Source organism: Pseudonaja textilis, chromosome 1, assembly GCF_049901715.1.
Source record: "Pseudonaja textilis isolate UNSWEBS1 chromosome 1, rPseTex1.2, whole genome shotgun sequence".
NCBI lineage: Eukaryota > Metazoa > Chordata > Lepidosauria > Squamata > Elapidae > Pseudonaja > Pseudonaja textilis.
In genome coordinates, this window is record NC_141990.1 from 214,936,169 (window position 1) to 215,008,257 (window position 72,089).

The window sequence follows — 72,089 nt, forward strand, 5'->3', positions numbered from 1 at the left end:
TAGATATTAAAAACAAGTATCTTAGCAACTATTCTGACTTTCATGTATGTGATATACTAACCTACAATTTTCCATGTCTGTTCTATATTTATTCTAGTCATGACTTTAGAGAATTCTTCAGAAAAAAGTATACATATAAACACAAACATTATATGGCATTTATATTGGAAATCAACAGCTTGTCTGCATTCAACAAATGAAAGTTATCATCTATATATTTTCTACGAAAGACTGTCTTAGTGGCACTCCAAAAAAAAACCCTTTTTCACAATATGGTTTTGAAGAGAAAGCATACTGTAATATTTGAGGCCCACACTTATAATGCTATATGAAAAAGAACTGAACATGTGATATGAAACACAAGTAGCCCCTTTTCTTAATACCACTACTCTTCATAGAGAATAGAAAACTTCTGTTGCTGATTCATTGTCCTATTCAAGAAAGTGCTAATTGGAAGACAACTTGCTCCTTCTACAGTATTTTACTTTTCCCCCTCCTTTTACCTTTGATTCAGGTGAGCAAAGCAGAGAAACCCTGAAGTGCCCTCTCAGTCCAGAACAAATGATCATTCATAAAAAGTTCATTTAAGATATAGCAGTGTTGACAAAGCCAAAAGGAATTTATGAAAAAGTACTATTTTTCTTCATAAGACAAGGAAGTAGGTTCCTATGAAATTTTATTGTCTTATTATACAGGGACTATATTATGCAATTATTTATTAATTGATACTACCCTGAATAATTATTGTTCTGTCCACTGTGAGGTATAATCAGTCAACTGAATTAATAAGCCGGGGTGTAAGCAAGCTCTGGTATTCCTACTGAAGCTGTGTTGCTCGGTTAATTTTCATTGTTCATTGTACCTTCCAGTATCTACATAGGGAGGCCATATTCCAATGTAGATGATGTAGATATTGGTATTATCTCTATAACAAAGATAATTTTGTTAATTTGAAAAGAAAATGGAGATTAAATGTGAGTAAAACTATAGGATAAATATAACTAAAGTATACTTCAAATTCTTTGCTGCTGTGTTATATTATTCAGTCAATGCTTATTTCCCTCCTTTTAAATATGTTGATCTCACAAAAAGGAATTTCATTTTTTGTAGTGTTTTCCTCCAGTAGGTTTGGTAATCAACAATAAAAATGTACTTCGTATGGAAAATAGAACAATTAAGCCACCAAAAGTAGTAATTACAATGTAGACTAGAAAGATGTTGATTAATATAATGCAATTGTAATGCTGCTGCTAAAAAGATTTTAAGGGACTTTAAATATATTGTGATAATACACATTTACCCCTAGTACTGGAATGGTAACCTATTGAGAATCCAATGTCAATTCAATTTATAGCCACTGAAACATCCTTTGAATATCAAATAATACAAAATAATTGTTTAATTCAAAAGTATAAATTAATTCATGGCAATCTTCCATTGCTGTGGAAAAGGAGCAAAAAGAGCAGGAAAGAACTAGATAACTCTCTCCCTTCCCCCCACTCAGCAATCCCAGTTCAAATCACTATGCCCAAAATTATTTATGCTTAGCTAATTCTAAATCACTTATTCAAATGATATCTAAATGGTGTATGTTGTAAGATATTCTGTTTTTCCTCAGGATTTTTAGTGGCCTCCACATCTTCCCTACTAATTTAGACTGTTCGACTCTCTTAACCGGATTATCTTAAACATGGTTTTTCCAGTTCACCCAGGCTGCATTTTCAAAACATTCTGAACTGTACACCAGTCACCTAGGGTGGTTTCACACATAACACACTATATTAAAATGGAGCTGGCTAGTTGATGGGTTCAATAGATCATGTAATGTCTGCCTTTGAAGCAGCTGCCTTTTGAGGAGCGAGCTGCATGGGACTGGGTTATCTTATCTTTGGATTCCTGTTTGGGAGACCTAGGGCAGATTGAGGCTCTTAAAAATTAACCACAAAGACCCAAACCCCAGAAATCCGTTATCAATGAGCTGCATAGCCATGCAATGTGCAAAGAAAGCAGCCCCTTTGATCATTTTTTACAGGTATTCCTCGACTTATGACCCCAATTGAGCTCAACATTTATGTTGCTAAATGAGATGTTTGTTAAGTGAGCTTTGCCCATTTAATGACCTTTCTTGCCACCACTGTTAAATGAATCACTACCGTTGTTAAGTTAGTAGCATGGTTGTTAAGTGAATCTGGCTTCCCCATTGACTTTGCTTTGTCAGAAGTTTGCCAAACGTGGATCCCATGACCCCAGGGACACTGCAACCGTCATAAATATGAGTCTGTTGCCAAGCACCTGAATTTTGATCACAGGGCCACATAGAGATGCCACAATGGTCGTTAAGTATGACAAATGGTCGTAAGTCACTTTTTTCAGTGATTCTGTAACTTTGGATGGTCACTAAATGAACTTCTGTAAATTGTGAACTACCCATATTTTCTTCAGGAAAGCTAACCAGGCCATTGGAGGTATGTATTCCCGTGGTTGGGTGGGTGAGTAGGTGTCGTATATGCCCTCCAATTGAGTCAATTGGGTAAACCGAGGCACAGCTCCCTATTTTTGGAACAAACCCACTTCAGTTCCCCTCAAATCCCAATTCACAGAACATAAAATTTAAACCCTGCCTGACTAAAAAAGAGATGCTTTCCCCAGAGTAATTAAAAAACCCCACAGAGCACTTTTTTTCCACGGCAGGGTCATCTGACTCAAACATTTAACGTACTCCGCACGGAGACCCTCTCCCTCAGGGGTCACAGCTAATCCCCACCACCCTTTCCAGAACCCACGGAGAAGCAGCCTCCCCCACTCCCTCGGCTGAACTTCGGGGGAGGCTGCGAAGTGTCCCCCAAGAGAGACGAAGCGCCTCCGCCCCGAGTGCCCAGTCCAGCAACGAGGGAGGGGGGACGCCGACCGAAGGGGAGGTATTCCGGAGAAGAGGCGCCCGCCTCTCGCCCTGTTGCTGCGCCTCCCTCATCTCCCCCCCGTCTCCCCTCTGCTTCGGTGGCTCCTCCTCAGTTTTTCCACCTATGCCGCGGGCGATAATAAGCCGAGGAACCGGCGCCCAGGCGCGGCGGGGCGGAGGGGAGGGGAGGAAAGAGAGAGAGAGAGGGAAAAAAAAAAAAAAAAAGCTCCAACCCCAACCCGGGAAAGCCAAAGGCATTCGCGCCTGACCTCAGCGCTGGGAAGCGGCCGCCCAGCGGCTCACGCGGCTTGACCAATAAAAGCGCAACCGAGCAGTTCGAGAGCTTGCCGCCGTCGCTTCTGCCTCGCCGCTCCCGACTTGACTGACTTGACCTGAGCGCCTCGAGGTGACAGCTCGACCCGGCCGAAAGGATTGGACTCGGGGGTCGGCTTGGCCGGCGAGCGGAGGGCAAAGATGCTGTTTTGGCACACGCAGCCGGAGCATTACAACCAGCACTCGACGGGCAGCTACTTGCGGTGAGTCAGGCGAAGGCGAGCAGCCCGCCGAGAGGGTCGGAGAAAAGGACGCGGGATGCCCACGAGCCTCAAGGGGAAAGAAGGGGAAAAGATAAAAAAAAAAAAACCGCGCGTGGAGGATCAACCGGTCAGGAGAAGCGAAAGTGGCTGCTGAGGAGAAACCATCGCCCGCTACTTTGGCGAGGCGGCGTTGCATTGGGGCGGCGGCGGCGGTGGTGTCGCTTCGGTCTGAATCTGGGGAAGGGCTGACACGAGAGAGGTTTCTGAAGCGAGGGGCTGGGGGGACGGGGACGAGGGCGACCCGAGGGCATCTTAACAAGCGCGAATCAACCCGTGTTTTTCAACGTGCCCTCTTCAGGAGGGATCCTGAGTTTTTGGTGAGAGGCGTTGGTGGGGAAGCGGCCGGCGGTCCTGCGGGCGGGAGGAGCGGAGAACGCAGCTTTATAATGGGAAGAACCAACCTGAGCCCGGAGTTTGGATGGTGTTGTACTGTAACGTATCGCAATCTCGGTCCCGAACGGCTTTTTTCGGGTAATTGGCTGCATCACTGATGGCGAAAGCTCCACTCCGCTTTAAAAGTTTTGACATCATACGATGAACGGTGGGGGAAACAACAAAAGAAGGGAAAGAGGAATAAGAACAACCGAATGGCTGGTTTTGTGAATAGACAGGTTTTACTAACAAGGATTGTGCCCTTTTCCCCCAGATCAATGAGTAAGGTCCAAGTTATAAATCTATAGAGATTCTCGGTCATTCAGCTCAGGGCTGTCCCAAAGGTGCTTTTTTTTTCTGAAGAGCTGAGGAAGCTTCTTGCATGAGAAGTTAAACATCTTCCAAGAAAAACCAGAAAGCCCAATTGCCTCTTGGAAAAAACAAACAAAAAAAACCACCTTTGGGACATTCAAGTTATACATAAACGCTGCTTGAGCGTCTTTATTTGGGGATGACTTCCTGGATGTTAGAATGTCTGAAATGGGTCGATTCCATCCTGGGAGCCTGTTTGCATTGTGGTTACTCTACAAACCGGGAGAGAGGGATGTATCTAGGTTGTTACACTTTCTATGAACTGCTGCCGGTTCTCTGTGTAGTGGAATATATTGGGGTACTTAATGACCACTCTCCAGAGTGGATATCTGAGAAATATTTAAAGAGGTGAATATTGCAGAAAACTTCTGCCAATTACAGCTCCTGTTTCATATCAGTGTGTGGGTTAACTATTTTCAGAGTTAACTATTTCAAATCAGGCTAATCAGATTAGTTAAAAGTGTGTGACTTAGGGAAACTGGTTTATGGCAGAGTCTGAAGATGGAAAGATGGTACACCATATAATTTGGACTAAATAACCAGCAGTCTGGCATTCTGTGGTTCCCCCATTTGTGTCTGTCAATTATGGTTTTTAAAATCTCATACTTTTTCCCCTCACTGCCTGTTGTGGGAGGTTCAGTGTTGAACTGTTGTAATATACTATGTTGTGAAAAGATTAAGACATTTACTAAATCATAAATGAAATGCTATTCTAATTTGGCAGGCATATCTTTTCAGTAACCTATGACTTTCTTTTTTGTGAGTATATGCCTTATAGTCAGTTTTGACTCCTGACAATTACCTGGACATGTCCCTGCAGTTTTCTTGGCAATGATTTTTGGAAGTGATTTGCCATTGCCTTCTTTATAGGGCTGAGATAATGATTGGCCCAAGATCACCCAGGTGATATACTGCCTAAGGTAGGACTAAAATTTGCCATCTCCTTTTTTCTAGCCCGCTTTAAGCAATACACCAAACTAACTCTCCATATAGAACTCTGCAACTTTATATATTCGTACCTACAAATGTATGAATCCATCTTATCTTTATTAGAATCCAATAATCAATGAAACCAAAGGATCTTTCAATATGAAAGATGTAGTACCAAAAAGCGAGAAATAGAAGCAGAAACATTTAAAAATAAGGCAAGAGTTATAGTGGTTATAGTGTGTCTCTGTCTTAGCTTCTAAGGTTCAAAACCTTTGTTTTTGCTGCAGTTCCTTATGCAAATCCATGTCAGAATATGCAGTGATAATGCAAAGCACTGGGTGGGGTGGGGTGGGGGAACCCACAAGAAGTAAAAGAAAAGGAAAGCAGGAGATAAGAAAAAAAAGAAAAGGAAATGTAACTGAATCAACATTCCACAAAACTATTAATTAAGTCATTCTATCCCTGCAAGTCATCCTTGCTTCAGCCATCTCTCTGGGGTATCTATAGACACATTGCTGTTTAAGAAACAAAAGATCTTGTGACATTTCAAAGCAAAGAAAAATAACCAATTTTAAAGATTGAAAACTGTCCAATTTATTATAGCATAAAAGTTTTGAGGATATCAGGTATCAGGTTTCCATCAGAAACTCCATCGGAAACTCTTGTTAAGTAGACTGTGATCAACAAAACTTTCATATAATAAAAGATGCTTAGTTTGTTGCAGAAAAAAACCCAAACATAATCCACAGAGCAGTCCTTCTTAACTAGATGTAGATGATTTTTAAAAGAAAATAATATATTGGTTATATTGAATAAAGATGCTCAGATGAGGTTGCCTGAAGTAAATCCATTTAATAAACACATTTGGAAAACACAAAGTGTTCTTTCAGAAGTGCCAAGCACTTGTGGATTTAAAAGACTGTTCAATGATTCTTTAAATCTGTGGCCTCAACCCTGCCCCCTCTACCCCACCCGTTTATGCATGATGAGTAGTTCCTTTAATTAATTTTACTTACTGGACTTGATGAATCCAGTTTTTTCCTGCCTTATTTCTATGTTATTCATGTTTTACTTAAGTATCCTTAAGCAAAAAAGGGAACAGTGAAAGACCAAATGGAAGGACTTCCTTTGAGCCCCCTAAGAAGCAAGCCATAAGTGGAGGACTCCTTTGTTTTAATATGATTTTATGTATGTAAATTAGGAATTTTTTTAAAATGTAAAATTGTTCATGCTGCTTAAAAATACATTGTTTGGCAACATCTTTTAGAAGCTATCTAAAATGCCATAATAAGTAAACGTTTTTTCAGAGTTCCATAAGTCTTCATCAGATTGGATAGAATTGAGGGTAAGGAAAGCAGAATTGGTTGAGTAAAATCAGAATCACAAATCATATTGTTTGTTTGGCTTGCGTTTGTTTCTGTGTTAATTTAGTCATTGTGCCTGAGAAGCCACCTTTCTTGCTTAGAAGTTTTAATGTCTTAAATGTCTTGTTGAAAGCAAGAAGTCTTGCTAGAAGTTTTAATGTCATTATCTAAGGATATGTGTTTCCCAAAAGGTGGTAGCACCTACCCAATCTATTCTAAACTTGGAGCTTAGCTTACTATTTGGATAAAAAAATTACAAGGAATACCAATAGATATGCTAATTAGAAAACAAAACATCCCAGAGAAATGTAGTGATGCACCAAGATAACTTCATGTTTCTATGAAGTCACCAGGAGCTGAATATGACTTGAAGAAAACTTTACAGAAGGTTATAATATATTAAGTGAAACTTGAGACCTGTCGCATAGCATTTTGCTTACTCTAGTCTAGTTAAAGCATGTGAGAATTTGCTTAGGTCAGGAGCCAGGTTTCTTAAACCTTAAACCAGGTTTCTTAAACCTTTTCCCCTCTTGTCCTTCCAATGGGGTACATTTCAATTTACAGATTTCCTCAGCCAGCAGCATTATCCTGCTGGTTAAAAAGTCTGGGAGTTGTCATCCTTACTTACCTATCTACTTTTCAATAGATCTGAAAAGGGTAAGTAAATAATTGACGCACAAATGTGGATAATGCCATTTTGCCAGCTTAACTTCCCAGAGGCAAACACAAATACTTCTGAATTTGCTGAAGTCTGAATTTGCTGAAGTTCTGAATTGAAAGATAAGGAACCCTGCTATGATTGTTGTCATTTTTAAAGTTGTTTTTCCCATGCATGGGGGCGGGGGGGACTGCTGTCTTTAGCTTCTCTCATCACTGCTCATCTTTGTTAGATGCATCCAGTGCATTTTTCTGTTCTGCACAATTCCGAAAAGCACAAGAATCATCTGAGATACCTTTGCTGGACTGGAGTAGAAACTACCATTGTTTCAATCTTATGTTTCAGTTAATATAATAAAATTATGCTACAGGACATTCAGGCTAATCATGTTTAGCCAATATATTGCATGGAGCCAGGCCATGGGATGTTTATGATACAATATATTGTGCAAATCCAGAAACTGAAGTAAATTCATTAATTTATCCACGAATGAGCAAATAGTGTAGAACAGTTGTCTTGCCACCAAGGTGAATTCATAGCAGGCTTGGTGGAAGCTGATGTTTCATTGTACAGTCAGTTCCCATCCATATGTGATTCCCAGGTACTGCTTATGTTCTTTTAAAACCTCTGTGTGAAGGACAGAATCCTTTGAGGCTAACACTGAGTCGGTCTTTTTAATGATTTTGATAGAATTAAATGTAACAATATTTTGCATTTTTGTCTCGACTATTTTCATATCATTCAGCCTGCTGTTACTATACATTTATAAAGTGATCATTGGTGTAAGGAAGGTTTACCTGTATTATTTCTGATCAAGATAGATTTCCTTGAAAAACACAATATAGTTCCATTTAATTTGGAGCTTCAATTCACAGCAGTCTGATGCTTCTTTGGTTTACAGAAAATCCTAGTACAGAGTAAGTGTCTTTAGATAACTTCACAACCCTGCTTTGTTGCTTGCATAAGACACAGTGACAGAGTTTACCCAGCACTGAAACAAACCAGACTACATAATGGTTTTCCAGAATGTGTGAACCCAGCCCCAAGTGCTTATTTCTGATTGTTACTTTTAACTGTACACAGAATGGATTCTTAATCCCTAATGTTAACATTCTGGTGGGGTGGGCGAGAGAAGGAAAGTAGGGAGAGAAAATTCCCACGTTTTTCCAACGTTGACTCTAAGAAGAAACTTAACAACTGCATCAATAACTTAACAACTGCAGAGGTTCACTTAACAACCTTTGTTAACCTGTGTTAAGAAAAATCATAAAATGGGGCAAAATCTTTTAACAAATATTTCAATTAGCAACTGAAATTGTGGGCTCAATTGTGGTCGTAAGTCAAGGATTACCTTTTGTGCTAGTTATGGAAGCAGGGAACCTGAAGAGTAAGCATTCTTCATTTGGTTACCAATGTATATATAGGGCATGTTATTTTGTTTTTTTATAAAGAAATGTTCTCTAGCCCAGATTTTCTGGTCAAAGGCTAATGCTCTCTAGTCCTTGTTCAAATCAGTAGCAGACTAAAATTAAATGCGGCCTTATGAGATTTATTTCCTGTATTTCTACCACCTAAACAATATTTCCAGCAATATAATTATAATTTTCCTTCTTTGGATCTTAACTTTTCTGATCAAGAAGACAGCATAGCTTTAAATGGATTCTTGAATGTGAAACTGAACATACAATTTAAATGAGGGAGATTTATTATCCCATTGTTCATCTACTTCCTTAACTTCACTGGATGTTTTAAAATTAGCATTTTCCCACTGGAATTGAACTAAGCATATACTCATGAGAATCAGGTAAAATAGATGGGGGCATGGGAATTGGAGTACGAGGAAGAGAACATGAGTCTGTGGAGACCCCCATCTAGATGTAGGCTTCTGGGCAGAACTGAAGTGTAAGAATTTTGAGTGTGGGATGATTCTGGAAAGGGGCAGGTCTTGTATTCTTTTATCTTTTCTCGTCTTCTTTTTTTCATCTGTTTTTGTAATACTGCAAACAGCAAGTCTTCTGGGAGGGAGGCCTGTGATTTCACCATGTGCAATTCTGCTACCAGCCCAGCCCTTGGGATGGGTCAGGCCTATAAAACTAAATCTTTCAAAAACAATGGCTATAGTTCACTGTAAGGGATTTTTTTCATAAAAGAAATGCAAATATGCCATATAAAATGGCTGGGGGTGGGGGTGGGGGAAGAAAGAGGTCACACCATCTGGAAAGTTTTCCAGCCCTGGAACAGCAATCTCAATTTAGCTCTGAGGTATATAACAATAGGTGTTTCAGTGTGGAACCTATTAAAGGCACCGTGATGTTTTTCCAGTATACATGCCAACAGATAATAGGGAAATATCCTTTACTACTTTCCTTAAAAAATAATAATTCAAAAATTAACCCTTGTTTATGTTTTCTAAGGATAGAACATGGTTTTGGACAATTTGGAATGCCAAAATATGACATTATTCTAATTTAAGCATATTTCCAATCCACTTCATCCTTCAATCTGTTCTGAACTAAGTGCAGACTTTCTTGTAAGAATGTCTACCGGTAGTCCTTGACTTATGGCCATAATTTAGTCCAAATTTTCTGTGGTTAAGCAAGACAGTTGTTAAGTGAGTTTGTGCCCCAATTTATGACCTTTTTTGCCACAGTTGTTAAGTGTAGCACTGCTGTCGTTAAGTGAATCTTTCAGTTATTAAGGGAATCTGGCTTTCCCCATTGACTTTGCTTGTCAGAAGCCAGCTGGGAAGGTTACAAATGGGAATCACATGACCCCAGGAGTCGGGACAGTGCAACAGCCATAAATACATGCCAGTTGCCAAATACCTGAATTTTGATCACATGACCACGGGGATATTGCAATGGTCGTAAGTGTGAAAACTGGTCTTAAGGAACTTTTTTCAGTGCTGTTGTAACCTTGAAGAGTCACTAAATAAATGTTTGTAAGTCAAGGACTATCTATATATAGGCTATAAATCTGTTTGAAATTGTGTTTTATTGTTCTTTTAGAATATGTAAATTCTATTAAAACAAACAAGATTCAGGTCACAAGACCTGATATATCTGGAGGGCACCAGATTGGTGAATGCTCATTTAGCCACTACTTCACTCTAGTTTTTGATTTAGCAAAAGGAGGAGATTGTGTGCTCATAACAACCACTCTTTTTAAAACTTCATTAATATACAGTCCTTTTATACATTTCCAGTTATCATTATGGCAGTTCTCTATATTGAGATGGTATAAAGACTTTATATCGTAGACCTGAAGAGGAAAAGAACATAATGTACTTTATTGGTTTAGATTCTGGCTAACCTAAATTCTATATTGCATTTAAAATGTATTATTTTGCTGTCTTTGAAACAATTATTTCAACAAACTATGAAATAAAGAAATAATATTGTCAGGATGTTGTCAGTTACCAGGAAAGCTGTCTAAATTTTCATGTTTAACTTTGCAGGTTCACATACTTTTTAACTTTAGTTCTCCATAAAATGAAATCACATTCTCTTTCAGTTAAGAACTTTTATCATGTTTACTGTCAGACAGATGTGATTAATGGATTCAGCTTTTTTTTTTTTATCTTCCCACTGGTAAAAAAAAGTGAACTATTAATCTGTGTAGGCACAAGAGAAACACCTTCTTGCCTTAATTTTCAGTTGATGTTTATTGATAATTGTAGATGTGGTGACATCTGGAAAATGTAGGGTTTTTTTTCTATATGCACACAAATATTTATGGAAGACAGTTGACCGAATGTTGCATCTCTTGAATATTTAGAATCAAAAGCAAAAATGAAGCCAATTAAGTTGAATGAATTTGAGTCATTAGAAAATAAGAAAATATTTTGATGGCTTCTTCTTAGAAAAAGGCACAATGTATGCTTTGTTCATTCATTTTATAGACCACAATGATCTATGGATACAGCATAATTAGTTTTAATAATATAAAATATTAGTTTCCTGAAACCTCATGGTTTCCAACTGGATTTTTCATTATATACACTCAGTCTTTTTAACTTTTGGCATATATGTTCCTAATCTTATGACTAAATGGTTTTAGAATGTGGCCCAACTTGTTTGGAAATACTAAACATAGACTTATCTACAATCAAGAAGAGTGGTCTTTAAAAGCCACATGATTGGAAATTTGGAGATATAATCCCAACATACCCCACCTGGAGGCACACCTGGTATACCTTACTTTATCTCAGAAAAACTAAGTCTGGGCAGATATGATTCATATTTGGATGGCAGACACTGGGAAATACCTGTAGGTAAACATAGAGTGAAAAAAACTTATTGGAAAAAAACAGTGGCAACCATATCCATACTGCTATTGAAAATACATGAATAGTCAGGGAAGTCATCAGAAGTTGAAGAAGACTTTAGTTCTAACTTTTCTGGAGGACAGCAGAATATGAACAAATAATAGATTTCCCCTGCAGTTATCAAGCTAAATATACATATAGATATTATCATGTACTATTAACTGAGTATGAGATTCATGCCTGGAATCTATTATACATGCACACATGTCTTTGTACCTAGTTTGTTTGTTTTTTAAATAAAGTGTACGTGTGTGCGCGTGACCGAATCACTTTTGAGACTGGGAATAGTTTCTAGGAATGGTAGTTTCTGGGAGGACAGACTGAGAGAAGATGTTTCCTTGTTCTTGGTGGGAGAGGTTAGTTATGAGGAAGTTGCAATGATGAAGTGTTGGAGTATTTTGGAGTGTCTTGTCTTATCAAGAACAATTACATAGATTGAAGCATATTTTGGGAAATCTGCCTCCTTTTACCAAGTCCTTTATTATTATTATTTTTAAAAAACAACTATTTTCTAACATGATCTGCATATCTTTATCATAAAGATAACTTTAAAGTAAAATCTGCCTTGAATGCTTTAATTTGCTTCTTCCTCATGGAATATTTCAGTGCTATTTTGTTGATGGCAAAAAAAGGAATTATGTATTTCATATTTCCTTTTGAATTGCTACCTCCCCTTTTATCTACGGAGATTCTCAGTCATCCAGGGCCTGGTTTTCCCAAAAGTGCTTTTTTCAAAAGGCAACTGGACTTTATTTTTCCTTGAAGATGTTTCGCTTTTTATCCAAGAAGCCTCTTCAGTTCTGAAGAACAGCTGAAGAAACATCTTGGATGAGAAGTAAAATGTCTTCAAGGAAACACAAAGTCCAATTGACTTTTGAAAAAAAAAAAACACCTCTGGGACCCTTTCTTCACATCAATAGTAGGAGTATGTGTTCATACATTATTTTTCTGTTTTTCCCCATCCTTTTTTCGGCACTAGATTCCATACATCCAATGAAGTTGATTAGAGTCCATAAAAACCTAGAGAATAGCAAACTTCTTAAACTTTAATACGCCACCCACCGCCCAGCTGCTCCTGCTCCTAGAGACTAACATGACTCTTTCTTTAAAAAATAATTCAATCTGCATCTATGAATGTGACAGAATATATCATACTGCATTAAATAAGATTACTTGAAAAACAGTATCATCACAGCATATATTTCTAAAACCTTTTCTTTGTGTATCATATTGAGTTTATTGTGCCAGTTTTCATCATATAAATATAATTTCAAATGGATTGAAATTGATATCGGTTTTGTTTTTTTGACAGGTTTAACATATTAAATGAATGTGTTCACAAGAAAAATATTCATAGAGTATGGGTTCAGAGGATTCTGCCTTTAACTCCATTGTAGCTGTACAGTAAAAAAAAAAAAAGGCAACCCATTGCTAACTAAGTTTTTATTTTATTTTTTCAGTGATGTGCTTGCTTTGCCATTCTTTAAACAAGAAGAGCCTCAACTTTCCCCTGAGAATGATGCAAAACTCCCTCCATTTCAATATGTGCTCTGTGCAGCAACATCTCCTGCCATAAAGCTTCATGAAGAGACTCTGACTTATCTCAACCAAGGTAGGACCAAAACAGAATTGAATGGATTCTGACTGAATTGATTTTTGGTGGTTTGAAGACTAACATATTAACAGAGTTGTAGGTCATCTAGTCCAACCATCCTCCCAATCAGGAGACCCTACACCAGGGTTGTCAAACTCATGGCCTGAGGGCCGCAGGTGTCACGCGCTGGCCATGCTCGTGCCCGGTTTAGCAAAGGGGAAAAAAGTCATGATACATCATGTGATGCTGCTGTGACAATGCAAGTTTGATAGGCTTGCCCTTCACCATTTCTGACAGATGGCAGTCCAGTCTCTTCCTGAAAGCTTCCAGTGGTGAAGCACCCACAGGGCAAGCTGTTCCATTGGTTAATTGCTCGAAACATATGACTAAACATAGCAGACCCTAATTTGGTCTCAAGGCTGCTTGTGCATATCTGGGGGACCAACATAATTTAAGGTATTGTGTGTAAAATGTGCCACAGTGGAGTAGAATTATGCATATTTAAGAAGATTATATATTCACTGCTTCTGTGTTAGGGGCATATTTGACATATGAAAAATATTGTGATTGCCAGTTGCAATGTTGTACTCATTTAACCTTAATTCTTCTGTTAAGGTAAAAAAAAAAACAGCATTTTACTGAATGGTGAGAGATTGTAGATTTTGCTTTGTGACTGCTTAAGACAATACTATCTGGTTACCAAATCTAGGAATCAAAGTGCAATAGAAAAATACAAAACGTACACCATGTAGTATGGAGATTCTGCTATAAAATGCTGGGTAGTACATACCAGTCTTTCCCAGCTAGTTCCCCCTAGGTGTTTAAAATTTATTTCTTTAGAATTCCCATCCAGCATAGCCACCATTTGGCCAGTAATTCTGAGAGTTGTCAGCCAACACGTCTGGAAGACATTTGTGTTGGGTGTATGCATTGTATGAATTGGGGGATGTTGTGTATGATTCTGGGCTTCTTAGATAAAAGATGCAACACAGCAATAAATATTGAGGCCTGAATAGTGATTGGTTTGTGGAAAAAGTATGTTTGTACAGCCCACAGTTCTTAGGTTGAATTTGCATACTATTGATAGTTTATTGCATGAACCCAGTCAGTTGTGCTTTAAGCTATTTTTGGAGATTTCTCTTTCCTTAATAAACGTGTGAATATTTCTCACATATTTTTGTATGTGTATCTGCGTTATATATTCGCTAGAAGCCATGCTTCACACAAACTTAGACTGACAAAATTTAAAATAAGATACTCCATTTTGTAATGAGCCATGATGGTGCAGTGGTTAGAATGCAGTATTGCAGGCTAACTCTACCCACTGCCAGGAGTTTGATCCTTATTGCCTCAAGGTTGACCCAGCCTCCCATCCTTCCAAGGTTGGTAAAATGACCCAGATTGTAGGGGGCAATATGCTGATTCTGTAAACCACTTAAAGAGTGTTGTAAAGCATTATGAAACAGCATATAAGTCTAAAGTGCTATTGATATTTCTAATATCAATACCAATAATTTTCTCTGTAGTAAACACAGAAATATATTCCTTTCTTCTTCTACTACAAATAGCAAAATAATAATAATTTGCATTTATTCACATTTATTTTTCCTGAAATTATAAATTTTCCTGTGAAAAGGAACAGTTTTATTAATGAATGAAAATATTATTTTTAGTTCTCTTTTATTAATATTGATGACAATGCTTCCATAACCTTGTTTGGGGACAAAATTAATTTGTAAATAAAAATATTATGTTTTCAATATGTTCTGTTATTGCTTTTAAAATATTGAATATTATTTATATTTGCTCTTTAGTCTTTTTAATATCAATTCAGTATAAAACCATATCAACTGTAGAATCCAACTTCAAATGGATATTGAAATATATTCATTTTTTTTATTCCTGAAAATAAATTAATTTTAGTAGTAATATAGTGATTTAAGAACTTAGAATTTAATGCTCTACATGGCTTTTTAAAATTAAGTCTATTGGATTCAGTGCATTTTTATCCTAGCTCATTCTAGCAATTCACAAATGCCAAAATCAGTTTTGCACTCTTTGATTTGATACTGGGGACAAGCACTCAGATTGGTCCCCTATGGGTCAATCCTATAATCACTATTTAGTGTGGATGAAATATATTCTGTTTAACAGGAATTAGCTATTTAACAACCACAGTTGGAATTGTTTTTGGAAATATGTAACTAGACATATATAACTAAAACCCTCCCAATATTACTACATGTTTACAAAGCTCTTGTGTAATTAAAAACTGACAGCAACTATATAAATAAGAGTGCTATAAGGATTTACCAAGAACAATATAGTAGTGCTAGAATAATACTTTGGATATACTTTGGATAAGTAGGCATTATGAAAATTGTTAAAAAATTAACTTAATCTATGTTTTATTAAATTAAGGTCAATGCAGTCCTTCATTCTATTTCCTTATTTTCCCCAAATATTATTGGAAATTAAGCCCCAGAGGAAAAATTCCACCTCATAACTTACAGTCCTGTTGAACTATTATTCAAAGATATATTACCATTTTTTCACTTTTTAAAAAACATAAAAGCTAAAGATTCATACTAGATGCATTTTGTAGTAGTAAAATCACATTTTTTATTTTAATTTCCCCTAAACTTAGTACTGACCAGATGTCATTGCCTCTTTTAAAACTTAACACTAAAAATGGAGAAGAAATTGCCCATTCCTTCTCCATAGCATTAACAAACTGGTAACTTTGTACCCATCCACACCAGTATCTAAATTCAGTTATATTTTAGGCAGAGATTAATATGCTATTATTGTTTTATTCATCCTATTTTTTTCTTGTCTCTGAAATACTCTTCCTGAATCACAGAAAGGAAAAAGTGGGAAGTTTGAACTCTTGATCCCAAAGGTGCTTTTTCCAAAAGCCAAATTTATTTTCTTAGTGAAAATGAAAACGTTTTGAAGAACTTGAAAACATTTTGCTTCTCATCCGTTCAGAACTCAAGAAGCTTCCTGGATGAGAAGCGAAACATTTTCAAAGACAAAAAGCCAAGAAAGCCTAGTTGCCTTTTGGAAAAAGCACCTTTGGGACAACTATGACCTGAATGATTGAGAATCTCCATAGACCTTTGAATAGTAGAAATTAATCCCAATAAAGGGAATAGGGACAGCCATAATAAAAGTTGCAGGCTGGCTCTTTTCCATCACCCAGGATTGAAGCCACTTTCTTCTGTCAGAAATAACCTACAACCCCAATTGTTGATTTGCAGGGCAGGAATCCACTGGATCCTTTTCCTCCTGTGAAAATCATCATGGCAAATAAAAAGCCAAATGAATGTTATATAAATTACTGGCAAAACTACTGCTGCTGCAGTTCTTGGCTCCCCCCCCCCTTTCTCCGCCTTCCCTTTCTATATCATGCCAATTTAACTGAGCCCTCTGGACAGCAATCTGTCTTTATAAAATCTTTACAGTTTGTTCCAAGAGAATTGTAGGCTTCTTCATAACTTTGTACTGTTGAATGTACTGTCTGTGTGAACTCCTGCATTGTGATCAAAAGAAGGCAGATATTAGAATCATAAATCCTTCCTTACAGAAGGAAGGCTTTGCCATATTGTACCAGATATGTAAACCAACACATGCACTCTTTAAAGCTGAAGATATTTTCATTCAGTTCAAAGGATCATTTGTTCTAGGAACTCTCAGACAGTTATTTCTTTGACATAGTCAGTTCATAGAGCATAGTTTAAACATTTCTCAAAAGAAACAGACCATCTTAAAATGGGCTTTTCAAAGAAATTACAGGAAAATTATTATCATTAAATAATATAACATCTCATGCAAAGTTAGGGGAGCTCCTTAGATAAAAGGAGAGTTCTACAAGGAGAAGGTTTCTTAAAACACTTAAGCTTTTCCCAATGTTTATGCAGAAAAATGGAGGCTATAGTTACAGTCATGTATCTTCTGGCTGTAAAGTCACCAATCTATTTCTAAACGGTAAAAAGGTTTATACAATCTGAAGAGAAAACATTTAGTTGTGTAACTATAGCCTCCATTTTGCACAGAATACCAAGGATGAAACATCATTGGGATTTTCAGAAAAAGTACAGAGGTGTTCTGACCCGACTCCCAAACATGACAAGCACACTGTTTTTAACTAAATGTTCCCTTTATTAGGAGCATCAGGAGTCCCAGCCAAAAGTCTCTGTCTCTCTCTCTCACACACAGCAGGCTAACGAAGTCTCTAAGTGCCTGTGGAAAGTGAAGCTTGCTCCCTTTCCCCCTGAAATGGCCCCAACACCCCAAGAGTCTCTCTCTCTCTCTGTCCATACTCTGTGTAAAGGAAATCCTGGAAGGTGCACTCGCTCTTATCCAACAGCAGAGACACACACATACTCATTCAAAAGGCGTGCCCGACTCTCAGCACTGCAGATTCCAAGAAAGAATTCTGATAAAGTTCCAGACAGGATTCAGAAGTTCAGAATATCAGTGGCTGACCGACAGGGAGACAAAATAGTTGTCTGCCACACCCATCATCTCCACCCCCTGCCTTTTATCCCCAGAGCTAGGGTGGGGCTTAACTAGGAGTGGTGGGTCTTCTGTCCCAAGTACTGGTCCATAGTTTTCCACTGCTCTCCTCTCCTCTGCTTTCTGCACATTTGCATATCAGGCACTGAACCCTTCCTCCTCTTCCTCATCAGCCACGTCTGGACCTGGTGGCTGTTGCCTTTCCATCTGGGGGCTGATGGATGGTCCAGGCTACGCTTCTGTCTCAATCTCTGAGAAGCTCCATTCCCCGCTTGGAGCTTTCCGGTTGCCTTGAGGCTGGCCCCGATTCTCGCTCCACCTCCTCATCTGATTTGGCAGCCGGAGGGGCCAGCAGCTGACAGGCCACAACAAGAGGGGTGGACTAGAAGACCTCTAAGGTCTCTTCCAATTCCATTATTCTGTTATTCTGCTTGTGCTATCATTACATGACCTGCTGATAGAAATTTCGAATGAAGAACAGAAGCTACAACTGAAGCATAACATGCCAGTGCAGTGTGTGAGATTATGTGCAATTATGTGAATACAGTAGATTAGATTAGATTCAACTTTATTGTCATTTCCATGGATACAGGCAACGAAATGCAGTTAGCATCCAACCAGAAGTGCAAAACAACAGTAAAATATAAATATATGTATGCAAATATGCAAGGCACCTATGAATATGTCAATGGAAAACACAACAAAATGTATGTACACGAGCACACAAGGATAAGTGTGACTGCACATATATGAACATATACAACTGTACAAAATGTTTATGGACACATTGAATATGTGAATATGTGAATTATGGACACAGAGAATGATACAAAATACATCATATATTATCAAGGGAATCATCAGCATACATGTGGGGACAAATGGACTGAGGAGTTCAGCAAGGAAACCTCTGTGTGGTAAAAGCTGTACAAGCCGCTTCCAAAATGTTCAGCCAGTCTGATATTCAAGGGACATGACATCCAACAGGCCTGGAAACTACCAGGATGGGAAAGTTGTTCTGTTCATAGAAGTATCTAGAGTTTCAACTGGAAAAAGAGTGGAGTGATTAACCAGTTAGCTTTCAATAATTACATCAAATATTCTGACTAATTTCCTATTCTGAAATAACAAAGATTCACACAAATTGTTATCAAAGTTTACTAATTAGGCCCTTTAATCGAGAATGCATTTGTGATGTAAGAATTTAAAAATACTCCCTGGCTTGAAGGCTTTAGCCCTGTTTATCTGTTACAAAATTGAAATAACCCACATCCCCTCACTAACATTTCTCCACTGCAGCTTCTGCTTTCAGGCATTTTGAAGGCGAGGAGCTTCCTCAAGTATAGATGCATTATAAGACTTATACAAAAGTCAACATGTACACATTTCTACACCGGTTGCCTTTTGTCTTGTAGGCATGCAAGTCAACATACTCCAGGGGAAAGATACCACTGGAGCAAGCTTGGCATATGTATTTTAATTATCAAGAGCAGTCCCACAGAATGAGCACTCCTAATTCCGTAAGACATAAACAGTGTTTTTGTAAAATTCAACAAAGCATAAATGCAGTCTGACAGCCACTGATAATTCACTAACTACTGAAGCCATACCATAACATTTGGTTTACACTTTGCATTAAGGCTTGATGCAATTTGTTTAGCTGATTCTTTATTTTAAACCACAATTGATTATTTTCTTATTGATGGCAACTGTGGCCCAATTGATACAAACATACATGGTTTATTGTTTTCTAGCATTTTAGGGCCTGTCGAGGCCCCCAGATAGTCTACTTACTGAAAGTTTAAAAAAGTCAACAAACAAATAATGAATGGAAAAGCTTGGATTTTTCTTTTTTTGCCTTGTTTCTGGTTGGTTCAGCATATTCCATGTCTCTGTGCTTTTATTTCTAATTTATATTATTTTAAAGGAGTTTTTTGGGGGCCCGGAGGGGGGGATTTTATCCTGAAGGGCAAATCTGCTGTCAGGCCTTTCTCAGCTGACAAGATAAAATATTGGAAGAATATACTGTATTTCCCAGGGCACAAAGGCACACAGATAAAGCTGATTTATTGTGGCAGGCCTTTGAGACATTACAAAAGACATGTATTGATTGCAGTGTATCCAATGCGAATTCTATTTATATTACAATCAATATTCAGTTCCCTGCGCCTTTTTCCCACTCATAAAAGCAATTCTCTTGTGAACCCGTGATACAATATCCATTTGTACTTTGTTTTGGAAATGGCCTAATAGCAGGCGGTTTTACTTTTGATTGGCTCAGCTTGTGGGAAACCATAGTAAGAAAAGAGGGAGTATGAACACAGTTTATGGTTTGTTTAGCGACTGCCTCATTTAACAGTGATTTATTTATTTGTTTGTTTGTTTGTTTAGAACATTTTTATAGATACCTGTCTTCTACCAAACGCTAGGCAGCTCCCAATCAAGAATTAAGGTTACATAAAAAACTACAGGTAGTCCTCGACTTACAACAGTTTGTTTAATGACTATTCAAAGTTACAACTGCCTGGACTTATGACCATTTTTCACACTTACAACCATTGCGGCATCCCTAGGATCATGCAATCAAAATTCAGACACTTGGCAACCAACTCATATTTATGACGGTTGCAGTGCCCCAGGGAGTCATGCGATCACTTTTTGTGACCATCTGACAAATAAAGTCAATGGGGAAGCCAGATTTTACTTAGCAACCATGTTACCCATTTCACAACTTCAGTGATTCCCTTAACAACTGTGGCAAGAAAGGTCATAAAATGGGGGAAAATTCACTTAACAAATGTTTCACTTAGCAACATAAATTTGGGGCTTCGTGGTGGCCGTAAGTTGAGGACTACCTGCATTAAAGCCATATTAAAACCATAAACATTAGAAACAACCATAACAAAAAAGAACTGGTGCCAAGTCAAACTTCCAACATGCAGTCAGCTCATCCTATCCCAGCTCTATGGGATCAAGCCAGGTCTTCAGGGATTGTGGCGAATGTGTTCTGGAGGGAATCTCTTCTTATTCTTGATAATCTTAATAAAGCGTATGCAGTTATTGTAAACAAAGCTTTATGTGGAACACCTGGTTTTTTTTCCTTTTTTTTGCTCTATTCGTTTCCAATAAAGGAAGAGCTATGATTATACCTTTTTTTTTTGCTTTTTTCAGAGAGTTTTGTCTTATTCTTGAACTCTTATTCAGCCATAGCTAATTCCATAATTCTCAGAGTCCGTATCATTAGAAGTTTGGTGTAAAGCAAACTTTGGATAACAAAAACAAAAACAAAAAACACACCCCACTATTATTTCAGAACAAAATTCCAGAAATGTAACATTTTTTTTTCTTTTCCCTGCATAAGAAAAAGATTTTTTGTTTTTTTAAAAAAAGATCAACTTCACTGGTCAAACCAGAAGTCATACTGATTATCATTTTAGATTGTTATACACTGAACTGCATTCTTGTACAAGGAGGGGAAGTGATTAGAAGAAGAACTTGAAAAGCCAGTTTCTCTGTGTCTGCTTCTTGTTTTATTGTATTTATAATTTTTTCTTGTTCCCAACATTTGGTTACCAAACAAACAGTAATATATCCAAAATAAACACATTTATATTTCTGATTAAACTTATGTACATGGAAATACATGCCAAATTCTTACCCTGACGATAGAAGAACAGATTTAATTCCCAAGGGGTCTTGAATTGCACCAAACTCTTATAGTTAATTGTATAGTTTTGAACTATTTTGAAAGATGATTGACCAGGTTGAACTATGTTTCTAATAGCAACATGTGACAAGCTTAATACCAAACAAATGTTGAAGGCTATTTCTAAAATAAATGAAAAGTCATTGCTATTTACTAAAAACACACCTGCTCATTTCATGCTGAGGGTTTTTGTGATAGATCCGTTTAAAGATCTGATCTTGTCTTTGGGTTCTCATCCATTGCTTCTCAGAAAGCTAGTAAATAATCCAAAAAAGAAGAAACAAATCATCATTATACCTGCTTTTTAATTAAAGTAATGATATGAAGTCCAGTTTTAGGTCATTGCTTGAATTCTCTGGACTGCTTACTATTTACCATTCATCTTTGTGCAGTTAGCTCTTGGAAAACAGAAATAATACAAATTTATACATGATTATTCAAACGTGTAAGGGGATGCGGTGGTTCAGTGGCTAAGACGCCAAGCTTGTTGATCAGAAAGGTCGGCAGTTTGGTGGTTTGAATCCCTAGCATCGCGTAATGGAACACGCTCCCATTACTTCTCCCAGCTTCTGCTAACCTAGCAGTTCAAAAGCATGAAAAAATGCAAGTAGAAAAATAGGGACCACTTTAGTGGGAAGGTAACAGCGTTCCGAGCTCCTTCAGCATTTAGTCATGCTGGCCACATGACCACGGAGATGTCTTTGGACAGTCCTGGCTCTTTGGCTTTGTAACAGAGATGAGCACATATGTGCGAGGGGAATCTTTACCTTTATCTTACTCAAAAGTGCCCAATGGGGATTATCCCCTTATTTTAGGATTAGACACACGGCCCAGGGCTATAGGTAGTAACCTCTCCTGAAAATTCCTGAAGCAAAGATCCATTAGTCAATTCTATGGATTTAAATGGTAGAATATCTCATTCTGAGGGTGCAACACAATTTAAAAAACGACATATTGCTGAAACAATGATAGAAAAATATTCAAGAATACTTGTGTATTCTTGGAGCTGCAGCTGGTTTGAAAGATGTAGCTGTTTAAGAAGATTTCTTCCAGATGACAAATAGACCATGTAATATGCTTCCAGTTGTCTTGGAAGGAATTAGAAGGCCCCAAATTCTTGGAATATCCACATCATTGATTAAAAAAAAATACAATATTTAAATTAAGCATAAGTTGCAATAATGTCTGACCTTTTATTAGGAGAAAATTGTCAAAAACAACAACATCTCCAAAGCATCTCTCCCAAATATGATTGATGCCGTTGCAACTGTCTCTTGCTATTCTTGCTGCAACATGCTTAAACAACTTGGAAATGTTTCCTTGAACTCCTAGGTCAGTCATATGAAATCCGTCTACTTGAGAATAGGAAATTGGGAGAGTTTCAAGATTTAAGCACAAAATATGTAAAGGTAAGGATATTTTCTTCCTGCTGCCAAATGTAAGAGCTACTGGATATAGATTATGCTGCTGGAAAATATTTTAAGGGTATATGAGCCATAGTGGTTTCTCTGTTTCCTGATTTACTTAGAAATAATGAGAATTTCAGGGTTTGGGGTACATTTTCTAAATTCCCCGACTACCATGAACAATTTCTTCATAAATTATTTGTATTTAACCTGTGCCTTTCTGCCAGATTCACTTTACATGTTGGAATATTCCACAGTCAATTCTTGATGCAGTTTTTGTACATTGTATATTGTCTGCTAAGTTTAGAACCTGAATGAATCCAGGATTCTTTCATATTTTACATTATATTTCATGATGCATAAATCATTTTTAAGGAAACCTGAATACCCATTGTCTTCAAATCTCAAAGAATAAATACTGTTTGAAAACAACTGATGTACACCTTTTGGTCTTCTGATCACAAGGTTAGATATATTATGGACTTCTTGACTCCATCCTTATTTGCAACAGTGAAATATCTATTAAAGATCAAATCAAGAGGTACTGATTATTTTCATTGCAGGTATATACAAACCATAACTAGGTGAGACTGTCTTTGCACCACTGCTGCCATTCATAATATTGACCTATAAAGGGTAGTTTTTTGACAACATCCAGAGTTTGCCACATTTGCCCCAGTGTATGAAAATAGAAATTGTTGTCTACTTGGATAGACTTGTAAATTTATGACTTGAGAATTTATTACTATAAATTGGAGTTTTACTATTACTTAAGAATTCAATGTTCGTTTATATATTGCATTTTAGAATAAAATATATATATATCATGTAATAAAATGACTGCATATTTATGTTCTGTCTAAAGAAATGTACATAAACTTCATGAATTGCACTGGAATTTTAACAAGTTACTTTGCAACCAGAGGCACAACCTACAAAATGCCATTGGATCCTCAACGCATCTAATTCAAAATACACCTGCAAGACTAGTTCATAACATGGAAATCAATATCTAAAACACAGATTGTTTTTGATCTCTATCGGCCTGTTCATTTGGATATAAAACTTCTAAGATCTTCTCCCTTAATAAATGGTCTGATTAAATAAAGACAAATGATTAATATCCTATATTATAAAAGCACTCACTTTTATCTTTTGACAGTTCCTGGAAATTTCAGAGTATTGATCTCCATTCTATTACTCAATCTTTCATCAAATATTTCACTTTCTTGATGTTTAGTTCTTTCAAGGATTTGTTAAAAACAAGTAGTGACAGTAAGATATGATTTACAAAATGGGATGTATCTTGTTTGCAATGGATATCACATGACAAGACACCGTAGCACTAAACAATACAGTTTTCCAGATTGCATATTGTTGTCAGTATATTTGGAATAGAAGTTTTATTTTATTTTAATTAAAATATTCTTCTTTATGGTGATGGATGATTTCTGCGCATCCCACTTAAATAAAATTCACATTACAAGTCTTCTATAAGCTTTGTCCTAGAAGTAGAAATTGTAATTTCTTTAAAATACTTGCATCTAGCTTCTTTTATTATTTCATCCACTTTTCTCCCCACAGAGCATTATTCGGGTAGTTTTTCATGATCGGCGTTTGCAATATACTGAGCACCAACAGCTAGAAGGCTGGAGATGGAATCGGCCTGGAGACCGCATTCTTGACATAGGTAAGAACTTTTCATTATGATATCCATTGCTTCTTTCATGAATGTATGACTTGCCTGTGAAATACAGCAGGTATAAAGAACACTTTGTTCTTTATACTTGTTGTAATATTTACGAATTGGAAAATAGTTGGTTCTTTATACCTGTTGTAATATTTATGAATTGGAAAATACTTGGTATCTTGAAATAACCAATAAGGTTTTGCTTTTGTTAGATTTCATTCCAGTATCAATGAAATGTTTGGTTTTTTTGCATTAATGTATTTATTTCTCACCTTTTAGGTAAAGGCTGTTAGAAAAGTGGCTTTTATATAACCATATCCATTTTTGCTGATAGTACAATAAACAAACTCTTTACCTGTACTATGAAAGCCAGAAGAGGTATTAATAGGGTAGGATAACTTTAGTTCCCCAGGACTATAAAATACAACTCCAGGAATCCATTTCACATGGAAAAGCTCAGACCAAGTTTCTTACTCTGCAGCTAGTTGTGTCAGGCTGGTCTTTCAAATGCATCTGGTGTTTATATTGCAATGTTTCTGGTCTTCAATTTTTAATTTTTTTAATATTTTAGGGGTTTTCTTCTACAGATATCCCACTGTCCGTTGGTATCTTAGATCCCAGAGCAAGTCCCACCCAGCTGAATACAGTTGAATTTCTATGGGATCCATCTAAGAGAGCATCTGCATTTATTCAGGTAAGGAAAGAAAACACCCCTAAGTGGAATATGTTTTACCTCAGACCATTAGAGGGCATCATTCTTTCATGTTCTTTGGGATATATTTGATTGAAATGATATGGAATTGAGAAACTAAGAATTTTATTTCAGCCTCCCTTTAACTTTAATTGGTATTCCTTTCTGTATTGCCCAGAAATCAGACCAAATCAAAATAAACAATTCGATATAATTTAAAATGAAATTGGAATCTTTATGTCAATGATAAATTGTGAGAAGATAGTAAAAATAGAATTATACAGCGCATTTAACAGTGACACTCCACCTCTGGGGTCTTGTATGCACATTTTGCAATTTGAAGAATAGCTGCTATAAAAATGAGATTGTTCATAAAATAACACTTCTAAGGGCATGAATGTTTACTAAATGGGCAGGACAGATCACCCTTAACTAATGTTTGAAAATCAGTTCTTTTCAAAACTGTTTTTTTTCTTTACAGTAAGTGTATTTGTTTTTTTTTAATTAGGGCTCTGAATTGCTGAGCATGAAACCCCCTTTGGGACTATAAATTATATTTATCAGCTGAGCATCCAGAGCACCTTGGTTGACCCTGCCAGGGTGGAGGATAGGAGAAGTGATGATGCTGTCAAGACGGGAGAATGGATGGGCTACCTGCAGCTCAGGCTGCGTAACAGAGGGGCACGATGATGAGAGTGTTGCGGGCTGGCTGAGGACTAGACATGACTGCTCATCACCCTCTTGACAGCAGATATGCTACCAAAGTACATAGAGTCCCCTTCTTGCCTTACTTCACCATTTCCATCAGATTCACCCACTTGTACTGAAGGGAAATTGCCTGACATGCAAGGATGTAAGAACAGGTATAGGTAGTCCTCAACCTAAGACCGCAATTGAGCCCAAGATTTATGTTGCTAGGCGACACCATTGTTAAGTGGGTTTTGCCACATCTTATGACATTTCTTGCCATAGTCATTAAGTGAATCATTGCATTTGTTAAGTTAGTCACACTGTTGTTAACTGGATCTGGCTTCCCCACTGACTTTGCTTGTCAGAAGGTTGCAGAAGGTGATCACATGGCCTCAGGACATTGCAACCATCATAAATTCCCCACATAAGGCTTGTTAAATACTTCAACAAGCAAATCCAAAACCCAAATCTCAAACAGCGTGATTTGGGATTTGAGCGCTAAGTACATCTCTTTTGGCTAGGTGCATTGTATTAGTACGGAATTTACTCCAAGGAAACATGGAGGAGAGAAAGGGGTACCGTTCCGAATACAAATGGATACGTTTAAACAGAATGAAAATGGGGAGTATACAGAACACTTGCATTCTGCCAGCTGCCAGATCAAAGTATTTAAGGTAGGTGGCTAATTTCTTCTATTAATTTTGTGACATAAGAAGATGCTACAAATGACATTTCTCTCCCCCCCCCCTTTACTTCATTATTCTTGAAAAAAGGATGGTTGGACAGATATGAGGGGATCTGTAGGCTCTCAGAAAACAAGCGTATATGGAATTTAAATTGGCACAATTGGGGGTGGGGAGAGATTGTTCTGTGAAAATTACAGATAACCACATATTAAATTTTGGATTTTTAAATTAATTTTTGACATCTCTTTTCTTCCTTCTGGTGATCATTCCCCACTTTTTGTCAGTTATTCAATTTTCTCTATATGGCCCCTTCACCTCTTAGTTCATTGAAAAGCTCCCTGTGCATCCAGAACTGATTCCTAATCTCTTTCCATTTTTTTCCCTCATTAGAATGGGATACAATTTTACTTCCAATATCTTATTACCAACCTGTACTTCATTGGATGTAACGATCTCTATTCATGGGATCCTACCTAGTATTTCTCAAATTCTGGAAAAATTGGCTCTCCTGAACTCTAGCGTGAATGAATGACTGCTTTAGTTTTTATTTTTATATAACTTGAACATGGCCACTTTCTCATTGCTTTTACTTTTTTGGTAACCACTCTCAAATGTTTAATCTAGGAATTTCTTGTCTGAAAAATGGAAGTCAGCAAGCCCAACTCTGAAGATCTTGCAGTGCTGACTTTGTTTGTTTCCAACTGTGTTCTGGATGGTTGAATTCTTCTATTATTACCATGTTTCTTCTCTCTGGAAGTTCTTTAAGATATCTAAAGTCTGACTTGGTAATCGATAGCACACCATCATCATATTATTTCCATGATTTTCCCTTCCTTGTATTCTTATAAAGTGCTTCCAAGTAGACTCATGCTAAAATTCCTGGCTATCAGCACGTATGAAGCTACTCTTTCTCCTCTTTTGTCTGGCATAGTACTTTGGAGTAAGTTACGGTATATCATTCAATCCCTACATTTCACTCATGAGTTTCATCCTACCAGATTTTGTAATGTTGTCTATATCATATTTGCATTTAGACTCCTACTTCTTTCTGTTTGTTCCCTAAAATTTGTGCATTTATACTGTATAAAGATCCTTGACTCATGTGACTTGGCCTATTTCTTCCTGAATATATGTGTTCATTATTGTGTGATTCCATGTCCTACATCCCACTTCAGATCAATTCCAGGAACAACACATGCTGAAATAAAAGTGTTATAAAAATCTAATACTGGTAAATAAATAAAAGCTAGAAACAAAATTGAATTCTAACTATTATGGAGCAAATTGGAATATTAGCCAACAATGATTAACATAATAGATTATATCCATCTGAATGAAGGCGGGCATGTCTCTGTATATATTTATGCAGTTTTGATGTTTGGAATGGAGAGTGTGATACAAATACTTTATTGGGATATTATTTTATATGCAAAAAAGTTAAAATTATAAAAGGCAGTTCTCCAATAAAAATCCTCTCTGCCATAAAATTCCCTTGATGAATAATCACTTTAATAATTCCAGTATCTGTGAACCTTCTAAGTTTGATGAGTTACTAAACTCTTAAGGTTTGAAGAAAAAAGCAGGAATTGTCTTGTTCACCATGATGCCATTGCTAGTGGAAAGTATCCTTCAGGAAGGATGGAGAAACTTTAGCACCCTCTACATATTGTTGAACTACCAGCATTTCTCACCAGAGCCAAGATTTAGAATTCAACACCACGTGTAACAAATTGCCCATGCCAGTTTTACAAAAATAAATTTCTATCCTATATCTCATGGCACATGTACACAAGGGAAGAATGTCCATTAAATTATGCCTCAATGTCACTTTATCATCAATCAATAAAAAACTTTTGCAGTTTATGTTTAACAATCCTTTACTTAAGACAAACTAAATTTGTATGTGCTTTTATAGCCTAAAGGAGCAGATAGGAAACAGAAAACAGACAGAGAAAAAATGGAGAAGAAAACCACTCAAGAAAGGGAGAAATATCAGCCTTCCTATGATACAACCATTCTCACTGAGGTACCACTGTCCTAGAGTTGCAGTGTTTTATGGTTATTACTTGCAAAAGACTGCATATTTTATATGTATAAAAGGCAATATTGTGGAGTGTTCAATTTTGAAGTAAAATGATACAATGGGTAAAGTCTAAACAGGACACTGTTGCATTTTTAGATTCGATGGTGCTCAGTATGACCTGCTTGACCCTTATTTAAAACTACTATATCCTAATATTGATGCTTCCTAAAGTTCCAAAGAGCTGAAAAGGATGTTCTGCTGGATTTTGAAATATCAGGGTAGCCAATAATCTTCCTATGCCAATTGGAATCAGTTACTTAAAGTGTCCCCACTTGGATACTAAGGTAATTTTCTAAAATCCACAGGCTTAACCCTATCTTTAGATGCAGTGAAGAAGCCACTTTTGGCAATGAATTGAGGTAAAGTTCCCACCCATTCCCCTTCCAACCTGCCACCGGAATAATAAGTAATAATCACTTTTTTGCATCTCAGGCTGCATGTTCAATTATAGTGTAATTTCAAAATGCATAATTCTGCAGACCTCCTCAAAATGATACTCACAATGTGCCAGGCTGGGTGTACAGAAGGAGAATGGTTGTGCTGTTGTGCTGGGGAAATAATATGTGAGAAGGAACCACAATCCTCTTGATGAGTACCTCCACTGAAGGAGAGGGATTGCTAGTAGAAACAGAGCCTTAACAATGGGGCATCCAGATTAGACTGACTTCCCTAGAGAGGTTTACTTATGTATATTGTATATTCTTTCAGCACACAGTGAAGGTCTTCTGATGATCTCAGTTTTTAAAAATCTTTAAAAATAATTATTTGATCTTATTGTGTTATCCTCTGCTTACTTCTATCTTCAAGGTATTCCCCCCTTCAATTCTTCTAATTCATTCTAGATTTTGTGTTTTATTTGTGCAGTTCATTTCATTTCATTATTGCACAATCTAAACAAACAAATGTAAAAACAGATCAATAGCAGATATTTTCTCTGTCTGCAGGGAAGTTTTGGTCTCATTCTTCTCTTGAGACTTAATTGGACTTTGACATTTTAGTCTTAAAGTTCACATTGCTGCAAGACCCAGATTAAACAAACATTGAGAAAGTAGGGTAAAGTTAAATGTTTAAAGAAGAGCTGAAACACATTTGCTGTTTCATTCATGGAACCTTTTATATCTGTCTGTGTCATTTAGCCAGCACATTATGGGTCCTAATGGCTGAGGTCAGTGAGACCTCTGCCTGGAAAGTGACCTAGTTTTAAAGACCTACTAGATTGACGTGGTCTGCTGTTGATGAGAATGACCTTTAGCACCTTAAAGCAGGAAGTCATATAGTCCTTGTTCCAAAAAAGTTAAATATTTACTAATGTTTGTATTTACCATGAAGAGAAATCTTAAGTTAATGCACAGGTTGCCTCTTGTATCACTGAAAATGAATGGCGAAATCCTTTCAGTTGTCCCAGTTGTGGCACCCCTTACAGCCAGTAGCAAATCTACAGTATGGATAATATGATAATATAAGATATTCCTGTAAGGAAGTGTGGTTGGAGGAGAAGCAGGGAATCTCCAGCTGCACAAACATCTACTTTTACAACATTAGATTCTGCTAAAAATTTAGTTATACAAAATATAATAGTTTAAGCATAGGTTAAAAATTATTTCCATGTCAAAAGGGAGTGGATAGATTTGTGTTAGCTTTCTTGTAAGGCCCACTGCATATTTTAAATATAACATGATTATATATAGCAAAGAGGGCTTGAAATGTGTTATATTCTATATTTATAAATTGGCAACCCCTTTCCCCCACTGAATATACAATTTAAGTAGGGCTTTTTATTTGTTCTGTATGTATGTATGTATGTATGTATGTATGTATATTTGCTGTTGATGATCCAACAAAAGCTAGTTTGGATTTTCTTTCTCAACACATTGGTTTTGTTTGCACAGTGTTCCCCATGGCCAGATGTGCCTTATCAAGTGAACAACACTCCATCTCCCAATTACAACAGCTCTCCAAACAGTTTCAGCCTTGGAGATGGGTAGGTGATAATATTTTTGTATTTTCTGCTGACAGAGGCAACCAGTTTTGAGATTTTATGGTCGTGTGTTCTAAACACTTCCGAATATAAAAGATTAGGAAGCTTAACCTGGCTTTCAGGCCCAGCTTAATGTTGATGGACTGAGATTGTAAGATCCATTCCTCTGCAGCTGAACTCTTGCATAACATTGGCTTATTTCAGAGGTCTCCAAATTTATTTGCTATTGATGATCCAACAAAAGCTAGTTTTAAAATAGAATGAGATTGCAGTTTTGGATTTTCTTTCTCAACACTTAGCTGGCTGGAGAATTCTGGGAGTTGAAGTCCACAAGTCTTAAAGTTGCCAAGTTTGGGGATCCCTGCCTTATTTGAAAGCTATTTACATAAGAGAGAATACATGCAAGAGAGTTTTTAGATGATCCCCCCACCCCCATTGTTAGGGGAAAAGGCAATGTTTTAATTTATTTTAGAGATACATATCTATTCCTTCTTCAAGAACCATAAGATGTAATATGCAACCTATTCCCTCCATTTTAGCTTTGTAACAAAAGAGTGTGTTGGGCTGGGGATGGCGGTTTGCTTAGTTCTATAACAAGCTATAAGGCTAAATAAAGATCTGGACATGATTTCCCTCCATCTGATCTATAAACCTGGATCTCACGATCTTGCCATCATAAATTAATGTAAGCCACTTCAAACCTTGCTAGAATCGTAATCTACAATGGCAATGATCTTATTTATATATTCGTTTTTAAAATACGACCACCCATCTTATGAGCCATAGCTCTCAACAATACTAAAACTCCAGAAACAGTAATACAGCCTGATATTCCCCAATATATCACCAAAATATGGGCCCTGGGCTCTGACCTCATCCTATCCCATGCTTGTGGGGAAAACCAGCGGTTTAGAACTTTCTGGAAATCAAAAAAGGGAGAGCGTCTTCATAGGCATACTTCATAGAACCTGCTAGGTAACAACTTTTGAGAGAAAAGATGCCAAAGCTTTTTCTACTATTTGAATGAGATTTAGCTAAAAATCAGCTAAAAATCAAAATGCAGTTTAGATATTTTATTTTAAAACTTCATTGAGGTCATTAACCAGCACAGATAAGACTCAAGCAGCCCTTGTTCAAACCAGGACCAGGTGTCTTTTCATGGTTCACATTTAGAAATAATAATAATAATAATAATAATAATAATAATAATAATAATAATAATAATAATAATAATAATAAATTTTAGATGTTTCACTGTATCAACCAGGCTGTGTGGTGGAGGGGTTTTGGGGGAATGGACAACATGATTAAATGAGAGATTTAAAAATGCTTTCTTTTTCTTCTTCTCAACTCTGTACATTTTTTTAGCAACAGTTCTCCAACTCATCAGGTGGAGCTCCTGCCTTCCAGCAATGATGTAAGTATCTGGGATCATGTTAATGTGGTGCTTTTCTTTTTTAGGACACTGATGAACAGTTCATTTCAAGACCTTCTTATTCTTTTTGCAATGTAGCATCTCCTTCCCTCTGCTTCTATTCAAGATGCTCAGCAGTGGCTTCATCGAAATAGGTTTTCTCAGTTCTGTAGACTATTTTCAAGTTTCTCAGGTATGTGTATTAATGTATGCTTAAAAGGGGTACACTTCTACTTGGCATAGGTCATGTGTTGGCATTTCTGTAGAATAGTTTAACTATGCATATTTGTACACATCGGCTTTTGACTATGTGCAAAACTCCTCCTTTTCTGTCCCCGCCCCCCTGTTTCCTAATTAGCATGTATGGCCAGCAAAAGCATCTGTCATAAAACATCTGTGAAAGGTCTGTATTCTTGGATATATGTTCTTGGAAGGAAAAAGAAAATCACCTGTGCTTGAAATGTATAGGTGCCGACTTACTGAAGATGTCCAAAGAAGACTTTGTTCAGATTTGTGGCCCAGCTGATGGCATTCGACTTTTTAATGCCATTAAAGGAAGGTTTGTTATAGTTCTTGTTCTAAAAGCAGTTACTGTGGGTTGAAATATGTGAATATTGTGGAAGGTAGAGGCCCAAATTTAAAACTGTAACTGCATCATCAGTGATTATTTCTGCTGCTTATAAAAATCCCATATGTCCTCCTCCATTCTGTTTGTACCTTACTGTTCAACTACAGAATACAGAAATAGATTTATTGATACAGAATAAGAATAACAGAGTTGGAAGGGACCTTCTAGTCCAAGCCCTTGCTTAAGCAGAAGTCATACTGATTGCATCCTTGGGGCAGTCATGTTAAAGCTGTTGATTAAGATCAGAGAAGTGTACTTTTGCCTACGATGCCAAAAACTGAACAGAAAACTTCGTTTTGCCTTTAGGAATGTAAGGCCTAAGATGACCATTTATGTCTGTCAAGAGCAAAATCGGACTCATCATCATCAAAAACGAGAGAATGGAGATGATACTCTTTGTAGTAAGTGTCATTTGGGTAGAATCTGAACTGTTTGAGAGCTTTTATGCTTCATTTCATAGAATTTAAGACATTATAAAAATGATTTTATTAGACATATAAATCTAGCATTTGAATTAGATCCAGAAAAACCCTATTGAATGCATTCTGGAAGATTCAGGGCATGTCTAGAGTATTTCTAGAATGGATGGTATGTAGAACTGGAGCCATCCTGAAATCTTGTATAGTGATTCCATAGCACAGTCTTTTTTTTATATATAAATAAGGAAAATTCCAAAGTGGGATGATGGGAATCACAATTTTTAAGTGACAGCTTTACGTTCTAACATAGTGAGTAGTTTTACCAGAATTTTCCAATTAAAGTGTTTAACATAGAAGGATGTTAAAACAATATAATAACAATGTATTCATTATTCAGTGTTTCTGTCCTTGCTGCTATTTGCTTCACATTTATTATTTATTATCCTTCTGCCCTGTTGCACTTTCCACAATCAAATTTATAAAGAAAAAAAAAAGAATGGGTTTTTTTTTCATCATTGATCCATTGTTCTTACAGTGTCTGAAATTTGCCAGAATTTTATCTATGTCATGGCATGATATATGCCATGACCAAATATTGCCACACGGTCTCAAAGGAAACCAAATTATCCCCGTTGAACTCTCAAATTTGAAGTCTTGTCACCTACAAAAATAGCTATGCTTTTTAAGCTTTGGGAGACAATATGCAAAAGAAACAAATATGCCTTGAAATTCTGCTAAGAAACGAAGAAAGCTCAAAAAATTCTAAGCATATCTAACTGGTCATTAGTGAAGTGAAATTTGTCACGCTTCATGTCTTCATTAGGAGAACTCTGTCAGTAATGTTAATTCAGGTCTGAAATGAATCAAGTGGCCTCCAAAGCAATATATGTCAAATCACCAAAATGAGATCCCATTTTGTTAATTATTGTGGTTGAGGCATATTCATGATTTTACCCCTATTCATAACTATAGTGAAATAAGTCTCCACGGTGTCTTTTCCTCCTAATCACAGAAGGATTCTTCTCATGTCCCACACTCCTTGCAAGGTTAAATGAGTTGGTTTTAAAGTTTAAACATTCAACCTAAAGGGCAAGCAATTACTGCATCTAATGGTTTAGGTGAAATATTGATACTGGAGTCAGTAATTGACCATATCTATGGGATCTCTTTCCAAGGGCTAGGCATGGGTTTGTAACCCTGCAGTTACCTTTTGAATCAGACAGTGGGAAACTTATTTTTAAAAGAGGATTTTGGCTTTCACTGGAAGACATACAACATCAAAAGATTTCTTGCCTGCTTCCTGAAAAACCTTTGAGGAGTGTGTCAACCAGCATGATGTCTGATTTTCAACACTCTTTGTCAAGTTTTGGATGAATAAAATATAGGAGAGGGTACTTTGAATCATATGAAATGCAAATAGCATGTCCATCAAAACATAATAAATAATTTATAGCTATTTATTATGCAAATAATGTGTTGACCTGTAGCAGTCAATGACATTAGCTAGGATTTTTAAAATCCCATCTTTATTATTTTTTTATAAATAACTCAAGGTGGGGAACATACTTAGTACTTCTGTTATTTTCCTTACAACCACAACAACATTGTGAGGTGGGTTGGGCTGAAAGATGGGTTGACTAACACAAAAAAGGGTCTCACATAATCACATCACCTGCAACTTGCCATTATGTTCTCTCCTGAAAGTACTTCTTTCTCCAATACTGTTGCAGTATACCATGCTATCTTCTTAGAAGAGTTAACGACACTGGAGTTGATGGAGAAGATTGCAAACTTGTACAGTATTTCCCCACAGCAGATAAACCGGATCTATCGGCAGGGACCTACAGGGATCCATGTATTAGTGAGCAATGAGGTAAGAGTTTTAACCAGAAGAGTTTTGCACTTGATACTAGATTTTGATGTCCAAGGCATCCTGAATAATGTCAAATGACTTCGCTTCAAAACATTAAAATGTCTTAATCACTCTTTACTGCTTTTTTAAAAAAAGTTCATCAATTTAAGATGCCTTGATCCTTGAAATATTTAAAATCAGAAATTTCTGGTAGAATTTATATGGTACTAAAGTGAGTAGAATCAGTTAGTTTTTTTCTTTATAATTTCCTAATTTGCTTTATTTAATATTTTAGTTTTTTTTTGCCAATCTGTTTTTTATCATATTACCTATTTCCAGCCCTGATTACAGACTTGGGGAAAAGTACTCAGAGATGGTAAATCAGAGCAGGCTATAAGCCCTGCAAATAAATAGGCAGACAAAACAATATTTTGAAATATTGCCTACAAAAGGCTAGTATTGAAAGATGATTAAGGCATGGATGGAGAAACATGGCAATAGTTGGGATTATTTGTAGTTATCTGTTAAGAAATTTAGATCTTCAATTGTTTAAAAGTAGTAATATGTCACTTCCCCCCATCTCCAGTTCACTGATGAAAGTTTGAGATAAATAGGAGTGGATTTAAATATAGTTAATTCTGAGGAAAAATAAAGGAAGTCAGACAATCTCAATTTACATTTTAGAAAGTGATTTCAACTGCAAAATCTCTGGCTTTGTTTCATTTTGATTAATCTTCTGATAGGCAGAGGGTAAGGAAAATGATACAAATCTTCCTAGATAGCATCATATGAACTGAAATATATACATTTTGGTAAAAGTAAGTTATACCAGCCCTAATAACTATGAAGTTTCTTGCTTTGGAGCAAACTGGGCCTTCTTTCTTCTAACAACTTCTAAATATATCTCACTTAATTATACCCTATATTTACCTGCCAAATATTACAGCTTTTTCTGAGTAACCTGTTGCATGCTTTAGAATCACTTAAGAAGTTTCATTGTATTTGACCTCTGGACAGGAGTTATAGCTAAGCGCAAAATTCCCATGCAGTTATGGATCAGGTTTGTAATGTTTGCTCTGAAAGTTGCTATGCTGTTTCACCCGGATGATTCAGAAACTTGTAACGTTTGAATAGTCATGAAATGCTTTAAGGCAGCATTTAGAAAGTGGAATGGCCTTGACTAACTTTGGTGCAAAAAGACTTTCATTAAATATTTAGGTTACTGATTAACAATTGCTATTGCCTTATTTTTGTGTTCTAATGGTAAGGCGGCAGCAGGGGATGTAAAGGAAAGGCAGAAGCTGGTTATACCTCATGCTTGATTTATGCATATATGCTAGTAGCCCTGACTTTAATTTTGGTGCATATTTCTACATTTGGAAAGTGAGTTGGAGAGAAGCAACCTTGAATGCTTGTAAGAACTCTAAGAGGGAGATGATCCTAGAGTCACCCATGAGCATCGTAGCACCTTGCATATCTGAACAAATGGCTAGAGAGGTTAAGTGCTAAATGTACTGATGTCTGTCAACATTTACAATCCACTTGTGCATTTCAGTACTTGAGCACTTGTAACAGTGGTGGGATTCAAATTTTTTTACTACTGGTTCTGTGGGCATGACTCGGTGGGCATGGCAGTGGAAGGTTACTGTAAAATCTCCATTCCCACCCCACTCCAGGGGAAGGATACTGTAAAATCTCCATTCTCTCCCCATTCCTGGGGGAAGGTTACTGTAAAATCCCATTCCCTCCTCACCCTACTAACCTGTTTTCCAGCTCTGTTCTTCCGGGCAGGGCAACAAAGAAGACCCAGCCAATCAGCGGGGATTCAGGAGCAGAGAATAGATGGGGGCTGGGTGGTATTTGCTGGTTCTCCGAACTCCTCAAAATTTCTGCTACCGGTTCTCCAGAACTGGTCAGAACCTGTTGAATACCACTTCTGGTATGCATGTCCGTATAGTGGTAGTAGTAATAGTAGTGGTAGTGGTAGTAGTTACATTATGTGGGTTTTAGAGCCCAAAAATTGCTACAATGAAAAAGGCAACTTGTTTTCTCCTACATTCTCCTACTTTCTTTTTTGATAAAAGGAATGGTGGGGGAAAACCAAACCTTTTCCCCCTGAAATTTGAATGGGAATCCTCCTTCCTTAATGGTTGGGTTTGCTGATACTAAGAGACAGTATCTACATGATTTTATTTTAAAAATAACATCACATTGTTTAGAGCCACCAACCTCTGGAAAAACATTGGGTAGGATAAAAAAATACACTCCTTTTTGCCATCCAGAATTGGGAGTTTGTAGCTCATGCCTGATCAATATTTTCCTGTTAAATAAAGCTTAATAGAAAAATGCATGATGAAATAAATAAAAACATCTTCCATTTTTCTCTTCATCCAGATGGTACAAAACTTTCAAGACGAATCTTGTTTCCTCATTTCTACATTGAAAGGTATATTTGCATACATTTCCTGCCATAATGTAGTAGTTTTTCCAGGTCTCCCACTGAGAGATGCAAAAAGCAAGAAACAACCTATAAGCATTTTTCAAAAGTTCTTTGGTTAACATTCAACTATAAATATGAAGATATAGCCAGAAGGCACCTATGGAGCCCTCTTCTAAATGCAATAATTATGTTATTCCAGCTGCTTCTCCAAGTAGGTCAAGAGGTCCTCCTGGCAATTGTTAGAATATTTTGAATGGGAATTTGACAAAAGTAGCCAAATCAGTAAAAAGGCTGCATATCATTGTGTAGGTGTTCTGAGAAGGAAACTGCAGAAGTGAATTAGACTTATCTTTCTTCCTTTGATTATTATTTTTTATGACTGATATTCTGAGTGAGAGAAAGGATAGGTCATCTTCTACCTACCTGTATGTAGTTTGCCTCCCACTGAAAAAGTTTATATTTTCTAGCAAAAAAAAAAAAAAATCCCATACTTTAACACTGATATGCCTTTCTAATACATTCAAAATGCTTTTTCAGAATGGCATTTTTACAGCCTCCTGTTGTACAACTGAAATCCGAGCAAAGTACAGACCATAGAATTGGATATATTTTTAGGACTGAAAACATAAATATTTCAATGAATTCCTGACAGGTTTTTTTCACCCTTATCTTACAGCTGAAAGTAACGATGGCTACCATATCATTCTGAAATGACCCACTTCTCTGTATATTTGGACTTGGATCGGCTGCACAATACGGCATCTTATTCACTCTCCTGCAACTCAGTCTGTAAAGATAGAAAATCCACTGGATTAAAAAAACAAAAACACCTCTTATTTACTAAATGTCCTAACAAGAAGATTAAAGTGTGTAGTTTTTGGAGACTTGAGGATCACATAATGCCTTCGCTTTGTTACTGATCCAGTTATAGTTTGATTCAAGTGCCTTGTTAAGGAAGTCTTGAAATGAGCAGATGGAATAAGCTGATACAATAAACCGTCAGGTTTTGGAATTCATCTTGGATGTGAATTTGAAATTAACTGGGCTTATTCTACTGTCTCCTCTCTTTCCAGATGGTTAGAGGAAGTTAATTGCAGGCTTTTATAACTGATTTGTACTGCTTTTCCCCTTAAAGCAGTATTTTTTTAATACTGCTTTGGCAATTTGAAGATGTATAGTGTTCATCTGACAGAATTCTCCATACCATCAAATTGCCAAAGTTGATAAACACTATTTCAGACAAAGAAACTATCTTCTAAGCTCATCATGAGAAAAAGCTTCTGCACTCTGTTCATATTAATAATGTTTTTTTTTTACTTGTTTCCTGATCTTTTATACCTCCAGTTTCCATTTTTAAACTTTTAATTCATTTCTTTTGTAAGGGCTTCAGACTTTAAACTAAAACCAGGACAAATAGGGTCAGATCTTACTTGCAGTTGAATGATGCCCCTTGTTACATAATTGCTTTCTTTCGGGTTTACTGCATAAATGAAAAGGGGCTGACTCTTGAGTGGGGAAATGGGAGATTGCAAGTTTGGCTTTCCCACCATTACAACTAAGAGAACTGCAACACCCTCATGGAACTGGGTGAGATTTGACTTTGAAAGACAATAAAAATGGTTGCATGTGTACAAAGCCTGCTGTTAAACAAAAACCTAGCCACACTCAAGGCTGGACACTAAGCTTTACTTTTAAGACAGTGATATGTTCAAGAATAATGTAATTTTTCTGCAAATAAAGTAAAATGGCTCAATTTACTGCATAGGTAGAAAGCTACAAGTATAATCAGGAATATCTGGCTTTTGTGCCTTTGACTTATAACATGTGAAAAAACTCTTATTTCTGTGGTTATTCCATAGCTCTGGTGGTAATTCCATGCCTTCATCTCAAAGCTTTAAAGAGAGTGTTTGTTGGATTTGCCACTTCTGTTTTTTCATGCTTTCTAATCTGGAACTGTAACCTATGTACATGCTTTGTATGTGGAATGTACATGCTTTGAATGTTAAAGTTCCTTCCATAAGTAGTGTGGACTTTCACATCTCTAGCTTTTAGAGTGGAGAGAAACAGATCTTATATTGCTCCCACTTCTCTTAGATATTGCACAGAGTGGCACAGAAATCACACGAAACTCAATATATGTTTTATATGCATTTAAGACAGACCCTTATACTCTTGAATGGGGCAGGTGTGCAGAAGTAGCTTCTGTATAAAATTGCTGGTTGGATTAGAAACATACATAAAGAAAGCTAATGTACATCGATCTCCTATATGATTGTATGATAGGCCCTGGATTGGGAATGTGCACACAAAGGTAGAAAACAATGGTTGAGATGGCAGATTATATGCAGCTGCATCATGCAACATTTGATTGATATCTTTTGAGTAAGTGCTCATGACCAGAATCCATATATGTAGAGATAACTTCTTAGACTAGAAGCTTGATTTTTATGGTGCAGTGGTTAGAATACAATACTGCAGGCTACTTCTGCTGGCTGCCAGCTGCCTGCAATTTGGCAGTTTGAATCTCAGCAGGCTCAAGTTTGACTCAGCCTTCCAAGGTGGGTAAAATTATTATTGGGGGCAATATGCTGATTCTGTAAACCACTTAGAGAGGACCGTAAAGCACTGTGAAGCAGTGTATAAGTCTAAGTGCTATTGCTATATTTTTTTTTGCCTTCATCGAGCTCTTGAACTAAAGCAAAATATTGAATATTCCACAAATAGTTCTGATAGAAACATATCATAGTACAATACAATTTTGGTTCAAAATTACCTTAAGCACATTCCAGTGTGTTGCATTTTACAGAAGTATAGATTCTGCGCTCTCAGTAATTGTCTTTTTTACCTCCTGAAATGAACAGCATTTCATAGCAGATTATATCTAATTCCCCTCCAAAGTAATGGAGAAAGTTGTTATTTCAGATTAAAAAGTGTAAACCATTTGAGTCAGTAGCACAATGTTTTTCTGCCTTAAGTGCTGCATGTTAATTCTTATAATCCAATACGGAAGCTAGTTGAGGTTTATAAAATAGTGCTGATCCTTGACTGCTTCAAAATACTTCTAGAATAGACAGGGCCAGTCTTTCTGAGCTGATGACATATTTGGAAGATTGAGAGCACTTCATCAAATGAACATGCTGGGACTCCCATTTGCTAATAAATACCTGTTTTGATCAGTATGCCCAGTTCTGTGTGGTCTGCATGCACTTTACTGTGGAAGTAAGAAATTGCTGGAAATGGTTAAACAGCATGCCAACTTTCCACTTAAAATTTAAATCTGTAAACAAATTTGAGGATGGCAGCAACCATATTAGGATTTTGAGAAATTACTTAAAGAAATTGCATTATCTTGCTGTATCTACAGCTATGAAAACTTACTTGTTTGTTTTCTCTTATATTGACCCTGACATTTGAGAGAAAATTTGGGGGTAATGAAAATATTTGGTAACGAAAAGGATATTAGTGGCCACAATACCTTTTAACAGTGCTAGTCTCTCAGGAAAAGCTGCTTTAAATCAATGCCTGACTTTTAAAAATGTATGCGTGAATGTTTGCGCTTATGCCTTTTGTTTTATCCCTATATTTGTCTTATTGTGAAGCCTGGTTGATTTTAATCTCACTAAATGTTTGATATCTTCAGATGATTGGATTAGGTATTTGTGTCTTTCAGACGGGGTATGGGAGTTTTCTTGTTTTTACTGTGTAACACATGGACAATTTTAATTGCAATTTAAATGAAGGGAGAATGGAGGCTCAGAATAAGACTTCTGAGTGAAAGTGACAGAATGTTTGTTTATAGATTTTTTAAAAATACATATTTTGCACTGCCCATTCTATTGTTGTATAGAAAAAAAATATTTGCTGTCATTCAACTTTGTGCTCCAGTAAAACTATAAATAAACCTGTTTGTAAAAAACAATTCTGGGTTTGAAGTATATGTATTTTCTATTTCAGGTGTGTTTTATGATTTTAATTTCTTCTGCTTAATTTCATTTCATTCAGTGTCTTGAGACTGACTTTTTGCCACTTAAATATTACTTTCACAGTCAAGACTTTAGAGAAAAAAATTACAAATAGAGTTCTACTGACAATCCTGCTGACGTGGCTTAATTTGTTGTCTTCCCAGATTCTGTTACTATGAAACAATGGAAGAAAAATGTAAAAACAGCAAAGCAAACTGAAATTATTTTATGTGATCCTGAATTAAAGAACAGTGGAGCAGCACTCATGATTTTTAGTAAAATTGATAGTATAATCTACTGTGAACAGAAGACATTGATATCCAGCATATTGTACTTGACCTAGTATTACAGGGAGAGTAACTAAACTGAGGAAATTGGAGAGTGGATCTGACATTATTCAGACTCCATGCAGTTTTCTTGGCAAGATTTTTCAGAAGTGGTTTACCATTACCTCCTTCCTAGGGCTGAGAGAAAGTAACTAGCCCAAGGTCATCCAACTGACTTCGTTCCTAAGGCAGGACTAAAATTCACGGTTTCCTGGTTTCTAGCCTGGTGTCTTAAGCACTACACAACAAACTAGCTGTCAATGATTATATGCCTCCCTTAATATTTTTCCAAGAAGTAAGGGCAATGCTCTTAAGATTTATGAGATATTAGGAAAATGTTCCTTCCCTGCATCTCTTGAAATTGTGATCCAGCAACTACCAGTGAATTGAGATGCCTTGAGTCTCCCCTATTAAATTGTTTTGTCATTTACAAATTGTGAATTTCCCCATTTCTGAAATTCTTCTTCTATAATTAGGAACCTATTTTCAGTGGAAGCCATGGGCATGATTCTCATGAAGCTACGGTAGTTGCTAAGAATAGTGTGTATGTGATATGAAGATGCATGAGAAAGTTCAATTGTTGGATGTCAAGATCCAATATTGAGCAATGTTTGGATGGGCTGTGATGTGTTGTTCTCTTATCTGAGCACTCTAAAGGGAGAGAACCAACTCCTGAGACAATTACATTAAGAAAAATATATGTATAATGTATTTTCTTACTCTAATAAAAAAGAATATCCCCTAATTGTTAATAGTCTCACTGTGTATTGAATATTGGGTAGAAATGGCTCCCATACTTTCTTTCTTTTTTATGAACAAGTTTTATTGATTTTTGAAGACAAACAAAACATAAAACATAAAAGTATAAAACCTCCTTTCTAAGAATTACTTATAAATTTTAACAAGGCAAATAAAGCATTATTTTTTAAAACATAGTTCCCCATTATCACATTTCCATTTACACATATATATCTTTTCCAAATTTCTCATTATTTCTCCCTTCACTTTTGTTCAATTATATTTCTTTCTATCAAAGTTTTAGTAATTCTCAATCGGTCATAAGCACACAAAATACATAACATAAAACAAGACATAAAAAAAACCTCCTTAGTTGTCATTTATACATATCTTTTCCCAATTTCTCTCCCTTTAATTTCATTTCTCCAAGGTTTTATTAGTTCGCAATCAAACATAACTAATCAAAACACAAAACATAAAACATAAAACTTCTTTTGAAAAGTGGTTTAGCCCCGGGTTACATCTTTTTTAACAGACCTAAATCAAATTCATGCTCACCTTATATACCATTCATATCTTATTAACTATTTTATATTTTCTATATAACTTCTCCCATCTTTTCACTCTCTTAATTATTTTATTTATTTCATCTTATTTCAAAATCATTATGCTTATATCTTTTGTCCGTTCTTTTCCAATCATCTATTTATCTCTTCTCTTTAACAAAAAATGTCCCCTGTAATCACTTTTAAAGTATGATGCCTTCCCCTAAAGTAAAACTTAAAATAATACATAATTTCCATCCTGATTCTGCATAATACATTCTACATATTAGATCTTAAAATAAAAGAATAATAAACTTATAGTATAGTTAAATGTATAATTTCCATTCTAATTCTAATTCTGATTAGTACATTATTTTAGAATAAGAAAATAAAATACTAAGTTTATAATAACATTAAGACAATAACGAATTAAACTATAACTAAGCATTAATCATTTTACACATTCTCCTTAATATTTTATTAAATATTGAAATCTATCATTATTAAACATTAATATTTTATTAAATATTCCAATAAACTATTTCAAATGCAAATACTATAATACTATCTTATGCACTCTTGCAGAATCTTTCTTTAATTATACACTATCCATTATCCTTCATCTCTAAAAAAAATTTGCTTTTTGAGATCTTTTTCTAGCCCATGGCTTTTTTTTTCTTTTTCCCTCCCTTTCTTCTCCAATCTGGTCTTTTTGCCCCCCCTCCCAGCCTCCCCCTTTTTAACTTCCCCTCTCTGTTGTAATTCTCTTTTCAATTGCTTTCTAACATTGTACCTTCTTTTCACCCTATTTTTCTTTTTCTTGGTTGTTTTGTTAAATCTTAAATTCTCATTTTTCCTTCCTCTCTTCCCATTTTCTTTCTTAATCGAACTTTTTAGTCCATTAAAGATGGCTTCTTCCTCCTCCTCCTCCTCCTCTTCTTCTTCTTCTTCTTCTCCTTCTCCTTCTCCTTCTCCTTCTCCTTCTTCAAGTATTTGCTGGTACGTAGAAACCGCCATTTCTAAAAAGTGGAAGGCAGCTCCCAAGGAATCCTTGCCATTTTGCTGTCTTTCTTTTAATTTTTCATATTCCATTTTTAGTTCATCGACAGATGGTGCCATTGTAAATTTTTAAAAACAACCCAGATGTTTTCAATCTTAAAGTAGTTTCCAAATGTCAAAGTTATCAAACAATCCAAACAAACAAAAATTATTTCCTCTTCTTCTCTTTACAATTTTTCCTCCAGGGGCAAAATCCCAAATGTATTTTAAAAGCCGTATTACAGTTGATTGATGGTCTTATAATCTTCAAGGCATCTCCTCCAACAAAGTTTTAAAGATTTATTCTTTTTTAGTCCTCTCCTTCCCACTTGTAACAAAGAGCTTATTTTTATCTTTAAAAAGCAGGTTTTTTCTGTGCTCCATTGCTTTCTCCGTAAGGAAGAGGAGTGAACTTTCCTTCAGCACTTTCGCCGTTGTAACAAATTCTTTTGGGAACAAATGTATCAATCCAAAAGTCAGGTTTCCAGGGTGTTTTGAAAGTAACTTAATGTCCTGGTTTAGCCAAGAAAATTTCTCCTTCTGGCTCTTCCTCCTGCACAATCTTCCGGTTGCAAGGCTTCGGCGGCGGCAGGAATCCGCTTCTCTGTGGGTCCCTGCTGCACTCGCTGCTGAGGTACCCCCGATCCAACTGGATTTGGGGGTTGTCACTGCCCTGAAGGGGCAGCGGAAGACAGAGGAGATCCGGGCAGGGGTCTGGGGATATCGCACCCCCTTTCCCCAGCCAGCTAGACTCCTTTTTCCTGAGGTGGTGGAGCAGCTGTAAGTAATGGCAGCCACAAAGAAATCTTCAACCAGATAAGAAATGGCTCCCATAGTTTCTGAAACCAAGTGTTTTGCTGAAAAATTAATACTTCCCCTCTTTCTATTTTTAGTAAGATGTAGCAGGTAAGTTTGATGTCCATGTTTGTAGATTGCAGAACTACTAGAAACCAGAAACTGGCTGAATTACCACTAGTTGTTGGAATTACTACTAATACTAGTACTTCTCTTCCTCCCTTAATTTTTTAAAATATGTTTAATATAATTAATTATAACAATTTGGTCAACATTTTATGTTAATCAGCTTGTAAGCTTTGCAGGAAGTAAAATGTCTTAAAAGAAAACTGATTTTCTGCTTCTTCATAAAACAACAAAGCTTTTAATGTTTTTAAAAAAGCAAAAGTAATTGCTGGCATGGTGTAATGGGGCTTATCAAAGGATACAAAACAGCAACTTTCCAAAGAAATTGAGAACTTGTTAATTGTTTTTCAACATTTGAGCAAAGATATTTCAATACTACATAATGTTGGCATGTAAAATGTCAATGTATCTTATCAAGAAGGTTTATATTATGTTGTCGACCACTTAAACCATGTTTGCAGTCATTGTTTTGTATCAGTGGCTGAGCTCATTGCATTTAAGATTATCCATTTTCCCCTCCTGCTGTCTAGGCAAGTCCAGCATTCTCCATTTTGACAAGGCATTTTACAATACATTTGCTCTCGCTATATGGATGCTATTACCCAAGTCACCCTACTCCTGGTTTACCTAGGAATTCCTGTTAAATACAGTGGGGCTTATTTGGAAGAGAAGAGGGAAATCACAGCTGTATTTTTCTGTGGACATGTGTAACTAACTTCTTTGGACTTCAATGTGAAGAGAAAATTACCAGCTGAACAACAATGCAAAGAATTAAATCACAACTCTGTGTCAGGGTTCCAAGTAATACACTAATAGCAAACAGAACTCAGAGGCAGGATGATTCCTCAAACAACAGTTTTATTTGGTATATCATATTGGCACAGATTGGTGAAAACCGACTCTGAATGTTCCTATGGTTTTCACCTAATTAAAAGTAAAAGTTTTCCCCCTTCCCCAAACAATCAGTCACACAGTCCAATCAATGTATCATCCTGTTGCCTGGTAACGTCACTTGTCCTCTCTCCAACCATCTGTAGGAATGTCCTTGGTTCCCAGGAGAAAGTATTTTGTTTTGGCTACAAACCCCAACTATGTCTATTCCCCCCTCACTATCCCTCATTTCCAGTGTGGCAACACTGAAGCCTCAAAATGACCTTGCTCAGGTCAGCTTCAGGGTTGACACTGCTTCCCATACCTTCTCCTCTTCCTGCCCTCTGCGGTATAACAACCTATAGAGAGGCAGGTGTTTTGTTTATAAAAATGCTTTTGAAAATATTGAGGTGTATCAGAAATTTGGGAAGATTCTTTAATGGGAGAAAAACTTGATAGCAAGGATAGCTTATCTACTACTACTGCTCTTTTAATCTCGTCTCCAATGATCACAAGAAAAGATTTGATGTTTTTGAGGTCTTGTCATCAACCATTCAATTCAAATGATCACTTCAAAAGTAATCTTGATTGATATTTAATAAGTATTAATTAATAGCAAGAGCACTTAGACTTATATACCACTTCACAGTGCTTTACAGCCCTCTCTAAGCGATTTAAGAGTCAGCATATTGCCCCCAACAATCTGGGTCCTCATTTTACTGGCCTCAGAAGGATGGAAGGCCAAATCGACCTTGAACCAGTCACGATCGAACTGCTAACTGCTGGCAGTAGTCAGTCAGTAGAAATAGCTTGCAGTACTATATTCTAACCACTGTACCACCACAGCCCATGCACTAAAATAACTATAAATGATATTAGACTCCACTTCTTAATTGGTATTAGGCATGTTCCCACATGTAAAACTTTTTAAAAAAATTATGTTCAATTCTTGGAGGCTGCCTATAAAAGTCCCTATGGTTTTCTTGGCAAGATTTTTCAGAAATGGTTTATTATTGCCTCTTTCCTAGGAGGGAGAGAAAGTTACAGTCTCACGGTTTCTAGTCTGATGCCTTAAAATGACCAAACTGGCTTTCTCACACAAACTACTGTCTTATAAAAAGATACTAATTCATACCTTTCCCTTTCCTCTCTTCCTTCAAGCAGAAAGGAAGGAAGGAAGGAAGGAAGGAAGGAAGGAAGGAAGGAAGGAAGGAAGGAAGGAAGGAAGGAAGGAAGGAAGGAAGAAGGCTAAGAAAAAGAAAAGAAGGATTATCTTCCTTAGACATTACAAAACAGGTTAAAATTCAACAGGCATGCAGTTTTTTAGCTACTGTCTCCCATGACTACCTCACATGGTCCCTCAAGATTGAGGTGGTCAATCAATCAATCAATAAATATCAACCATATGCTTCACCTTCTATTTGTTTTCTAACCTACTCCCTTCCACTTTCCTCTTGAGAACTAAGGATGGAGGTGAGGCATTGTCTTCTCATGAGTATTACCCAGGGGAGGGCTTCAAAAATTTTAGCAATGGGTTCTGTTCCCGGTTGCTGGGTGGGCATGACTATGGTGGGTGTGATCTCCTGCACTATGGTGCAGGGAGCATTTTTGCCCTCCCCAGGCTCTGGAGGCTTTCCTTGAGCCTCCAGGAGGGCGAAAATGGCCTCCCTGGGCTCTGGAGGCTCTCTGGAAGTCAGAAATGGGCCCATTTCTGGCCTTCCTGAACTTCTGGGAGGCCCGTTTTTCACCCTCCCTGAGCCTCCATTCACACTTACTTACGTCCAAAATAGTCCGCATGGGGACTCTTGGGAGGGGAGGGGCAGGGTGGTTGGGGCCAGCCAGGAGTGGGATTTGGAGGTTCTCCGAACTGCACAGAATCTTAGCTAGGCGCTCTCCCGAACCCCTGCAAACCCCCAGCAGCCCACCCCTGGTATTACCCAAGCAACATCAGTACAATTCACAGTTCAAAGGGCAAAAGTTCATACAATCTCCATTTAAGAAAAACAACTAGCTAAAAATAAGTTCAGATGCAAAACAGGAGGATGCTTACATATAAGATATAGATGACAGAACCTCTTAAATTATGCTTTAGAAATAAGTAAGATTGATGAAATATCCTGAAGTGGACTGTCTGATGGATTTTGCACAACACTGCACACTTGTTCTGGCTCTCTTCAGTTTCACACAAGAGTCAAATTCAGGTCAGGCTGAAGAAATTCCAGATAAATATTAAGCAATGGCTATAGTCTCAGAAAGCAGGAGGCCTGAGGACAAATATATGCTATCATGATGAGAATGCCCTTTGTAGGGCTCGTTGGATTTTAGTCTTCTGATGTTCACATCGTACCCACATTCAGTTTTCATGCAAATTGATGGGACATAGTATTCAAAGCCTCAAATCGAATCTCATGGATTTGTGGATTATATTTATAGATTAGAAAACCAAAAAGTGGAATGAAGTCTCAATCTATCACGTTCGTAACATATTTAATCCTGTGCTTTCAAAACAACCTGAAAAACATAAATTTAATTGCAAAATGTTTCTTGACAAAATTATAGTTGATAGATTTTAGCTTCTAAACTGCATGTCAGTACAATGAAGGGTGTGACTTGAGGCTGTGATGGTTCATCCTGAGTTAAGATGAAGTTCAGTAAAGACAAGAATAGGACACCATTGGAAGGTCTTTAAAGAACTGGGTTGCTATAAAATGAATTACACAAGATCTTGAATCATAACTATTTCTGAACCAAACTATCTTCAAGATGTTGTTCTCTAAGAAACATGCTTAGAAATTACACCAAAAATATTTGCTTTGTTTGATGAATTCTCTGTGGATTTTTAAAGAAGAAAGTAATGAACAAGAGATGCGTTAGACTGGAAAAAGAAAGGGAATTTAAAGTTACTAATAGTAATTGTGGCCTTCTACAAACACGTCCATGTCTTTATTTGCAAGAAACCATTGACCATTACAACACTATTATTAAGTGTTGTACCTTATGATTCTTGACTCTTGATGAATGTATCTTTTCTTTTATGTACACTGAGAGCATTTGCACCAAGACAAATTCCTTGTGTGGCCAATAAAGAATTCTATTATTATTATTCTATTCAAGTAGTACAAACCTTTTAGCAAAATAAAATATCTGTGTTGAAAGTACTGTATATATGTTTGTAACTGCTTGTTCTTGTAGAAAATACGTCATTGGTGAACTTTTAGCCTCCTTACAATATATCTTTTGTAGATTAGCACGAAAGTGATACTGCAACAATAATTGAACAAATGCTATCCCAAATGCTGCCTGACCTACTATCTTTTAACTGAGAAAACGTTTATTATTTACTATGGTACTTTTAGAATTTGACGAATTTGATTTTCGAAGTCCACATTTTCTAATCTTGGCAATTGGTAATCTTGGCAAATTCAAATTCTGGAATTCCACACTCCATATGGCCATAACTAAGGATTATGGGAATGCCAGTCCACAGATTTGGAAGTTATCAAAGTTGAAAAGCTAATTTGACTATTGAGATGGCATTTTTCACTTACAAGGTTTACCTCTATTACAGAATGCTTGGGTTTTCTGCCATCTGTAGTCACTAGGTCAGAAATAGGCAAATGTGCACATCTGAATTGTTTCTGGATTACATTCTCAGCCGGCTTCGCCACAGGTCATGCTTCCGGGACATTGCGAATGATAATGCATCAATACAGCTAGTCCTTGACTTACAACAGTTCATTGAGTGACCATTCGAAGTTACAATGGCACTGAAAAAAGTGATTTCTAACTGTTCTTCACACTTATGACCGTCACAGTATCCCCATAATCACATGATCAAAATTCAGATGCTTGGCAACTGGTTCGTATTTATGACAGTTGCAATGTTCTGAGGCCATGGAATCATCTTTTGTCAAGCCAAGTCAATGGGAAAGCCAGATTCACTTAACAACCAGCTTATTAACTTATCAACTGCAGTGACTCACTTAACAACTGTGGCAAGAAAGGTGGTAAAATGGGGCAAAATTCACTTAACAAATGTCTCACTTAGCAACAGAAATTTTGGCCTCACCGGTGGTCGTAAATTGAGGACTACCTATATCTACAAAGCCACAGTTGATCTGTGCCCTAAAGGAATTACTGCTAGAAATTAAATCCAGAATCATATGAAACGTGTAATGACATTTCTTAAGGTCAGCCAGTCCAATAATTTTCTATCTTGCCAGATATGCTTGGAAAAAATAAAATTCTACAAATGATTTGTATCAATTCGTATAAATTGAGGCAGATGGAAGACTTCTTATCACTGCACAGTGGCCATAGTGCCTTAATTGTAAAATAATGAATAGCCTTATTTTAAGGGATATCCTAGATGTTTCCAGAAAACTAGTTTCTAAACAAATCTTCTCTAGCTTCTAATTTGAAAGACCACTGAAAGAGAGTTTCCTTTAAGTTTCCCCTTTAACTATTCCCCACTTTAAATATAATAAATTTTCCATTTATTCTTTCTGCCCTGATCCTTAGTGGGAAATTACAATGTAAAATTCTAGACATTTTTTCCTGGCAAGCAAGCAAGGCTTGATTTAATCCACTATTCACCTGAGATTGTGGAGCAGGACAGAACTCAAGTTGCCTAAGGTACATTTTTTTGGCTTACTGAGTTATTTAATCTGTACATTTCGTTCCCACAGCTCTCACAATGTCAGTTGTCTCTCTATCTTCCTTAAATGCAGCTGACCTCATGTCTTGACCTGATGAGTGCCTGGCATTCTCTGTTTACTAGTTTTACAAGCTCGTGTTTGAAAAGGGATATTTTTGGACATGGCAATGAAGGCATTTTTTGTGACATAAACCCCTAGGGAGTCCTGAAATGTAGCAACCCCACCACATAATTTGTGCTGACTTTAGGAAGTTTTGCATAGCCCTTTGTAGGAAGCACCATTGGCATTCATGAAATTATTTCCATTTGCTTGCTAGCTGCTTTGTTGATAAACATATGAAGTTTACATATATATTTTAAAAAATCTAATCCATGACTTTTTTTTATAAAGTGGGGCAGGTTCATTTCTACTGACTCTATAGCAGGGGAGTCAAACCGGATTTCTTCAAGGGCAAGCTCAGCATTGTAGTTCTCCTCCATGGGCCGGGCAGTGGAGGAGACAGAATGGATGCCTCCTGCAGCACCCTGATGGCCAAAACGGGGCATGGGGGGGTTTTGGCTGGCAGAGGCACCACGGGCTGGTCCTTTGCTATTTTCAGGCTGGCCTTGGGGGCCAAATTTAAGTACCCCATGAATCGGGTCTGGCCCTGCAGGCCTATAAGTCCAAGTGCTATAGCAATAGCACTTGGACTTATATACCACTTCACAGTACTTTACAGCCCTCTCTAAGTGGTTTACTGAGTCAGTATATTGCCTCCAACAAGCTGGGTACTCATTTTACCGATCTCGGAAAGATGGAAGACTGAGTCAACCTTGAGCCTGATGAGATTGGATCTGCCAAATTGCAGTCAGCCAGCAGTTAGCAGAAGTAGCCTGCAGTACTGCACTCTAACCACTGCGCCACCAAGGCTCTATAATTTTAGTTTTGATAACAGCTTGACTTGCCTAAATACAGAATGTGATGATTTAACCATTGTTTATCTCACATAAGGAAAACTGTAATTGTTTAACTCTTTGATCAGAAATGCCATTAATGAAAAATAACAGATACATGCTTTATGGTACAGCAGTTATGCTCAATCATGGAATTTTAAAGGAGATCAGAAACACTGGCTCCCATTTCCTTCCATTAGTCTTAGCTTCCCACACCATTCTTCTTACCAGATCTGAAGGAAGGCAAGAGTGGAAGTGTGGCCTTCTTTGCGAGGGAGAAGAAAGAAATCTGAAATGACTGAGCAGGGTAGATGACCTCTGGGGAGGGGAGGGTATAGTAGTCCAGTCACCATAGAGCCCTCTCACACCAGAAGTTAGAGCAAAACAACTCTATGGTTGGATGAAGTTATCCATTTATTTCTTAAGACTTGAACATTCATGTCCTGTTGTCAATCTGACCAGCCCCAGCCTCACAACCATTTAATAATGCTGCACTGGCAAATAGCTAAATTTAATGCAGTTAGAAGAGCCAGTTTGGTGTCATGGTTAAGGCATCGAGGTTAAGGCATTGAGCTAAAAATTAGGAGACTGTGAATTCCAGTCCTGCCTTGGGCAGGAAACTAGCCTCACAACCAGGAGGCTGTGAGTTTGATCCTAGGGAGAGGCTAATATTTGGAATGGGCTCTCCTGCTCAAGCAGGGGGTTGGACTAGATGACCTCCAAAGGTTCCTTCCAACTCTTGTTATTCTATTTATTTAGCTAGGTCAACTTCGATCAGCCACCTTTGGTCAGCTCTAAGAAAAAGGCAACGGCAAACCAATTCTGAAAAATCCTGCCAAGAAGACTACATGAACTTGTCCAGAAAGTCTTTGAGAATTGGACACAATTGAATGGAAGAAAAAAGTTAAATTTTCTAAAAAATGTTACAGTATCGAATGAAAATCATGAATGGAAATGATGTCAAGTATGATGAATTTTGCAATTACTACTGCAGTTTGTTGTTAGTAAATAGCAGTGATTCAGAGATGATTCTATCTGTGTCTCTTTCTATGTAGGAAAAAACATGTACAGGTTAAGATGTTGGACTATACACACACTTTTTCCTAATATAATGATTAGGCCTGATTAGAAATTTGAATAGAGGTAGAAATAAGAATACACACTTTTATATGAAGCAATAGTTAAATGGAAAGATTGGAGGCTGAAAGAGGGTATTATAAGGTATGTTTAAATAATAGGAAGACAATAATAGGCACTTGAATGGCGTATTGTGACTTTGAACAACCAAATAATGAAGGGCTATGCCTTTTATAAACATGTGTATTAATATTAGGATTAGCAAGGGTGACCTGACTAGAAGTTAGAATAGAGCTAGAAATAAGAAATAGGGGGAATACTAGCAGATATAATCTTTATACAATAGAACATAGGTAATAATTTGATGGAAAAGATTAGAGGGTGAAAGGTGGTATTATCATGTATGCTTATAACATCATTGGCATTAAAATGGAATACTGAAATATTGAATAACTACTTAAAAAAAAACCATGTAAACCATGTATACTAGGATTATATAAGTTTGATTAATATATAATATATTGATTAATTATCATTATCATTATTGATGTTTGTGTCAAAATGAATTATACCCAGGGGCCACACTGTTTCGGTATTGATATTGATATATATTTAAAAATAAAAATCTAAAAAAGGAGATGTTGGATTGGCACCAGGGATATCCAGATTCTATTCCATTGTCAACCATGGAAATACATTGGGTGATTTTGAGCCAACCATTCTCTCAGTCTTTGTTTGTGGGGGGCAAATAGGTGGAGACAGTGACATACATGCTAAGTTATAACTATAACTCATAAATGAAATAATATCCAAACTGTTCTAGCTTTTTCCTTAAAATTCTTTGTTAGACTCTTGTTTAAGCATGTCAGGATTTAGAGATGGCTAACATTGGAAGACATAGCTGGCTTGTCTTCCCTCACCCAGACGAGGAAGGTGGCAATATCCTATAATCACAGTATTTAAAAAATAAAGTAAATTGTGCAAGGTGAACAAGTCTCAGGTAAATGAGAAGGGAAGTGACCTGATTTCAGAGTTAGTCTATGATAAATCCTGATTAGATCAGGTAAGTATGTTAATGGAAACTTTATTACCTTCTGTTGCAAGCTAGTCATATGCTTAATCACATGAAACTCAAATTTCTTGAATCACCAGAGTCAGATTGGGGGTAGGGTAGAAAACCAGAATTGCAATCTTTGTGGAAGGTTTTCTTCCTGTGCTGTGTTTCAGGGAAACAGCCTTACATTTGCATATAATATTTGAAGCTGTGTATTCACAAATGTATTCATCAATTCAATTCTTTTTTAATATTTAGATTGTTTTAAATCTTTATCCAAGTATCCATAATCCATTAATTTTTTTGAATTTTAATAAAAATAAAAATGGGGCCACTCTAGGTAGCTTACAACATTAAAAAGCAAGAAATGAAAAGAGAGTACACAGAACAGAAGTAAAATAATAGATCAATAAATAAACCAAAGAAAAAGAACACAATAAGAATACATCAATATGATAACCTCAAAGATGGATGGGTGGAGAGCATGCCAGGGGTGAGGAGGTGAAGTCTGTGATCAATCCAGCAGCCACTTCCAGCATGGAACTCCTCTATTTGGTCCCCAGACCAACCAGCAAAATACCAAAAGCATACCTTGTGTTGACACGCATAACCAAGATGCTACATGAATATACTATGCTTGGGTTTAGAAAATATTATGTTTTGTAATCCTTCTTAATCTACATACTACTAAAACTCTTATTGTCATGACCTTTAACTGGATGAACCGGTGCATCATAGGGCAACAAATTTTGACCCAAGGTACCTCAAATGGGCCAACTTAGAGTGCATCCAAAATCCAGGATCCATGACTCTCACGGGAATTAAATTCCTGGCCTCTCGCCTACTCCCAAGCTCACCCAGGCAACCCATGCTACCCCCTGCTCATTCTCCCTGACCCATGTGGCAGCCCAACCCATGTGACACCCCATGTGGCACCTCATGATTCCAGTGACCCTCACAACCTGCACTACCTCCCTGTGTGCCCTACCTAAACTACACATCACCTCTCATGCACTTCATGCACCCTTCCCAAACCATGCCAACCAACCACCTGTTCTCCCCGACTCACATGGCATCTCTTGTGTACACCCATGCATTCTTCCTCATCTCTGCTGTACCTCTCACACATCCCCACATACTCTTCTGTTCTGACCCACATCCTTGTATAGCCCTCCTTCCCTATCCAGCAGCAGCTACATACCTGCCTGCTGGCCTTGGTTTGCAGTTTCCTGCTGGCTTCCCCATTGACGTTCTCCCTGAAAGCTTCCCAGAAGGAAAGTCAATGGACAAGTCAGCAGGATTTCTGGGGAGAGAGGGAGGGATGGAGGGAGGGAGGAAGGAAGATAATGACAAGGAGGAAGACAGTTTGATTAACAGAATCTTTACACAACGTAGGAAATTGTTTGTGGATATTTATCATTCACCTTTTAGGAAGATATATAGTTATTGATACTTTTAAATCTGTGATGTGAAGCCTGGCATTATTGTTGTTCAACTGATTTTCTTTATAGTTAGTTTCAGTATATATTCATATTCATTCCACACAGAAAGTAACGCATAAAAAAACTGAAAGCAGGTTCCTACTTTATGAAAATTCCAACCTGGCTGAAATGTTTCATTGATAAACTGTTTTTCCCTGCTGGCACGTGGTAAATCTTCCCACTGGTTGAATAAAGAAAATCAGCTCCCAGCTAAACTAAGACAGGCAAGCTAGTCAGAAGGAACAGTTTTATCTTTCTTGGACAACTAAAATATTTTCCTGGTTCTGAAATGAGTTGTTTGTCTAGATGCCAGGCTCCAAGTGTGTTCCCTTTACTATATTTTGACAACTTGCAATGTCAGCATGGGGACTGTAAAGGAGGCTTTAGAACTTCTGGCTTGTGAAGGTTATGAGGCAAGGGGTGGGATCCTTTTTCAGCCTTTAGGCTTGCATTCCTTGTACCACTAATCTTCTATGAGCTACATGCCAATGTTGGGCATGTGATGGAGGCAAGCTAATGGGTGAAATAAAGAGATTTGACAGTCCAGAAAAGGTGAGCAATTTTTCTCCAAAACGCAAATGGCAAACCTGAAACTTAGCTGCCTGTGCAGGATTTCCTGTACTGCCAAGAATATAGTAGTTCAATTTCTTTGCATTCCTGGTGATCATTTGTTTATTGTCAAAGAGAAGGCCTGTATGAATATTAGAGTGGTTGAGCTCCATGCATTAGGGATGCAATTTGGTCCTCAGTTCTAAATTTCATATAGGCAGGCAGAGATCCAGATGGAAGGCAGGAAGGATGCTCTGAGCCTTCAGATTATGAGCCACAAAGATTTTGTGGGAGAAATGAATGAATTGGGGCCATGTGTGGTTTACAGGTTATGTGTGGGACAAGTTTACAGAACTCTTGCTAGGGAAGTGTTTAGCCAGGAATTCAGGCCTGGATTGATGGTGTTTCAGCATGACACTGAAACATCTAACTGCTGCTACTTTCTATCTTGTTTCCTAGCTCTTTGACATACCTTGGTTAGAGGGTGATGCTTTTTTTTAAAGGTTGACTTTAGTTCTTGCCATGCTGGGTTGGAACTCCATGCTTGAGAAAAGTAATACTTTTACAGTGAGATTTTGCACATTTTGCATATCACAGTTTCAACTTGTACCTGTCTACTGTTGATGATATATTTTTTTCTTTGTATCTCTCCCTCTCTAACACTTATTTTCCTAGGCTATTTTTGCCTTGGTCTTAAATTCTTCTTCTCAGGATTCACATTTTTTTAAAAAATACTTCCCCATATAGTTGCTACATTTAAGTCTCCTCACCTGAAGCATGTTACTGGATTCTCTTCTGTTTGTATTACTATTATGCATACTATTATGCATTATACTATTATGCATTTTTTTTTTTACTATAGTCTTAACAAGAAACATAACAGAAACAAATCCTTCCCCATTACCCTCAATTTTAATAGAGTTGTGCCCTATTCAATCCGGATTTGAAGTGGAAACTATGATCCTAAAGGCCTGGGAACTCTCATCTTGTACCCAGGAGCAAACCAGGAGCTATATCTTCTCTTGGGTTCGCATGGCTGATGTCACACAATCCAGGAAAATAAGCGTTTGGTTTAAAGAGATGCTGGCAGATGTGACAGGCTTGGCTACACACCCTCTCAAATAACCTTTTTCTGACTGAAAGCAGTTCCTTGCACCTCACTCTCTTCCCCTCATTGCTATATCTTCTCTCCCTCCTCCTCTTCAGCTTATTTTGTACCAAGGCTTTCCGATCTAATCCTTATTGAGTTGGACACTGTTACATTAGATCATTGATTTAGTCCATCAAGGTCCCACAGACAAGAGACCCAGCCACAAGTAATAACTTTATTGTAAGATGGCAACATAAGAATCTTACAAGTCTGAAAGTATCCCTCCTGAAAAACTTGGAAGGGTCTCTTCTGAGATGCTTTCTCACTTGACACAGCCACACCTGACCCATCACAAGACCTACTGACCACATGAAGCCCTTATAAACATGTTTGACAATTTAATTAAAAAAAAAGATTTAAAATGTTCTTCTGAACACTGACAATGACACCCCCCTAAACTCCACTGAAGAAGCTATCTAGTCTGAGGGTTCTGAGCTTGTGGGTTCGGAAATCAACCCACAAGCTCAGAGAGCTACACATATTTGCCAATACTGCATGCTTTCTCCTCTTCTCTTTCAGACTCAGATTTTGTCTGCCATTCTGTTATCTAGGTTCTTCCTCCTGTCTCCCATCATCACATCCTTTTTTTGCACAAATAGAAATGATGGAAGCATTTGCAGTGAAAATCCCCAGTTACCTGGGAAGAGCATGGCACAACTATTAGGAAGATGTAGTAGACAGAACAAGCAGAGTACCGACTGTACCCTAGCATCAACCTCCTAGTCACAATGGCTGGTTACAAGGGAGAATGCATTCCTGGGCACAATTTCAGGGCAGCAATAATGATGAAGCACTTTTACTTTAATGTTGTCACATCCTCCAGCGCCTATTTGGTAGGATTTTCAAAAGTTAATACTTTTTAATAAAATGAATACAAACACAGGCTTTAATAACAAAACGTCATACATGTGTGCAAACAATTAGAAACAGAAATAAAAAATAATGTGTTGAAATAAAAAAGAAAGAAATGTTGGAATTGAGCAGAGGGATTAGATGTGCTCCATCTATCCATTTTGTTCTTGTTGCTTTTTGTCACACATGGACTGAATTAAAAATCCCAAGGGGGAGCCATTGCAGGGATTATTAAACGCTCCTCTTGAAAATGCTACTTGAGCAGGGATTGGTTCATTCCTATTCTTTTTACGCGGAGTGAGCAGATGCAAAGGAATTGTGTGTCTTGTAAAACAATATTTAAAAAGGGAATGTCAGCAGGCATAGTGTGAAATACAACTTGGAGCTGCTAATTTTTCTTTTTTTCAGTGCAGCTGGGCCTTAAGAGATACCCATCCATAGAAACTCATTGCACAACTGTTGTTGGCCTGTTGTTATCTCAAATACCAACCAGTTTCTCAAGGTAATGTTGCAAGGGTGAAATGGATGCATGTCCTTCACTACTTCATAGATGGACTTGTGACACAACCATCCTCATAGCAAAACAAAGCGTATCTTCATTCCTAATAGAGTAACATTATATAACTTTCTGTTCAATATTTGAAGATGCAGGATCCTTCTCTATATTTAGCCCTCTTACCTTTGTATATAAGGGCTTCATAAGGCTTTATATGTAAATCTAAAAAGGCCACTTGGGGCATTTAGATAGCATGAAGCTACCACTTGTCTGCAACTCTTTAAGCAGTTGTGTGAGCTCAGGAAAGAGGCAGCTCTTTTAAAAGACAAATGGTAGCTTTGTACCTCTGTGCACTAAAAACACAATTTTGGAACTGAATCTGAAAAGCGCACGATGTTACTACCCACTGACACTATTGGTTCTATGTGGATATTTTTTTTGCTCCTGTTTAATCATGTCCAATTCTCTGAGACTGCTTGGACAAATTTGTGCACTTCTTTTGGCAAGGTTTTTCAGCAGTGGTTTGCTATTACCTCCTTCCTGGGGCTGAGAGGAAGTGACTGGCCCAAGGTCACCCAGCTGGCATTGTGTCTAAGGAAGGACTAAAATTCATGGTATCCTGTTTTTTTTTTCAATTTACCTGCCACGTAAATTCCAACAACCTGTAGGTTCTAATTGAAATCAATGGGAACACCAAGCTATGGTGCATAGAGGTGTTTCCATGTTAAATCCGATCTTTCCTCTCACCTTTTTATATCAGCATCTGTGGAAGCCCCAGCAATGAATTTTTATCTCTTGTCATAAAAGTAAATGGACCTTAGCAATTATTCTATTTTAACACATTGGAAGGGCTCATGCTATTTTAGCATTGGAGATAGGCATGGTCCAAATACAGCGAACAAGTCACTCCATAGGAGCATTTGAAGATGGAGAACAAGGTTATTTAGAAGTAATTCCTACTTATTGTCACTCTTTAGAGAACTGGAAAGCACTACATAATTTTCATAGCCTACCTAGAATGATTTTTTTTCAAGGATCATTTCCTTCCAGCTTAACTTACAGAAGTCTGATGGCTCTGATTGAAAAGTTGTTCTTTAACCAGCTTCAGCTTGATGGAACCTGTTCCTTTACAAATATAATGTCTAATTTGAAAACATGGTATGTTCTTGGAAGAAACTGGGCTGGGGGAAGGGAAAACAGACAAGGAGAAAGGTAGGGACCTGGGAGAAATATACAAGAATGGCAGTGTTCCAATGTCTAAGGGATTGTCATAAAGCAGAAGGAGTCAACCTATTCTCCAAAGCACCCAAAGGCAGGACAAGAAGCAATAGATGGAAACTAATCAAGGAGAGAAGCAACCTAGAGCTAAGGAGAACTTTTCTGACAGTTAGAACAATTAATCAGTGGAACAGATTGTCTCCAGAATTTGTGGGTGCCACAACACTTGAAATTTTTTTAAAAATGTTTTTTTAAAAAGCTTTATTGAATAAAAAAGTTTAAAATATACAAATATACAAAAGTGAAAAAGAACAAGTCATACAAATAAACACCACAATACATTCTATAGTGAAAACAATCATGTTCTCCTCTAGTATAGCTTGATAGCGATTTAAATATCTCATAGAAAATATTGAATGGCAGTTACTTCCTATCCCTTGTAAAATAATATATAATACAGTCTATTAGTCTATTGTTACTATTGGATTATGACTATGTATTTTTATAGATAAGTCATTTTTATAGCTTAACCAAAGTGAGAGAGGAAACACTGGAAGTTTTTAAGAAGAGATTGGACAATGATTTGTCTGAAATGGTGCAGGATTTCCTGCCTAGCAGGTGGTTGGACTAGAAGACCTCCAAGGTCCCTTTCAACTCTGTTATTCTCTTAAAGAGTGGCATTTGTAGGTAGGCATAACTTGATTTAAATCAAAGACTAATGTAATCTCTCTGGTGAAATGCTCCATTTCAGATTGCAGACATATGATTACATATTTGATATTCTCTCTCCCTCTCCCTCTCTCCCTCCCCCTCCCTCCCCTCTCCCCCCCTCTCTCTCTCACACACACACCATATATAAAATTAGCAAATCAGGGTTTCAGCATTAGTCTACACTACAGCCCAGCAACAAATTACAGATGTGTCATATTCACATTAGTTATTTCTCAGTCACAGGTATGAACATGTTGATGACCATCTAGACTGTAAGTAGCGCTTCTGCTATAGTATTTCAAAACAAGTTTCACAAGAAACATGTAAGATGCCAAATACTTTTTTTCAGCAAATATTTGCCGAGATGAAATTATGCTGTATAGAAAAGATAAAAGCTCTAACTGAATATTGGGAAATGACCGTAGACTTTTTTGTGATACGTTGTTCCAACTACTTGAATACTATTTGGTAAGTCAGGCTATATTCAGTGGTCCAAACATGACTTATAAGTGGAGGGTCTCTTTCAACCCAGCATCGGTTTGTTCTCTGGATGGTGTTTCATTTCTTCCTAAAGTGGGAGGGGTTTGTCAGCTGTTTGGAGAAAAGAGCTTTTCCCTGCTTTGGGTTGCTTTTAGGGATCTCAAAGGGAGAGAAGCCATTACGGCCATGGGGCAGGGGGCAACAATGGGGTTCAAAAAGGCAAGAAGGCAGGAGTAGCCTCGTGATGAAAGCCCCATCCCTTTTGTACCTGCATTAGAGGTATTTCGCTTCTGCCATCTTGCCTTTGAGATCTGCCTCTATAGATGCTGGTGCTCTGTTCAGCCACGAAGGCAATGTGGCACTCTATAGTATGTTCTCATTCATGCAAGTCTGATGATCAGGGGAAAAGAGGCCGTTTGTGCCTGTAGGATTCAGATTCAAACCCAGTTACAAGAGAACTGGGTAAGTTGTTCACTAGCTGGTTCATTCACCTTCTTACCTGGAACACGGGAATGTAAATGTTTCACTTCAAAAGGTTATTTAAAATATCAATGAAATAATTCCGGTCAGGATTTACGGTTCAGGGGAACTATTCAAATGAAAGCTAAAATAAAAAGAATAACAAAAGCCTCATTTAAAAAAAAAACATTCTTCATGGCCTCCTGCATGTTAGGAATGATCTCCATTCCCTCATCTCTCCTAGATGCTTTAGGTGGCTTCACAAATGGCTTGTTCCTAAACTTCCATTTGGCCTCTAGACAAGGCCTTGAGGAGGATGTGACAAGTGAGGATATGATGGAGGAAGCTATTCCCCACCAGTAGCACGACTCCAAGTATGTTAGAGGTGTTAAAAGAAGTAACCAGCATGTCATATTTTGCCTGGAAAGAAATGGAAGACCATCCTTTTATCTCTAGGGCTTTTGCTGCACCATTCAGTCATTAATCTTGTAATGGTATGTGAGAATGACCTTGGGAGACAAGAAGAAGAGAAGGCAACAGTGTCAGCTGAATCCACAGAAGGAACAGGGGTGTGGCAAATGTTTCAGAAGGGACTCTCTCTAGTTTCTTGGACTGTAAAGGCAAAGTGGGTGGGGGGGGATTTGCAACATTCTGTTATTGTCACTTTACAATAAAGTAAAGCTGGAATGTCTGGGTGTGCTTCTTGTTTGAACTACTGTACGAAGCTGACAGGTCCTTACCTGCTTCTAAGTATGTCTACAAAGACTGCCCTGCTGTGTAACCACAACAGTGCAGACTCCCCTGTTGTAATCAGTCCAGACTTTTGCAGATTTTATCATTTTGGACTGCATCTTAATATTAAAAATAAACAACAACAATAATAATAATTGAATGCTTTGCCTGCCCCAAAAATATGAATCTGAACATATTCTCCCTGAGAAAATGCCCTAAGGGATTGCAAAGTCTGTGCTCTTTCTCTCCACTCGACAAAGAGTCACTTGCCCAGTTTGCCTCTGCCAAAAGGTTAGCTCATTAAATAGTTCTTGTTAAAATTTTTAAGGTCATCTATTTAAGGGCATCACCTTGCAAGTGGCCCGTCATAAAACTGTTTTACAAATGCTCAGTTAACACTATGAAATAAAAGTTCAACAAAGTAAATATTTCCAAGGGGGAATGTAAAAAATAGATTTATGGGTACATTCAGAGGCACGTCCCATTTGGGACTTCATATGAGCTTTCGAGAACAACATAGACCAGATCCCCATTCAATCACCATTTTCTAAAACATGTGGAAATGAGAGAGAGAGAAAGAGAGAGAGAGGGAGGGAGGCAGGGAGAGGGGGGAGGGAGAGAAGGAGGGAGAGCGAGGGAGGGAGAAAAAAGAGAGAGAGGTGCAGGGAAAGAGGGAGAGAGAGAAGATTCTGACACTTACCTTTTTAGTTTGGTTAGATTTAAACTACGGGTGCCCAACCTTGGCAACTTTAAGACTTGTGGACTTCAACTCCCAGAATTCCTCAGCCAGCAAAGCAAAGCTGGCTGAGGAATTCTGGGAGTTGAAGTCCACAAGTCTTAAAGTTGCCAAGGTTGGACACCCCTGATTTAAACCAACCTAACAAATAAGAAAATATTGCTTCTCTAGGTGACATTGGCAGGCATAAATATTTAAAGAGTGTACTATTGTTTGGATTGCTTTGCATTTATGATTTGGAACACAGCTCTTCAGAAATCAGTCACAATATTTGTTTATTTGTTCCAATGTTGATATGTTGCACTTCAGATCAAAGTCCTCTCTAGATGCTGTGAAATAGGATGGAGAAATTGGGGCTGTGTGAGTCTGTGCTACCTTCTGAACCACAGCCACCTCAATTGTCTACGATGGAATGAAGCAGTGCCATGTCATGGAAAATGAAGGTATGCTGCTACCCTCCTCCCAACCACTTTCATATGTATTGTTTTAATTAAAAACTCTCTATCGGAATGACTGAACGAAAACATACAAGAAATAGAGATGCTATTGCAGAATCCAATCTGGGTCGGTCATGGGGTCTAGAGGTCTAGCCTTCCAAGCTTTTGGACTCATGCTGGAGCCCATCCTGGGGAACTTCTCTCCAGCAGAGTGTGTGACACAGTGTGACACATGTTGCTGGAGAGAAGTTCTCCGTTAGCAGTGTGTGTGTGACACAATGTGACACACTCTACTAGAGAGAGGTTCCCTGAGGATGAGCTACAGCACAAATCTGAAAGTTTGGAAGACAAAACCTCTGGTCCTAGTAACTGAGCCAGATTGGATCCTGAAATATTACCCTGAGACACCTCCATTTGCCTCCATTCGTGAGCGATGCCGATATTATGATGCCCTTATGTAAATCAGTAGTGTGACCACATCAGGGAAATTGTGTGCAGTTCTGGAAGCATCACCTCAAAAAGTATACAGCAGAGCTGAGGAAAGTTCAGAAGAGGGCACCTAAGAAGATCAAGGGGCTGGAACAGCTTTTCTAGGAGGAAAGGTTGTAATATTTGAGGCTTTTTACTCTAAAAAGGAGTCAGATGAGAGGGGATATGACCGAGGTGTACAAAATTACGCAGTGTGTGGATATAATGAATGAGAAGTTATTTTCCCTTACTCCAAAACCAGATGAATCCTGTAAGAATCAGGACCAGACATTAGTATTAAAAAAACAAACAAACAGAAAACACAGCATATATAATTCACCTTTGGAATTCACTACCATGAGATATGGTGGTGGCCGCCATTTTGACTGCCTTCAAAAACAGATTCATGGAAGTCATGGGGATCAATGGAGATTGCTTTTGATGGCAGTGTGATGGCCTCTGAAGGCCATTTTCTGGAAGACTTCCTTGTGCAGTTGGTTGGCCAGTCTCAGAACAGACTGCTGAATTAGATCGGCTAGGGATCTGATCCAGCAGGGCATTGATTGTGTTCTTATATTCTTAAAGAAAAATACATGAGTGAAACTTTGATTTATCAGACTGAGAATGCAATAAAATTATTTATTTGTTTGTTTGTTTGTTTGTTTGTTTAGTTACACATCAAACTTTTTAATCGCCCATCTCTTTAATAGGGGGGGTATTAATTTTTATTACTGAAGCTGTAATGTACATCATGTGCATGATGATGTCTTGAACCAAATGATGTAAAGCAGCGATCCCCACTTTTTCAGCTTGGCAGTCCAACCCAGTGAAGGGGGGGGGGCATGTGAGTGGCAGGCACACACCCTCCACTCACGCAAATGGAGCTTTGTGTGTAAGCAGAGGGTGTTTGTGAAACTCCACTTGCACGAGCGGAATGTGCTCATTCACAAAACTTCATTCACCTGAATGCTACTTTGCGTGTGAGTGCAAGCACCTTCCACTCATGCGAGTGGAGCTTTGTGTGTGTGTGCGCCCACCACTTGCGTGACTGGATACAATCTTTGCAATGGCATATTCTTTAGTCCCTCTGATTTTGTTCATATCAGATATGCTATCCTCCTACTTAGTCTTAAAGTGTTAATCTAGCTGAAAGAAGAGCGTGTATGTGTCTAAGTAGCGAAACAGGCCTAGTTCCAGGAAGTAAAAGTTTCCATGAATCTTTTTACAGATCAGTATTTCTAGGCACAGAACAAATACTATGAAAATTATCATCCAAAGGATTTGTTTGAAACTTTATTTATATTGGATTTTGATTGCCAAGGTTCATGTGGTCTATTGCATTGTGAAAAAGTTTTCTTGAACATTCTCTTCTAAATCCAAACCCATAAAAACAATTATCAGTCCTTCTTAATCTGTTTAGGGAACATGCAAACGTTTACTTGAGAACGACTGCCTTTTCTGAGAATTTAAAGCAGCTTTAACCATTTTTATATAAGTGCACTGGGGCAGGTGATTTATATTTGCACCTGCGTAACCTATGCCTACAGTTTAGCAAATTCTCCTATAAAAAATAAGTTATGCCCCATTGTACCAGCCACCTTGGTGTGTAGCTGCCCTTGGCCCTTGCAAGCACGAATAATCGCTTTTTGATTCCCTTACAACTCTTTATGTTAGAGAGGCTTTCCCTGCTTTCTAAGCAGAGTTCTAAATTATGATTTGTATAAAAGCTCCATAAGGAGGAGAAGGATATAAAAGAGAGAAGTATAAGACTTTTATATTGCACAGAAAAAAAGAGGAATGCCTGACCACAATAAAATATATGTGTCTTTCTAAAGGGCATACACATTAATTGTTTCATTCAATCATGTTTGCAGATGGGATAAATACAAAAAATCTTTCATTTCGGCAGAATTCAGCAACAGGATGAGTCTTACAGATTGTTTCACTCTTCGTTACTGGAAAAATTGGCCTTTTAAGGCTATTGTGACTAATTAAACTGACAGACTGTGTTTCCTCTGGACTGAACATTAGAAAAAAAACTAATGAGGATGAGGAGCAAAAGTTGTGGACTCTACTGAAGAAATTAGTTTCCTGTCGTATTCCCCATTGTACCGTATATGTGCCAATACGCATAGAAGACATGTTATCATCTACAACATATATGAAAGCATACATATCCTGGGTATGGGATAATGTCTTTTCACCCATCTGTACTTAGATTAATGTTATGCTTTGGCTATCACACCAAATGTATAAGAGATATCTATGATTTTAAATCAGCAAATATGGGTAATGTAAACCTTAGATAGTTACTTTATGGGCACGGTTTTAACAAGATGCTTCCTAAACATTGGGATTTTATATGCTAAATAAACCTCTGAACTCTCCTATTTGGAGATATCTATCCAGGGATGGCATTCTTTTTGTGCACCATTTCTTATCCCCCAGGTGCCTGCTTCTAACTGCTAACTGCTTCTAACTGGTTCTTTTGCATTCCAGTTCCAAGCGAACTCTAACATTTCAGACTGATAGAGAATCTTAGCAGAGTTGTAACCTCTTCATTATGGAGTTTCCACATCAACCAGATTCCTTATGTAGAAATGGGGAGTCTTTCACTTTTCACCTTTTCCTAACATTGTTGATGAAAGAAATGCAGTTCCTGGTTCAAAGACAGGCAGTGATTCGAAGGATTTTAAAGATTAACTTTCAGCTGAAACAAAAACTCTTCCTCTTGGGACTGATGGACAAGCAGTTGGAAAAAAAAATAGGCATGGGAACATTGTTTTTATATCTATCTGCAGCAAGATTATTGTACGCATTAAAGATGGAAAGATTTGGCACTACCTACAGTGGAACAACTTGCCTCCGGAAGTTGTGGCTGTTCCTTCGCTGAATGTTTTCAAAAGAGGTTGGACAGCCATTTCTCTGGAATGAAGGAAGTGTCTCCTGCTTAGAGCAGAAGACCTCCAAGTTCCCTTACAATCCTATGTTCTATGTTCCACAACAGAGGAATTGTTGGTGAGGATGACAGAACTCACTAAAATGGCCAAAGTGACGTATTTGAAAATATCTATGTTTATTGGTTACTGTAAAGCCTGTATGGCAGTGATGGGATTCAAATTTTTTTACTACCGGTTCTGTGAGCGTGGCTTGGTGGGCATGGCAGGGGAAAGACACTGCAAAATCCCCATTCCCTCCCCACCCCACTAACCTGCTTTCCAGCTCCATTCTCCTGGGCAGGGCAACAAAAGAAGACCCAGCCAATCAGCTGGGATTCGGGAGGCAGAGAATCGATGGGGGCCAGTCAGAGGTGGGATTTGCTGGTTCTCTGAACTACTCAAAATTTCCTCTACTGGTTCTCCAGAACCAGTCAGAACCTACCGGACACCACCTCTGCTGAATGGACTTTTTGCGTAAGACAGGGAAAAAAATGAACTTACAATGTATGGTTTTGACGATTAGATGAGACACATGATAGAAAGAAGGGAGTCACAATGTAACTTTAGAGAGAGATGGCTCAATTTGTAATTGTACCTCTAACTGCTGTAAACAAGGTTGGAAGCTACTTTTTATAATATCTTTCTTCTTTCTTTTCTATTTGTCTGCTACTCTTTTTCTTTTTCCACCCTTGGTTTTCTTTTCTTTTTTTCCTTTTTCCCTTTTGGTTTTTGGTCTGTTTTAGTTTGCATTAATTCTTGTGTTTAAAATTTTCATTAAATTATATAGAGAGCAAGAGAGAAAATCATGGTAGCTTTCAACAAAAATCAACCCTGCTCCAATGGCATATAAAAAGATGTATCCCGTTGTATAATGAGGAAGATTCACAATGATTTTTTTTTCAGACTGTACATCGTTCATTAGACATATTTTTACAGCCTGCATTTTAAATCAAGCCCCATTAGAATGCTTATATAATGGGGATTTTGCATTTGTAGTTGCTGAAAGGCCCTCTCCTATTCCTTTATTGTTCTTTGATCTTACAATACTTATTTCAGCCTTTTGGAATGGTGAATCCTTGTGTTCACAAACTCCATAGAGTTAATAGATAGAAGGTGATAGTGGGATCATGCTGTGACTCCAGAACTTCTGGATGCTACCCTCTTCGTAGAAGAAGGTAGCATTAAACTTTCTGGTGGTCTATTTTAGTGCTTCCCCTCCCTTGTAGACCCCACATTAACAAAACTGGCAGGTATCCAATTGGAAATTGCGCAATAGATCTTTTCCTTCACTGAAACTACTAGTAATTTTGATACAAGGATTTCTTAAAAGAGTTAACCTTATTGGTTCAAGGGTATCCATGGTGGGGGCAACAAAGTCAAGATAGCGGCTGCAACTCTGCCCATTAACCACAATAGACAAAACATGGGGTAGGGTTTGATTGCACAATCATGACTGCCATGTTGACTTTTTTAAAATCACAGCCCAACTCCTGGGAGGAAGCCTCAAAGGTGCTTTTTTAAGAGGCAACTGGATTTTCTGGTTTTTTTTTTAAAGATGTTTCACTTCTTATCCAATAAACTTCTTTAGAGCTGAAGAAGCTTCTTGGATGAGAAGCAAAATGTCTTCAGAGAAAAACCATAAACTCCAGTTGCCTCTTGAAGACATCACCTTTGGACAACCATGACCTGGATGACTGAGAATCTCCATAGATATCCTGGGAAGAAGCCCCTGAATAGAATTCTGAGACCACATATGAATGCTGCATGATCGAGGAAAATCGCAGGTGGACACATTGACATTTGAACCCTGAAAAAATCTCTTTAAATCAAGTAAGAAATGAAATGGTAGATAAGATATCCTAGGGCAATCATTATTACCAAAGAGGACAATGATAGGACATGACTTCCTGAAATACTGATCTATTTTAAGAAAATAAACCCTGCAGTTAAAAATTACTATCTTCTCTCTTGTTCAGCAACCAGGCCATTTTTTTTTAGCAGCTGTAGGCAAAAGAAGGGAAACTTGATACAATTAGCACATGCCAGTACTAATATGAAGATAATGTTCCTTTAAAGTTTTAGAGGTCATCAAGATATTTTTGATTGTGGTTAGAGTTCAAATACTCTGGTGAGATCACCATGCATTTTAGAGTCACCTTCTTAACAACGAGTGTGCTGTCTCTTTCAAATGCTAAGATACTCCATTTTAAGAAATCCTATTTCATGTTAAAATAAATAAATAAAAATAAACGCATCTTCAGTCTGAAATCCAGTAATTTTTGTAGCATTTTATAGCAGTCATAGGACAGCTTCTCTGGATTTTATAGGATTCTGTTACTTTTGTTAAAATGAAATGCATGGCATGATGTTGCAAAATGCAATTAATGCATGCGACAAATGTTGACCCACAATGCTGCTGTCATTCTTTTGTCCTTCCCCCCACCGGATCTGCTGGGTAGGTCCCAATTTTATTTACTGTCTCCTTCACAATCACTTGTATGAAAACTCCAGAAAGTTTCAACACATATTTCTAAACAGAATCGGCTAACTTCTGCTATCCAATACTACGCTTGGGTTTTTTTTCTTACTAGCCCTCTTCAACGCTGGACTTTTCTGAGCAAGCCAGCATATGGATTTTTATGCACTATCTTGAAAAGTAGTCTCCTTTTTGGAAGGAGAACATGATCAAATGGAATATTGTTTTGAAGTATGCCTATATATACACAGTGTTGATCGCTGTATTGCTAGAACTCCACATTTGTTACATGGCTGGGACAGAAGAACGAACATCCCAATCTGATCAACCTGTGGCAATATTTTAAAAAGGATGAGAGCCTTGTGCACTATTATGTTAACCTCTTGCCTTAGACCCAATACAGAAATACACTTTGAAATATATGAAGAAATTACTGGCAGGATGATGTACTTTAGAAGCTGAGATTTTTAAGAGGGTTGCCAAGTGGTCCAGTCAGAAATAATTTTGTCCATTGCTCAAACCCAGACCAACAATTTGAAGTGGAAGAAAGTTTCTGCTGGATTATCTGCTGAGAGGAATGTTGTACTAATGGGATTACTGCATTTGCTAGAGTTGGATTACTTAAACTTTAAGAGCCTTAAACTGTAAAATGTATTACAGCTGGACACAGAATTGAATCTGATTTCCTTTTTACATTCTATCACATTCCATTCTGAACAACTCAGATCTTCTCACAGTTATGGAGAAAAATGCTTGATCAAAATTTTGTTAGTTGGCACGAGGGGGGCATTCTCCTTTAGTACTCACTGTTTCTCCTTCAGAGTTTGCCAACATCGTAGGTGGGAATGGCACTGGAAAATCACAAAGAAAAGAGCAGAGATCTTCTAATTTGGAAACCGTTTATTAGATAACCTAATAAATGGTTGTGCAGCCTGATCCTAAAGACACTTTTGTTGACATCTGTTCCATTTTCTCAGCAGCAAAAGTTGTTTCCAAGCAAGTATAAAGAGAATTGCAACCAGATGGTATCGGCTGATTCTAACCTATATGAAAGTTGATTTCTGGAATGGGGTGATTGTTAGCTTAGGTTGGTATATCAGCAATCCTTTATATTTTTGGGGATCTAGTCCTTCCCACAGCACACTTTGAAAGGCCAGGTGAAACTTCTCTTGCTTTGGAACTGTCAGAGGATCGGCTCAGGGTTTGTAATTGACTTCCTGTCATTTCTGTGTGTCACAGGCCCTAAGAGTTTTCTCCGAGAAGAATGCCAGTTTATGTAGCACACCAACTAATGAGATTCCATCTAGTGAGACTATGGCTCCTCAGTCTGCATGCTTCGCCTCTTGGCCCTTCCTCACAGGTGGGAGTTAAAGTATAACTTAAATATTGCAAAGAGTTTAGTACAAATGAGGCCCAAGGCTGTCTTCAGGCTTTCCTCAGTTTAAACTAAAAACTAAATGTCTAGGTCAAGCTGGTACAAGGAAACAGGCATGGCTTGAATGTCTAGGGAGATTCTCAGTCATCCTAATCATGGTTGTCCCAAAGTGCTCTTTCAAAAGGCAATTGGACTTTCCAAGAAGCTTCTTCAGCTCTGACAGGATAGTGGGGAATGGAAGGATTTATATTCCTTGCAGACAGCTGATAATCTGCATCCTTTATCTGTGTCCTCAGCATCACTTGAGTAGTGCTCCTGGTTCCTGTAGTCTGTAATTTTTTCCCTTCTGGAAATCCATTCCTACTCCCACACCATTCAAAGGGTGTTCATCCCAAATTGTATAGCTAAAAGTCAGTAGAGATTCTCAGTCATCCAGATCATGGTTGCCCCAAAGGTGCTTTTTCAGGAGGCAACTGTCTTTTTTCTTTTTCCTTTTGAAGATGTTTTGCTTCTCATCTAAGAAGCTTTTTCAGCTCTGGCCAAATTGTGGAGAATGGAAGGATTTATATTCCTCGCAGTCATCTGCTCATTAGCATTCTTTCATGAAGCTTCTTGGATGAGAAGCAAAACATCTTCAAGGAAAAAACTAAAGCCTGGTTGCCTTTTGAAAAAGCACTTTTGGGACATGCATGAATTTGAATGTCTTCTTTTTTCTAGAACTGCTCTGTTTTTTGCCTCAGACCCTTAATACTGTTAACTGTTGCTTTATCTTCTTCAGTCTCTGAAGACTTAGTTGTAGCAGCCCAAGTCCTCTGGATTGACTTCTGGTTTAACAGTAGTGTTGCCTCAGGATGATCCTTAGTGACAGGAGTGCCTTCACAGTTGGCTTCTGAGTTGGCACACTTCTTTTAACTTGGTAACCATAGGAGGTAATGTTACATTTGGAACACCACAATAAAAAAGTTGGTCTAGCTGGCAACTGCCCATAGACATTATGCCAAGGTTAATTAGGGTAAGTAGTCTTCATTTCCTCACAACATTTTTGACAGCTAATTAGAATAGCTTGGCAGGATGACTGTTCCCCAGCTCCCATTGATAAATGGGGGAGAAGGTGTTTGTAATGTGTGGAGATGCTGTTTGTGGCCTTCTAGGTTGGCTCTGAGAAGTGTCACCAGGATCCCCCACTGTGAGCTGTTTGAGAATGTGGAACCCAAGTAATGGATCATTATGAAGCATCAAAAACAATGCCATGAAATGGGAAACAGTTTAAAGAGATTTATGGATAGAGATGGCCCTAGATAGCACGCTGCTCTGGGTGTTAATCCAACACTCAATCAGTCAAATAAGCAAATTAATTTTATTTTCCCCCTCCCTTTGGCTTTTGGTTTACTGTGTGGAACTGTAGGAGGTGGAATTGCTTATGGAGGAGCTTTCAACCATGTGAGCTCAGAACGAAACTCAGCACCTTAGCAATAATGAAGCTGTTTATAATCGGTGGTGACCAGCATGACATTCAGGTACAGTGGTTGATAGGCTTTTGGGAAGCTAGAACAGCTCCCATTGGGACTAGAGAAGGACAAGACTTGACCTCAGCTTACTAGGGCAACACCAAATAGGAAGATGGAAATAAAGAGTTTTGATCAACCAGATTTTTGCAGCCCAGATTTGGTTCTTCCATTCATTCTGATGTGGCTTTTCTTTGCCCAATATCATTTCAGGAGTCCTTTAGTGCTCAATCCAGACAGACAGTGATTGATTATGTTACCTATCACACTAAGGCACAGTTTGTATAACTATGGTTTGTTAATCAAAACCACCATTGGTTCAATTGGCACAACCTTCTGGGATATAGATAGCAATATGCCCATTCATGTGTGTGTTTGTGGATGGGGTGGACAGGGCTTCTCCACTCTGCCTGCAACCTATGGAACCTGCAGCCACCAAAGATATATTTGGCTCTTTAACTTATGGCTTTCAGGAAGCTTCTGAATGTTCTTTTTCCCTAGTGTGGTCATCAATTCTTTAAAATAAATAAATAAATGTCAGATGCTCATTATTATTTTATAAAACAATAAGTTGGGAGATTAGGACAG

The 72,089-nt window shown here is 37.5% G+C and overlaps 1 protein-coding gene across 2 annotated transcripts; it reads left to right on the forward strand.

Annotated features, from left to right (window-relative positions):
• The first annotated feature begins 3,064 nt into the window (after positions 1–3,064).
• On the forward strand, positions 3,065–41,235 carry TFCP2L1 (transcription factor CP2 like 1). 2 transcript variants are annotated; one of them, XM_026708082.2, is made up of 15 exons: positions 3,067–3,435; positions 12,979–13,130; positions 22,672–22,748; positions 24,330–24,435; positions 25,023–25,129; positions 26,338–26,490; positions 28,418–28,528; positions 30,475–30,566; positions 31,932–31,980; positions 32,077–32,170; positions 32,446–32,536; positions 32,912–33,006; positions 34,755–34,897; positions 37,271–37,322; positions 37,993–41,235. In XM_026708082.2, the coding sequence occupies exons 1-15, from the start codon at positions 3,374–3,376 to the stop codon at positions 38,028–38,030; spliced, it is 1,422 nt and encodes a 473-aa protein (XP_026563867.1). In that variant the 5' UTR covers positions 3,067–3,373; the 3' UTR covers positions 38,031–41,235. The 2 variants fall into 2 exon arrangements, with proteins under 2 accessions (XP_087776563.1, XP_026563867.1); XM_087920437.1 differs by lacking the exon at positions 28,418–28,528 and having other exon boundaries at positions 3,065–3,435.
• The last annotated feature ends 30,854 nt before the right edge of the window (positions 41,236–72,089 follow it).

Excerpts from the sequence above, each read along its gene's own strand:
- TFCP2L1 (XM_026708082.2), top strand. The coding sequence starts at position 3,374 with ATGCTGTTTTGGCACACGCAGCCGGAGCATTACAACCAGCACTCGACG. Across the intron at positions 31,981-32,076 it reads TCCTGCCTTCCAGCAATGAT|CATCTCCTTCCCTCTGCTTC; the intron begins GTAAGTATCTGG and ends TTTGCAATGTAG. Across the intron at positions 32,171-32,445 it reads ACTATTTTCAAGTTTCTCAG|GTGCCGACTTACTGAAGATG; the intron begins GTATGTGTATTA and ends TGAAATGTATAG.